This window comes from Anopheles cruzii, chromosome 3, assembly GCF_943734635.1.
Source record: "Anopheles cruzii chromosome 3, idAnoCruzAS_RS32_06, whole genome shotgun sequence".
NCBI lineage: Eukaryota > Metazoa > Arthropoda > Insecta > Diptera > Culicidae > Anopheles > Anopheles cruzii.
In genome coordinates, this window is record NC_069145.1 from 46,046,158 (window position 1) to 46,115,968 (window position 69,811).

At 49.6% G+C, this 69,811-nt stretch overlaps 7 protein-coding genes across 7 annotated transcripts; 6 read left to right on the forward strand and 1 right to left on the reverse strand.

Annotated features, from left to right (window-relative positions):
* Positions 1–7,367: 7,367 nt before the first annotated feature.
* LOC128272193 (ATP-binding cassette sub-family G member 5) lies at positions 7,368–12,086 on the forward strand. Its single transcript, XM_053009951.1, has 7 exons — positions 7,368–7,519; positions 8,676–9,041; positions 9,114–10,325; positions 10,395–10,538; positions 10,608–10,867; positions 10,930–11,210; positions 11,282–12,086. The coding sequence occupies exons 1-7, from the start codon at positions 7,368–7,370 to the stop codon at positions 11,522–11,524; spliced, it is 2,658 nt and encodes an 885-aa protein (XP_052865911.1). The 3' UTR covers positions 11,525–12,086.
* Positions 12,087–14,237: 2,151 nt separating this feature from the next.
* On the forward strand, positions 14,238–15,255 carry LOC128272045 (protein D2-like). Its single transcript, XM_053009766.1, has 2 exons — positions 14,238–14,844; positions 14,922–15,255. Exons 1-2 carry the CDS (start codon positions 14,327–14,329, stop codon positions 15,058–15,060), a joined length of 657 nt encoding a protein of 218 aa, XP_052865726.1. The 5' UTR covers positions 14,238–14,326; the 3' UTR covers positions 15,061–15,255.
* Positions 15,256–16,107: 852 nt separating this feature from the next.
* On the forward strand, positions 16,108–16,758 carry LOC128271810 (protein D3-like). Its single transcript, XM_053009461.1, has 2 exons — positions 16,108–16,529; positions 16,605–16,758. The coding sequence occupies exons 1-2, from the start codon at positions 16,108–16,110 to the stop codon at positions 16,756–16,758; spliced, it is 576 nt and encodes a 191-aa protein (XP_052865421.1).
* Positions 16,759–18,087: 1,329 nt separating this feature from the next.
* LOC128272227 (protein D3-like) lies at positions 18,088–19,007 on the forward strand. Its single transcript, XM_053009995.1, has 2 exons — positions 18,088–18,426; positions 18,496–19,007. The coding sequence occupies exons 1-2, from the start codon at positions 18,259–18,261 to the stop codon at positions 18,985–18,987; spliced, it is 660 nt and encodes a 219-aa protein (XP_052865955.1). The 5' UTR covers positions 18,088–18,258; the 3' UTR covers positions 18,988–19,007.
* Positions 19,008–19,519: 512 nt separating this feature from the next.
* Positions 19,520–20,294, forward strand: LOC128270482 (protein D3-like). Its single transcript, XM_053007886.1, has 2 exons — positions 19,520–20,168; positions 20,236–20,294. The coding sequence occupies exons 1-2, from the start codon at positions 19,520–19,522 to the stop codon at positions 20,292–20,294; spliced, it is 708 nt and encodes a 235-aa protein (XP_052863846.1).
* Positions 20,295–21,457: 1,163 nt separating this feature from the next.
* LOC128270485 (ubinuclein-2) lies at positions 21,458–27,472 on the forward strand. Its single transcript, XM_053007889.1, has 5 exons — positions 21,458–21,823; positions 23,281–23,511; positions 23,579–26,410; positions 26,486–26,576; positions 27,378–27,472. Exons 1-5 carry the CDS (start codon positions 21,458–21,460, stop codon positions 27,470–27,472), a joined length of 3,615 nt encoding a protein of 1,204 aa, XP_052863849.1.
* Positions 27,473–29,347: 1,875 nt separating this feature from the next.
* On the reverse strand, positions 29,348–34,708 carry LOC128275144 (atlastin). The gene is made up of 7 exons (XM_053013549.1): positions 34,273–34,708; positions 34,044–34,193; positions 33,822–33,977; positions 33,121–33,750; positions 32,771–33,051; positions 32,619–32,685; positions 29,348–31,476 (listed from the first exon to the last, which is right to left on the reverse strand). Exons 1-7 carry the CDS (start codon positions 34,471–34,473, stop codon positions 31,330–31,332), a joined length of 1,632 nt encoding a protein of 543 aa, XP_052869509.1. The 5' UTR covers positions 34,474–34,708; the 3' UTR covers positions 29,348–31,329.
* Between the last annotated feature and the right edge of the window lie 35,103 nt (positions 34,709–69,811).

Sequence of the window (69,811 nt, forward strand, 5' to 3'; positions counted from 1 at the left end):
CGCTTATCTAATAGCACGAACTGTCACTCGACGTGTAACAGGAACTTCGTGTAGCCACAGGAAGCGGAATGCGTTCGCCGATGGAAAGCCTCCCTTTAAACAAATCACCTCACACGGGGTCCGATGGTGGTGGTGGTCGTAGAACGTATGTTTTTCCCGCTGTTCGCACCTACGGGTACCCGTTTCGTTCCGCACATTATCCTCTGATGATGTAATTTCAGCATTGCCCGCTTGTTATCATGCGCCGGCGGCGGCCGACCGATGGGCGCTCGTTTGCTTCGATGTTCAAAAAGGCCTCAATCAGGCCACCCGGAGGCGCCCAAGACACGGTGTTAGTGGGTCAGGCAGGATTTTAAAGCAATCACTGTGTAACTGTGTGGCAAACCGGCTAACGAGTGCGAGCGCGCGCGCGCCTTTTTTATTTTGTGCCGCTCAGTTCTCAGCATGTCCGCGGCCGATTTCGAAGGGGTAGAGCATAATTACGGGTGCTCACCGAAATACAGAAGGCACCCCCGAAGCACATCGCGTTCGGATCGGACGATGTCCGATGTCCGAAGCCGCGGAAATGTTGGGAAGGAAATGAAACAGATATTGCACCACAGCGGCATCGGCAATTCCGATGGCGAGTGCCGTTAGGTGGCCAAAAACTCATCTCCGCTGGCAACGCAGAGCTAGCCCGATCGATCGGTTGCTGCGGTTCCGACCGTCCGTAGTGAAAATCCCCCGTTAGCGGCGAAACGATCCGATCCGATCGCCTCGATCGACCGGAAAATCGTTCAACACGCGACTGACACCGTTTGTGGCGGGTCCGATTTCTGCTGCGGCGATCGACGAAGACTGATGGCCCGGTTCGCGGTGGGGCTCAGAATTTTCGCGTGCAGGGCTCCCGGGAAACGTGAACTTGAACGCTTCATTTACACTTGCGGCACACGCAACACAGCTGTTCTGTGTAATGCTAAGAGTGACGTGTCGTGTGTGTTTGTTGATTTAAATTGATTTTTTTTCGAAAGTGGCCCTCATGATGTGGTGGCGCTAGTTCGGTGTTCATATTTGTATTAGGTGTAGCAATTAATTCGTGCGGTTTTTATTGGACATTTGTGACCAACAACAACTACAACACCAAACATATGACTATCTTAATGAAAGTATTGTCCGTCGTTAGGCACTACTTTCTCATGTTACTCATGTAACGGAACAAATAGTAGTCCGAAAGAGTAACATCTGGTGAATACAGCGAGGGGGGGGGGGGGGGCTTGAAAAAACAACCTATCATGTGTTTTATCCCATTCTGGTCCTTTTTTGCCCAAAGCTTGCTTCAAACGCATTAATTGTTGTCGATGAGATTGTCCATCAATAATTTCATAAGATTTTAAAAGCTCAAAGTACACCACACCTTTCATATCCCACCATATTCACAGCATAACCGTTGCGCAATGAATATTTAGCTTTGGTTACAATGGACCTGGTTCACCAGGCTGTACCCAGGCCCTTTTGCGTTGAGGATCCTCCTAATAACTCCCCTTTTCATCACCAGTGACGATTCGTTACAAGAACCCCTTTCTTTTCTGCCGTGCAAGCAGAAAATCACAAATGGTTTTCTTTTTTTCATGTCCCTTTTTTCAATTCTTGTGGAACCCATAAGACATTTTTCTAATCATTCGCACGGCAGTCAGGCGATGGAAAACTGTCGTCTGGTCAACTTCTAACATTTCTGTAAGTTCGTTTTGCATCTGGCATGGATCCTGCTCGAGCAATGTTGCCAATTCTTTATCATCAACGTTTATTGGCTGTCCAAGTCACTCATGATCTTGCAAGCCGAAATCACCACTTTTAAACCTTCCAAACCACTTCTAACACGTTCTCTCAACAAGAGCATGTTCCCCATAAACTTTCATTAAAATTTTGATGACTTTCGGTAGCCGTTTTCTTCATATTGAAGTAATAAAAAAGTATTTCCCGCAAAAACACTTTATCAGGAACAAAACTCGACATTTTCAGATGCTTGAAACAGGTGTTTTTTACACTTTGACCAAACAATCTATACTGCGTTAGATGCGTAATGACAGTAGCTGTCAAACACATATTTAATAAAAAAAAAAAAATTATTTAATGAGTAATGCCATCTATTGTAAAACCGCAAGACTTAAGTTCTACACCTAATAGTTTTGTCAATCCACTAGCAACTAGCGATTTGACTAAAACATGTGAGGCCGGCACATTAAGGTGGGCCTGCGTTGATTGCCGACCACCTATGGGCTCCACGCTGCGACTTTCATCCCATTAAAACATCATTAATTTGGGTTGAAAATGGCTTCGCCAACGCGATTTCCCTAGCGCGGTTGGCCGGCGGGCAAATTTCGATCGCAAAAAAGCGCACTCCGAACGCGCCAAGATCCAATGGGCGGTGACCGGACGACGAAGGTGGCCACCCTCCCGATACAGGAACATGTTTATGAGGAAAGTTTTCGGCGCTCCTTGAGCCCGGGGTTGCAACACTTTCACTGCTGACATTTCGGTTCCGCCCGACCGAAGACCAATCCGCTCGCCGGATGTCACCGATCACGGCGACCGGCGAGTTCGATTTAAAATTTGTTCATATTTTAGATCGGCTCAGAGTGTGAAAATGAGTATCGGCCAGCATGACAGAAAGCCCAACTCCCACCTCCGGAATGCTGTGGGCCACACGGTAATGCTCTAAATAAATAAATGCACGCCATGTACGCACATAGCGCGGCCGATCGCGAAACTCGCAGCATCCGGGAGCGAGAGACTCGGGTACGGGTACGAGGAAATATGTTCAAAGGCCCATCTAGGCCTGCACCTCCACGTGTGTGTGTGTGTGAGACGCTCGGGACCGACGGGAGGAAAAGTAGGGCGCCCGGGAATATGAAGGCCCGGTCCTGGTCAGGCCAGTCCCGCATATTATAATATGGATGGCTCGGAGAAGCAATGGGTGAGCAGAGTGCCGAGGCGAGGCCGTCGCAACGGCTGCCGCTAGCTCGTCGTTTTCCACTCGCCGCGACGAGGACTGGCCATCGCGCAAACCGGTATGCTGTGGAAACCGGTGCGCCGGTCCGTTCCGTGCGCGGACGTTCGCCCGTTGGTACTTCTGGTTCAATTAGCGTTAGAAGACGTGCCGTTCCGAAGATGCACCGGGCCGGCCGGTCCGGTACACGGGATTAGTGGCTGGGGCAGGGAGGAGGGGTTCATTTAAAGAATGGACGGAACGTGTTTTTATGCTCTTGAGATTGGGGTCCTGTGTGCGGAGGCTTGGATCGTCTGCGATCGCAATCCGTGCCACGACCGACCGATCCGAAGTGCGGGACGGCGAACGGAGACCTCTTTTTATTTTATTCTAAACCACGTCACGTCACATCCCTCGGAGCGCACGATTCCAGGCGGAATGTAGACGCAAAAAAAACAGAATTACCACACATCAGATCAATCCGAGCTCCGGATTACGACGACCGGATCGGCCGCCGGACACCAGGCTGCTCTCCTGCGCGAGAGCTGTGGGCCGTAAAAAAGTAAACAATAGGCACCCCGTTTCCCAGCTAATTACTGCACGAACCCTCCTCGGCCGGCTCGGTTCGGCGAATCGTGAAAGTGAGGCTAAGTGGTTGGGGTGTTAGATTTTTATAGAGCCCGGAGAAACAACCCGTTAAAGCAACGAGCGAACGAGAAGCGTCTCCCAAAATCGAAAGCTTCGGCGTTGCAACAGTTTTGCAGCGAAAAGAATGCACCAAACCCGGGTGCAACGGTCCAGCGGCTCCCAGTCCGGTGGAAGAACGAATTAGAAACCGACCCGGAATAGCCGGAACCGCACGGCAGGCAGGCCACAGCTGGGCTAACAGCAGCGTGTTGATGGCCGTCCGCGTGATGCACCTCTATGCACCGTCTCCGTGTGAGTGTGTGTGTTTGCCGTTTACCGTTTACCCACTTTTTGCGCCACGCTAAACGGGACGAAATATAACGTTACGCCTCAGCTGCTGGCCGAGCCGCCAGCAGCAGCTTGTGCTGCTTCTTCCTTTTCCGCTTCATCTGCCTGTTGTGTGCTGTAAAAACACAGGAGACTCTGTTGTCGATGTAACGAATGCAAATGTCTTCGTCTTCGAACACACCGCGTCGGGGGTTCGCCCTCGGTTCTCGCGCTCTGGCTTTAATTATTCTTTCACTTTTTTTTCTTACATCCAACCGCCATTATCAACGGTGAAGATGACTGTCTCCTTCTGGGAGACATGACTCCCGTGTGTGTGGCTTCCGCATTCTGCGTGGGGCGCTGCATGAAGAACATTTTTCTCCTAAGAACAATTGGCGACCTGGCTTGGGAGGAGATTTCCATTCGGTAACGGGAAGTAACGGAACGCGGGGTGATAAATTGCATAAATCGTGGACCCCGGAATCGCGAGCTCCTTTGCGAGTCTTTTCCAGTTCAAGAGCTGGCTAGAAAACCGGGGGTATCACGCAATGTTTTAATCGCTTCATTCGATGCTGCTTCTGAGTGCGCCTACTTGACGGCCTCGGACGTCATCTCGGTGGAACGTGACGCACTCGGTGGACGTGAAACCCAAACCGCAGCACCGAGTGTGACTTTCGGACACGCTTTCAAGAACGCGTTTGGTGGCCGGTTACTCATCCCTCGAGGGAGTGGGATCGGCGTGTCCGCTTGGAACCGCTCTCGGGGGAATTCCGGAAATGCATCGAAATGTAGTGAGTGAGCGGATTAGTGTGTAATATCTTCACAATTGGCAGCTCTAATCACAAGTGTTACTGGTTTGAAAAGAAACATCAGCCCCAAGCTTTTTGCCACTGGCGCTCGATCCTTTTCACAGCCCAGCACATTAACCGTCCGGTTCAAGGAATATCTAGGTCTGTGGCCAAAAACGAACGGGAAATAGTATTCTTTCAAACTATCAACAAAGAATATTGTTTGCGTCAAAAAGACCAGATTTGTTGAGGAACAATTCTAGGTTAAACTTTTTTGTGATGTTTTTGCATCACATTTTCTTGATCATTTCACTCGATCCGTATCGTTCGCCAGATTTAGCACCAGGTGACTTCTGGTTATTCTATAAACTAAAGATGCCGCTCCGTGGACACCTTTTAGAGTCACTAGTTGAGATAGGAGAAGAAACGAAGAATGTGTTGAAGGCCATACCTGAAAAACAATTGTTGGACCGTTACGAAAATTTGAATAACTGTTAACATACGAGGGCTGTTCAAAAAGTTTTAGAACTTTTGAGTTTTTTTAAATATGGGTTTGATTGGGTTAATATGGGTCATGAATATCTATATTGAATTCTTCGAATTCTTTAAAGTAATTCGCATCAGATATAATACCCTTTTGCCAACGTTTTTTCCAATCCTCGAAGCACTTCAAAAACCCTTTTTTGTGATCTTCAGCTCCTCGTTCGATGCTATCTTTATCTCCTCAATCCTTTCCGTCGTCCTTTAATGGCCCCTTCAGTTTCCGGAACAAGAAAAAGTCACGGGGAGCCAGATCTGGGGACTACGGTTGCTATGGCAACATTAGTGTGTTGTTTTGGCCAAAAATTTGCGCAGAAACAACGATGTGTGAGCAGAGGTGCACAACCCAATTTTTGTTTTCCCACAAATCCGGGCGTTTATGACGGATTGCTTCGGGCAAATTGTGCAAAACTTGCAGGTTATATTCCTTATTGGCCGTTTTAGCCTGTAGCATGAACTCATGATGCACCATGCCTCTGCAACCACGCAATTCAAATTTACCAATACTTTTGAAAAGCTCTCGTAGATGTATTGCATAGAGTAGAGATGATTTTAATGGTAATGACAAAAATTTAGAAGAATAAAGAAAAGTCTGGAGAGCTGTAAGCAAATTCCCGATATTGTTTGCCCACTGTAGTATGTAAAATGTCACGCAAACAGCAGTTGCGTGTGTGTAAGAAAGTGGCACCGAAGTGAGTATGTGGCCCTTTGAGGAAAGGCTTCGAGCCTCCATTAATCACCCGACATCATGTTGTACCCGACAGTTCCTTCACTTTCCAGCTGGCTCTGGCCACCATTGATAGCCTGCCGCCGCCGCCGGGCCCTGCGGACACGACAGAATGGCAAACCCGCACCCGCCCCTCCCGCCGGGGGGATGTCTGGGGCTGATGTCTCAGTCAAAGTGGGTGAAAGTTGATCCTCCATCAATCGCGATCGTGCCATCGCGAAGAAAGTGATGTGTGAATGTAGCGCCGCCGGGCCGGGAGGAAGAAAAGAATGGCACGCAACATAATACAGACCCAGCAGCCCCAACATTTATTGCCATTGTTCCGCGGCTGCCTGTTGTTGTGCCGTTTTTGTTCCGGTGGCGTGGCGCGCGACGCGATGTTACTATTATTTCCTGTGAGGAGCGTGCGGCAGAATTCTACTATCAGCACGCTGTGTGTCTGGCGAGCCACCGGTGACTGAAGGGCTCTAGGGACCCTGTGGCATCCCGCTTTCATTCAACAGATTGTGCCCCGAGCGAAAGAAATTATTGTTTGTCTTTTTACTAACAATCAAACTCGCCACGAGGTGGTGCGCGTCATTCACTGATGCTATCCAACTCGCTGGCCAACCCAGAGCCCCAGAGGTTGCGCAATGCAACGATTTGTTTCCAGCCACTGAGCAGGTGGCGGCCCAACCCTCCAGTGCAGTTCCGATGTCATAACTCACCCTCACTGCACCATGCTGGGCCATGATTTATTGATAAGCAATAAGCGACGGAACGCGATCGGCATAAAAGCGCCCACCGCTAAAGCTAAAGCCGCTTCGGTTGATGAAATCAACGGAATGGAATGTCCAACTCCCCTAATGGACAACGCGCTGATGACGCGAGTGACGTTCGGTCCGACTGGCGACCTAATGGCTAATGGATGCTGTGCCCCCCTGTGGCCGATGACTGCGATTGCGATGAAAGCTTTCAATGTGCTGGACTGGACGTAGCAGTCCGCCCACTGGCCGGCACCGGATCAGGAAATCCGGAACCTCACACGGCGCGGTGCGCTTGCCAAATGAAGTCGTCAGCCGACTGATTGCCACCGCGAAGTACTTGCAGTCATGAAGAATTCTTACGGTATTCGGCGGAAACCGGACCAGCAGAAGAATGAAGATCGCAGTTGGTGGTGGTCCGGCTGGCTGGCTTGCCCGGACCTGGACCACCGATCGAATTTGTAATGAAATTAAGTGCTTTGTGCCGAAATTGTTTAATGACTGTTCTCGAGCCGAGGTTTTGCGCTCATGCGCCCCCCAGACATGCCGATTTCTGGCTCATCAAAACCAATTGACCACTTTCTCCACTAACGGCATATCTGTTTGTTTTTACTCTCTTTCTTGGCAGATTTACCGGTGCTGCCGGTGGTATGGAACTGCGCAAAATGAGCACGGCCAAGCAGCAGCAGCTTCAGCAGCACCACCATCAGCGCGAAGATCGCCGATACTCGATGCCGCACGGAATGCACGGAACACTTCCGCCCGGTGCCACCGACGATCTGCACGCCTGGTCCATCTACCGGTAAGCATCCGAGCGTTAGCGGACGCCGCTTCGAGTCTGAGTCTTCGAGTCTGCTCTGAGAAATAATTTTCCTGATTTTCCACCCAAAACCTACCCCGCGGGGTGGTTGGAAAAACATTGCTTTTCTGCGGTGCCCAGACGAGCCGATTTTGGCCGATCTCCGACCAATCGAACGGCGGATCGATCGGCGGCGGTGTTTGGTACGGACAAAACCGTTCTCCGTTCATTTTTTACACACACCGCCGTGGCACAGCAACGAAAGCCCACGACGGGCCCAGCAAGGGATGGCGCCCGTTGGCTGGCTGGCTGGCTGGCTAATCGACTCGTGAGCCGCGGCCGGATTGACCTGATTTCGGTGCGCCGGCTCGAAAGGCTCGATTAACCGCGTCGACGTCGACGGAAAGGCGTTGAAAAATGGAGCACGGCGGCCCTCGACACACACGTCAGAACGCTGTAGACGAGCCGAGTTACCTAACTGCCGCAACGCGTGACGCAGGATCGGGGCGCCAGTTTTTGAAGGTAGCGACCGATCGATCTACTGGCTGGCCACCCTTTCAACAGATTGTCACCCCTCGATGTCGATCGATTGCGAGACACAAACGGCGGATCAATCACAGCTTTTGCATGGGAGCTGCATTGGCCGAAAGCTCAACCAAAACTTAAACTTTCCGCCGACGAAAAGCGCGTAACAAATGGGCCGTGATCGGGGGGTGCAATCGGATCGATTGATTGCGCCCCGGAGGTTAACCTTGTGAGGGGCGGCGAGCAAACTGTGCCAAACGCGCGACAGACAGCCACACGAGCATTAGGCACGCCCAGGGGTTTTTCGGGGCTGGGGCTTGGGAAAGCATTTCCGTCGCGGCCCCCGGGGTCCAATGGAATTTGCCCTTCGCCGGAGGCTGGAACCCAGAGCGACCGCGACTTCGCTGACTCGATTCTCCGTTGCGAAATGTCTCTCGGGCGGCTCAGACGCCCGTGGTATGTAAAACTGTAATTAACCGTCGCCCGTGTGGTTTTATGAGCCATTGTTGTAACCGACCGTCGTAGCCGTTCAATGAAAGTTCCAAGGTTTTTTTACCAATCTGCCAACGGCTCAACCCGTCACCGACACCGAATTCAGAACGAAAGACCACTAACCTTTTCCGTTTCGTTCTAGACAAAATTTGAACTCCGACTTTGCGGACTCGGCCCTCGGTTCGTCGGACAAATCGCCCAAACCGTACGGCTCACAGTACCACCGGGACACCGCGATCCACAACCACCCTCGGTACGGCCCGAAACAGAACCCGATCAACTCGAACATGTACACCTACCTCAAGTTTGGGCTACCGCGGGTTTTCCCACCGAACGGAGGCCAACCGATGTCGAACGGGCGTCCGAATGGGCGCAACTCCTCCAAAGCGAACGGGCGCGGCCGGGTGAACCGAGGCTACCGGGACAGCAACGGACCGGGACCTGGCTCTTCCGGGTACGATAGCAGCGATAACGAAACAAACCGAGGTCGTGTGCCAGCTAATCTAAGGTACGGTTTTAAGGTCCATCAGATCAGTGTTCTCAGGGAACATCCACTAACCACTTCTTCGCGTCGTTACAGGAAGTACCGCAGTGAGTCAGACTTTCGCGCGATCGGCGCCACCAACTCCCGGCCGAGCTCCCGGGCCCAAGGTATTCCGCTGGCCGCACTCAAGCAGGCCAACAGCAGGGCCAGCATAGCGGGAACGCACGTGTACAACCCATACGCGACCAACTTGCGGCACCACAATCTTCGTTCGCAGAGCGAAGCGGATCTGCTGGCCGAGTGGGACTACGACGATTCGCCGACGTACGGCGAGACGCGCCTCTACCCGGAGGACATCTACACCACGCAGAGCCGGCGCCACTCGCTGGCCGGCCTGGTGTACCCCAACATCCAGGTGCACTGCCTCGATGTGCTCCCCGGACTGCGCGGGGTTTCGCTGCAGGCAAAAGCGGGCGATCTGTTCGCCATCATGGCCACGTCACAGCGGGAAGGCACGGCACTGGTCGAAGCGCTGGCCGGCGTACGGCAGCGGATGGGCGGTGAGATCTTGGTCAATGGGCAGCAGGTTAACCGACGCATCCTGCGTCAACTGTGCGGTTACGTGCCTGCCCTCGATTCGGCCCCACTCGATCCGCGGATGAGCGTCCAGAGTACGCTGTCGTTCGCGGCGGCCCTGCGTGGGCCGTATGATCGCAGCGACCTGAAGGACCGCATCGACATCTTGGTGGAGGATCTCGGCTTGACGGCGGTCCGGTCGGCGAACGTGTCCCGGTTGACGCACTCGGAAAAGCAAAGACTGAACGTGGCCTGCCAGCTGCTGACGCAGGCGTCGATACTGCTACTGGACCAGACCACGATCAACATGGACATCTTCGATACGTTCTTCCTCGTCGAGTATCTGCGCCAGTGGTGTAGTGCCGGGCGTATCGTCGTCATGACCCTGCAGCCGCCAACGTTCGAGATTCTGTCGATGTGCTCCGGGGTGTTGCTGCTGTCTGGGGGGCGCACCGTGTACTCGGGCAGCCGGGCCGATCTGCCACGCCATATGGGCCAGCTGGGGTATCCGTGTCCACCGTTTAAAAATCCCGCCGACTACTACCTGGACCTGGTGACGCTGGACGACCTGTCGGCGGCCGCCCTGCTTGAGTCGTCCGCGCGCATCGAATCGCTCGCCAACTCGTGGGACCACGTCAACGCCGAACCACCGCTGGCGGCACCGGTCGCCAACCTACCAGAGCCGACACGGAGCGCCGGCTTCTTTAGCCAGATCAATGCCCTTGCCAAGAGGTATGTACGGGGATACGCGGTGTCCCGATCAGTGGACCCATTCTTCATGTTTTTCATGTACTTGCGCAGGTACATGTCCTACAAGCAGCCCGGATCGCTGCTCACGTGGATCAGTAGGCTGATTCTTGCCGCAATCCTGTCCCTGTTCATCGGTTGCATCTTCTGGGACGTACCGGCTACGGATCCGCAGCTCAATCTGAACGATCGTCTCGGGTAAGTGCGTTGGTACTTGATGCACCTAGAAGTAACCGTCCTGACAAATGCTGTCTTTCCACTCCGAAGCTATCACCACTGCATGATGATGGTGGCGTTGTGGCCGCTGCTGTTGCTGCAGATCCGCGACGTGCAGGAGGATCGCCGGCACGCGGAGAAAGACCTGAAGTTGGGCCTCTATGGTCGCTTCCTCTACATCGTCATCCAGGGAACGCTGAGCGTGATGCCGAGTTTGTGCATATGGTTGGCGTACCTCTTGCCCGCCCACAGCATGGCCGGACTGTACTCCTACACGACCAACAACGACACTGGCATCTATTTGTACATGGGTAAGCTACACAAACACGCTCTGAAACCCGTCTCAGCCTTAAAGTACCGATTCCGGTTCCAGGTTACATGCTGCTCTACCTGATGGCCATACAGACGATAGTGCTGTTCATTGCACATCTCGTGCCTTGCGGAATCACGGCAACGATAGTCACAACGCTCGTGCAGCTGCTCATGGCTTCCGCCGGCGGATATGCCATCCACGTGGCAAACACTCCCGAGTACCTGCGATGGGTCGAGCTGCTCACGCCACAGAAATGGCTCACCCCACTGCTGACCGAGAACGAGTACAGTGCGGAAACGCTGGTCAGCATCACCAGCCAGCAACAGTGTCGAAATAAACAGGTAAGCCGCAGGGTTCGAACCCGAACTGGCTTCCAAGACCCTGTCCACTAACCGGTGCCGTTTGTTTTAAGGTTCAGTACACGGAGATCATCGTACAGCAGCCGTGCCCACCACCGAACGGCACCTTCGTCCTTGCCGACCACCAGCTACTGCCGCGCGATCACATCCTAGACCCGGCCGACATGTACACTTCCACCGTGCTCGGGCTCCTGATGACCTGCATCGTGTTCTTCGCCCTCACCATGTTCGTCTTCCTGGTCAACTGCCAGTCACTGCTGCGGAAAAAGAAACCCCGAAACGGCAAGCGCGTGTAAGCGTCTGTCTGTCAGGATAAGTTGTGACTTTTAAAAACTAATTTCAAACCCGCGGAACGCGGCGGAGCACCAGGAACTAAGAAGTATCGTGTAAATCGTGCAGTCATCTCGACCGTAGTGCGCATGTAAAAGAGTTAGCTAGTTAATTTTATTTTACCGAATCGTTGCCGCGCCAACCGTTAGTGGTGGGGTCGAAATTTCAACAGCCCCCGTAGTTTGCGTTTCGTGTATCCCCTTTGGACATTGACATTATCATTATTTTGCGTACACAGGCGCGCGTGGCCAAGTAGCGAACGTAGTAGTTTTGTTTTATTCAGATAGTCTACGGCATTAGGGTGAGTAGGGAACTTGTGTAGTGTAGTGTGTGAAGTTTCGTAAGTTTTTAAACTTTAACAGAGATCGTACGAGGAGCCCCCGGGTACAGACCGCGGGGAGTATCGGGGAAGATCAAGCGCACTAGGAACAACAGGCATTTAACGGACGTACAGCGTTAGGCGACGATTATCGACTCCGACGCGCAAGAAATGCAAGTGAACATAACATTTTTTTTAATAAACGACAATCAAGTACATAAATGGGAAAAGAAGCTTCGTGCTCCGTGTTTTATAAAGGGGGAACACAGCATAAGACCCAAGGGAAAAAGCGTCCAGTAACTTTGATTCAAATTATGTTTAAACCAAGAATAATTCATCATAAACAGGCATAATTTGTCGTCCTATTCGCATCATGTACTTTTTGTGTCTTACTCTTACAACCCTGGGAAACTTTATCTTAAACTTCGCCCACTAAACTTTAATCACATTACCATTTACTTTTTATGGCGATTTACTAAGGTTTTCCTTCACGATGGGTTGACAATCAGAAGAAGTTCTGGCGACTTCTAAGGATTGCAGTCATTCTGAGGTGCCTTTTCATAATCGCAAGTGGCTAAAGCAGGTCAGAACAATACATAACGTGCATGCTGTTGGATAAAATAGAGTAGCCGTTTCCTGTACGAAATCTTAGGCCTATACTTGTTGATTCTTCGTGCTTGATCGTGGTTAGCAAAATCATACATATTTTAGCGAGCTTAGGTAGCTTTTTGATCTTCGCTTTGATCTTTGAAAGGTCGCTATCCTAGCCACGATGAACAACTTAATAATTCGTGAGTGTGCTTGTGCTTCATATCATCACGATTCAGAGCTTTCAAAACATTATACGACAAAATCGGTAGGATTTAGGCTGATTTATTCTCTCTTTAAACCTGAGACATTTTGGGCTTTATTGGCCACTTCTTACATGAAATATGCTCTCGTGCTTTACGGATCTCGAATTTGAATCAATAGTCAATAGACTGCGAAACTGTTTGGAACTTGAACAGATTTTCGACACTTTTTTGATGATTTTGCTCGCGTACGTGTTGTTGCTTTGAATCCATTTCCCAAAACCACAGGCAAACAGCAACAAACCATATTGTTCTAACGTTACACAATCCTAGTAGAGCCTTTCAACAAACATGTGGAGGCTGTGTGGCCATCCCTTTTGGTCGTTTTGGTGATCTAAACTCTAAGTAAGCATTTTGAAGATCGGCTCGTGTAGGCGACAACAGGAACAGTCGGCTTTTGAAATCATACTAATCACTGCCAGTGTCATTGTGGCCGACGAATGATATCACAAAAGTATAGGTAAAATTGTTCAACATCAAGCACACTACCTCGCTCGCAATCGCGTGGCGGACTGTTGTGTCTCTCTCAAGCCCTATCTTGCCCCGCCGTCATTCAGAGCTCTAATCTTCTCGATCTCGACCCAGCCAAATGCCGTGCTAATGAATGGTGTCCGCCGGATAGTGATGGGCGCCGAATTCGCTTATTCATGCGGACGCGGACCATGGGCGGTTACTGACAAAATTTAAGATCACTCTGTGCTAATGTTCCACTTAGTCGATCGGTGGCATTTGTTTCAAAGGCATTCAAAAATCACAACACTTGATGTTTCATGATAGCTAGATTCGTCCACAACCCCCATTTCGAACGGCCCATCGCTGGGCCGGGAAAGTATTGTCCTCCAAGACCCGTAACAATTAAAGGCCATCCCTTGGTGCACCGCCAGGTGCAGCATTAAAAACAAATTAGAACCAGTCGGCGTCGGCGCTGGCTGTTCATTTCGCTGGCCAGCACCACAGACACACACTGGGATAAGGATAAATGCGCATCAACATGCAACAACCATTTGCAACAAAGGCGGGCGTGATGCCGCCGTTACCTCCACCACGTTCGCTAACGTTCGGCAAACAACATTAACTTCCCCCATTTAGAGTTGGCCGGCTACACCCCCTCCGGAGGAAAGTGGCAAAACTTCTGCCACACACTGTGTTCGTTCCCCCCGCCGACCATATGACCGGTCGCCGCGCCGCCAGATGATAGATGCGACGCAGCGGCGGATTGCGGAGCTCTCGGAACGGTGTTTTATTTTGCGTTCGCATCACCCGTTCGGCCGGAAACAAAGACCGTTTGCAGCGGAGGGTCTGCTCCGTTTGGGGGGGTGCGGTATGCGGCTTCTATCGGATCGCAGAAGGGAAGAGCGCAACGGGTCGTCTGTGTCTGTCGGGGCGGTCTTCGTGTGTGTGCGTTGAAGCCCAGATATATAAAAGAGCATCTGGGAGAGGTGCTTTACATAACCGGTCCCCGGTGCGTTCGATGTTCAACAACATATCTGGCGTGTGAAGCAACTTCGACTCCGCGAAGAAGAGCCCCCGACACAGAGAGAGAGACCCGCGAAGACGTTCGCTCGGATCAGTCTTTGTTTTGCTCTCCCCGGAACAGGATGGAACCGCGTCTGCGTCGGCGACTATGGTGCGCAGTTCGAGTGTCCAGCGTGGCGGCGCTCCTAGTACTGGCTGCTGGCACGGTCCGGGAGGTGTCCAGCAGTCCCACCAGTGAAGCCTTCGAGCGTAACCACATCGTGCCGGATCTGGTGGCGAAAGCCCCGGAAGGTCCGCTCACCGTCATGTACCCGGCCGGGGCGAAAGTGGCGCTCGGGAACGAGCTAACACCGACCGAGGTAAAGGATAAACCGGCGCTGCACTGGGATGCGCAAGCGGATGCGCTCTACACGGTGCTGATGGCCGATCCGGACGCTCCGTCGCGCAGCAATCCCGAGATGCGCTCCTGGAAGCACTGGGTGGTGGGCAACGTTCCCGGGGCAAAGATCGCCGACGGTATGGTGCTGGCTGACTACATCGGATCGGGACCACCGCAAGGTACCGGACTTCACCGGTACGTGTTTCTCGTCTACCAGCAGCCATCGAATGTGACCTTCGACGAACCAATCCTGTCCAGTCGGTAAGTCCCGGCGGATGAAGCGCCAAGCGGTGGCGACACCCAACCACAGTCTAACCTCCGTTTCCCCCGCAATGCAGCAATCCCAACCGTGGCCAGTGGTCGGTGGCGGAGTTTGCCGAGAAGTACATGCTGGGGGAACCGCTTGCCGGGAACTTCTACCAGGCCCAGTACGACGACTACGTGCCGGAACTGTACGCCAGCTTCACGGACTCGTGAACACACGGTTCTGCCCTGCTCCGCTTCGTCTTCCTGGCCTCCTTCCACCCAGCCCACCGTATCCGGACCCGATCTTCACCACCTACACACACGCACACACACACACTCTTCTCTTAGTTTCCTTCACACTTACACCCCGCACACAACAACTTGCTTTCGGTTCCATCCACCGCACAAAATCACCGTGTTACAATAAAAGACAAAAAAAAATCGATTGAAACCCCGTTGCGTTTTGATGCCGTCGTCGTCGAGGTGAGCCGAGCAGGCGGGGTGTCCGCCCAATTCGTAGGCGACCCGAGCACCCAAGAACCGAGTTTTCTGGGTTGAGCTCTAGAGGTGTTCGCAGTTAAAGCCGCAGGCGCCGCGGGTCGAACACTCCGGCGAAGGTGTGTAATCTGGTTCACTTTCACGTTTATTTCCGGTTAACATGGTAACCTTGTTGCCGGTGGGCGGCTTGTTGAGGGGGAGAGCCTCCGGCCTGCTGCGGCGGAGTGTCAAATCGGAACACTTCGTGCCCTGCGGGCGGCACAGTCGATGCGGCGCCGGTGGCCATAATGGGGGCCGCATTTTTAGGGAACGAAAACCGAACTAAATGTTTGTGACGAATACTTTAAAACGTTGTCTACCGAGGGGGGGGGGGCTCCCGAAGCTCTGCTGCCGGGGTTTTCCGGGGCTCCGGGGCACGTCACGGTCGTTCAGAAATACTTTGCGAAAAGTTTAATGAGTTTATTGTTTTGCCTAGTGCCGCTCGTTGCGATGCAGCTACGGTGCATGTCACCCGAAGGCCTACCGTTCACCCTCCGGCCGGCCGGAAAGTGTGTCTGTTTCACCCGGGGGCGAAGGTCTATCAGCGCCCACAGTGCACCGCAACGTTCGCCCCGTTGCACGTAACGACCTATAAACCTAGAAGTCGTGAGGTCCTCCGATACCTGCCGATGCGCGGCGGTAAGGCCATATCATAACTCTGCCACGGGGTTTTCGGTTCAAAGCACGGGTTCCGGGTCGAGCCCGGGGGCCCAGTTGCATTTGCCACGCGTCCCCGGCAGGATGTCGGACTTTGTGCGCGATCTGCACAACCACAAAATAGTGCCGGACGTAGTGCCGGTGCCACCGGAGAGCCTGCTCCGGGTCGTTTATCCGGGAGAACTGCGGGTCAACCTTGGCAACGTCCTGACACCGACGGAAGTGAAGCAGATCCCGTCGGTCAGCTGGCCGGGGGCGGAACCGGCCGCCTACTACACGCTCGTCATGACCGATCCGGACGCGCCGAGCCGGACGGCGCCCAAGTTTCGCGAGTGGCACCACTGGCTGGTGGTGAACATCCCCGGGTTGGACCTGGCCCAGGGTGACACCCTGTCGGACTACATCGGGGCGGCTCCACCGCGCAAGACGGGCCTCCACCGGTACGTGTTCCTGTTGTACCGACAGAACGAAAAAATCTACTTCAAAGAGCCACGACTTTCGAACAGGTGAGTCGCCGATTCAGGCTTCAAGTGACACCGCCGGCTTCTTGACACACACCTCCGCCCAACCGTGCCTTCCAGAAGCACCCAGGGAAGGGGCAAGTTTTCGACGCACAAGTTTTCGGAAAAGTACGAGCTGGGCCTACCGGTCGCGGGCAACTTCTTCCAGGCACAGTTCGACGACTACGTCCCGAAGCTGTACCGTCAGCTGGGACACTTTCAGAATGCGTTTTAGTTCCTGCCCGCGCAGTGCCGCAGGGTCCCGTTCCGTTCCGTTCCGTCCACGACCCGTCGGAGGTCGGCGCGATCCTTGCCGCCTCGAGACCCGCCGCCTTCCTTCGAGTACTTTCTCCCGCAGCGCAGAAGGGCTGCCGTGCTGCAAATCTCCCGATCGCAAGACGACACCCGGATGGGGTCGATAAACTCGACCGCACGGGTTTCCGATTCGGCCGCCGCGCCAGATCGCGCCAGATGTGGGAAAGGGGTCGCCAGGATGTGAAGCCTTCCTCCGAGCCTTTTCCGAGCGACTCAAAACAAAACAACACACAAGCAGGCAGGCAGGCAGGCAGCCGCGACGCAATAAGCACAAACCGACCGATCACACGGGGGAAGCGCGGTACGGGGTGGGCCTAGCGCTGCGGCATACGAACCGGAACATAAGGGACCGATAGGTACATAAGGAGCGAAGCGCAATGTTGCAGACGACGGCTGGGGAAGTGGCTATGTACTCACCTGTGCCCACCGTCTGGACATGGCCGAATCAAAGGAACGATCCCGTCTGCTCTCGTCGTCGTCGTCGTAGTCGCTGTCTTTGCAGACTTCTGCGGCCGCTGCGTGGCGAGCGGAAGGACCGGCTGACTGAGGGAGCGGTGCAATGGGAATCCTTGCAGCACAAAGGATCTGCAGTGGCAGAGAAATACAAACTTATGTAAAACAAAACTTTGTATTGGAACGTAGCAATTGGCATAATTTAAGGGTGCCATCGTTAGTGGGCTTCGGCGGACAGAGCGCTCTGTTCCGTTAGTCAACTGGTGACGTTTTAAATACGGCGGAGTCACCAAAAAAAAATGTCAGGAAACATTGTCCCATCGGAAATAAAGCATGCAAACAGCCGCAATGGTTGTCCGCATCGGTAAGACAGTATCGAAATATAAATGCATTTTTTTAAGTGTTCCATTGTTTCTCAGTAATTAGAAGCTAAAAAAATAGATTATGTATTCTTTGAAACCAAAGATTCAGGGTCCATCCATTATGCTTAGGAAGTTTTGCCAAACAAAGACTCGTTTCCGAAAGCCCTAAATCTGAATGTTTATTTATTGCTGTTTAAGCTGTTGATAATAGTTGTTTCGCTGAAACCGCATGAACACTGAAAGAAAAGGACATTAGAAAGGCAGGTGAGCAGAGCAGAAAGGTCCAACACCACCACTGACCTAGCGAACAGCCGCTAGCTCCGATCACCGGAGCGCCATCACGCAGACCACGACACAGACCGGTTCTTCGGCGTTGCAATCTTGACTGATGTTCCGGCATCGACCATATTAGATCGAGTCAGTGAGCGATCACCGGTGCTTTGTACCGAGCACAATTGGTGGAGCCGTGTCTCGCAGGTGATGGTTATCATTGGAGAGGAGGAGATTATTGCAAACAGTTAGATTGCAGGCCAAGTGTCACACGTCTGAAGTACTCTGGGTTTGGCCTGATAAGCGAACGAAAACACTGAAAGCGAGCGGCGGCAATGACTCGGCCATCGTGGGTATCAGTTTTGTTTGGGCTGTGTTTGGTGCTGGGCGCTCGGAGTGACGTAACATCGACAGCAGCGAACATGACCGACATTCAACAGGTTTTTGCCCACCATGAGGTGATTCCCGACGTGGTGGACGTAGCACCGAAGGAGTCAGCGAAGGTAAGGCTCGGTGAACTGCGGTTCGATTGGAGGAAAACACACACTAAGCCTAAGGTTCTCTGGTTTAAGATATCTTACCCGAGTGGCGTGACCGTTCAGGGTGGCAATGAGCTTCGCCCGGCCCAGGTCAAGGACCAACCGAAAGTTGAGTGGGCCGCCGATCCGAACAAGTTCTACACGCTGTTTATGGTCGATCCGGATGCACCGAGCCGCAAGGAGCCGAAGCTCCGCGAGATTGGCCACTGGCTCGTGGGCAACATACCCGGCAACCGGGTGGAGGACGGTGACCACATGTACGCGTTCGTCGGATCCGGACCCCCCAGCGGTTCCGGACTGCACCGGTACGTGTTCCTGGTGTACGAGCAGCCCGCGGGTCGCATCGATTTCTCGCAGGCTCCCCGCGTGTCCAACCGGAGTCGTAACCATCGCGTCAGCTACAAGCACCGGGAGTTTGTGAAGCAGTACGGCCTCGGAACGCTGGTCGCCGGTAACTTCTACCAGGCACAGTACGACGATTACGTTCCAACGCTGCACGCGCAGCTCTCATCCGGTACGGAGTAGACGGGATTGGACATCCGGCTTTTTTTTCTTTCATTTCAAAGCAAAATAAAATAAATATTCTGACCGAAACATGTTCGATTCAATTTATTTCGTATACCATCGTGCAGATGAAGTAAGCACCGTGGGACGCTGAACGGCATTGGGTTAAGGGGTTATCAAGGTCCGCGGAGAGTGGTTCGAGTCATTATCAACCCAATTAGAGTGACATCGTGTCAAGCGCACCGATCGCGCGGTAACGACGGTTTGCCTACACTTCTTAAAGCGCAACATAATGTGCACGAACGTCTTGTGCGTTAGATAATCAACACGATCATTCGCAGCCGTGCAGCAAACGCTCACTTTCGACGAGGAAATTCTAGCAGCGCCACATATGGTGGAACCAGTTTTTCGCAACAATTCCCCGGCCCGGCCACCCGCCTGCCGGTCTGCCTGTGTGTGTTTTCATTTATAAGGAAAATCTCATCACCAATCGGATGGCAGTTTGAATACTTTTCCCATCGTCAGCGGTCGTGGGCCGTGGAACCGTTCAACCATGCTACTAACGCTAGTGGTGATCCCCGTGGTGATCTTTCTGTGCTCCTTCGAATTGGACGCGTCGGACATACTGAACGATGCGCACGTTTACCGATCGTTCGCCGCGTACGAGGTCGTGCCAGATGTAATCGATGAAGCACCGGACTGCTGGGCCCGAGTGTCGTTCAAAAGTGGCCGCCAGGCGGAAGGTGGCAATCGTCTAACGCCCACCCAAATCCGCAACCCACCGGTAGTGACGTGGAACTCGAACGAGCGCGCCCTCTACACGCTGATCATGACGGATCCGGATGTACCGTCTCGAGATGATCCTCGGTTCCGGGAGTATATACACTGGGCGGTCGGGAACATTCCAGGCAACGACATCGACCGGGGTGATTTGTTGGTGGAGTATCTGGGCGCCGTCACTGCGCGCGGTACGGGTCTGCATCGGTTCGTCCTGCTCGTTTTCGAACATCTACAAAAGCTGGACTTTTCTCCCGAGCCGCGGATTTCGAGCCGGTGTGGAACGGTTCGGCGCTACTTTTCGACGCGGAACTTTACGCGCAAGTACGAGCTGACCAACCTTTACGCGGGTAACTTTTTCCAGACGCACTACGACGAGTATGTGCCCACGCTGCAGGCGCAACTGCGAGAATGTGAGGATGAAAGTGAGTTTTGGATTTGGATGCGCAGTGAGTTTGATGCGAAACCTGTTTTTTATTCTCTGTTCCGTAGGTTCGCTGAACGAACTGAATGGATCGCGCACCAACGGTACCGTATTTGGGGGCACGTGAATTGCGAGGGTCCAGGACGGCTTTCAGGATGGTTACGACGAAAACTAAATTGTACGTAAAAGATAGGCAACGAAATGTAAATAAAGAAGACTTTACCAAAAGAAATATGTTCTATGCGCCACTTGGTGGGTTATTTGATGTTTCGCAGTGTTTAAATTTTTGAAATCCAGCCGCCGCCAAGAACTGTCACTGTCTCGACAGCTGTCAAAAGGATCTCACAAACGCAGTTCGGCGCATTCGTGAGTGCCCCTCTCGGCAACTGTCAAAAGCGCGCCCTTCTTGATGGGGCGAAAACACACACACACACATCCAGCAGCCAGAAAGACAGCGCGAAGGGCACGAAAAAAAAGAACGGTTCCACGGGGTGCGTGCACGGCGTTTTTTGCACCGCCGTCTTCCCTGCGTTGAGTGAGCGATTTTTCCTTCCCATCTTCACGCGACCACCGATTTTCCGGACAACCGGAGTGCGTAGGCGTGCGGCTTGGGGTCATTGTGCGGTACGGTGCGCTTTGTGACGTGCAGTGAGAGAGCGTGTCACACCGTGTCGTGGACGGACGGTGGACAAAAAAGGCGCATCGCGGTTCGATCGTTCGGCTTTCGATCGCGCTGTACAGTGTGTGTTTCTGTGTGTGTGCGCGAGAGAGTGCGTGTGCGTGTGTAACGCTTGTCAGCTCCCCTGGCGATTTGCGAAAACCGTGCAACGATTAGGCGATTAAGGAAAAACAAAACAAAGCAAACAGAGAAAAGGCACAGCCAGTTATCGTATTATCACCCCAATTGCCAGTGGTGCTCCATTTTGTAGTGCATCCTCCTCAGTCGGGTGGTTTGCCAGATTATTTTCGCGGTGTGAAGAGTGCGTGCTGAGTTGGTTCGTCGTTCCCCTGCGTCGCCCTGCGCCTGCGATGGTTGCGTCTCGTTGCGACGTGAAGCTTCCACACTAAAAATCGCTTCCGTTGGGCGAACCCGTGAGCCGTTATCACCGCCGCCGCCGCCGCCGCTGGCTGTTGTGAATGTCACGGGCGGAAAAAACGGACCAATACACGGACCGAAGGAGGGTGTGCGGAGAGCGAATGAAGAGCAGCGAACACAGAGGAGAAGAAGAAGCCAGCAGCGCAGTTCTCGGCGTGTAACGCCTTCGCGGCATCAGCAGCAGCGAGAAAAATATGTCGGATGTGAAACGTGTAACGCTAACCACGATTAGCGATGTGGTCAGACGGGGAGGGACGGGTGTCCCCACCGCCGGAAACTCGGCGACGTCGTCGACCATCGCTGGCGTTGGCGGTGGCGGTGGGTCGCTGTCAGCATTCGAGCTGCCCTCGCCCAGTCCCCAGTTCGGGGCCTCAGGAGCCGCCACCATGTTTGGTGGTGCTGCTGTCGGGAAGGAGGGCACCAGTGGCAACGGAGCAAGCGGTTCCGGCCGAACGACCAAGAAGCAATCCACCAGCGTGCGCCTGGAGCTGAACCTTTTCGAGCCAACCGCCGACAGCTTCCCGCAGTTCAACTTTTCCAACCTGATCCGCGAAGAGCAGGTAAACACATCGTTCGGTAATTTTCCGGAGGCCATCTTGGGTCGTCCTTCGCAGAAACTTCACCGTCAGCGAAAACGGGGAGTGACACGCGACAGAGTGCGTCGAACACGAAATGTAATGTCAAAATATCATGCGACGCACGGGCCCGTGGCGGATTGCAATTGTAAATGCAATTGTGAGCTATGCATTCGGAACTGCGGAATCACCGGCGGAATCACCGGCGGAACAGCGTAACCAGCAGAAAAGATGCGATTATGTTGCGATTAATTGTGGGCAGCTTTTTTCTGCTGCGCCCAACGCCATTTGCGATGCTGCCTATGAGCATAAGCGGGGATGCGAGATACTCGGTTCTCGGTTCCCTTCACACGACGTTCTATTCTCGCTCCGGAGAGTTTTGTTTTGCAGCTGCCATTCACTGTCACCGTTACACGGCGCGGCTTCGTGCGGTGGCTGACATTTTCTCGTCCCTTGGGATCCTTGGGACTGTGGATCGGGACCAGGTGTACCAAACAAGATCAATTCCTTGGGCCCAGGTGTACCGAGCATGGGATTGGCGCATTTCTGTCACGATAATTGAGTGTGGGCTTAGGATTCCTAACAATGATGATAAAGAGGTGATAAAGAAAATATGATTTCATTGTCAATATTTCGTGTTTTATCACTGTACTGCGTATATGGCGTAGGCAATCCCTATGTTTGGGTGATAGAGCTCGTACTGAGCGCCTTTTTATTCCTATTTTGTGTCCTACATTTGGCTTTCATTTACGTTGACGGTCAATCAACAGGGAATGGTTTTCATTCTTCAGTCAGGGACAGTTTCTTATAATTTTGCAGCTTCTGATGGAAAGTCAATTATCAAAATCACTGGAATTACGATGACCATTAACAACAACATATTTATTTATTAACTAGCAGTTCCCGGCGCGCGTCGCTGCGCCTCATTTCATCCTTATTTCTCGATTGGGAGGCGTTTCAGAGGACTTCTTGGTGACGTATCCGATCAGCTTCCCTTTTCGCTTCCCGTTACTCCTACTTTTCAAACGATCGGGCTTCCCTGTGACGTATTCGTTCAATTTCCCTTTCCGTGTCCCGTTACTCCTCTATTCCAAATGATCGGGCTTCCCGGTGACGTACCCGATCGGCTTCCCTCCTCGCTTCCCGTTACTCCTTCGCCTCGGACGATTGGACTTCCCGGTGATGTATCCGATCGGCTTTCCTTTCCGATGCTGAATTTTTATGTTACGTTTGCATGGGAGCCCCCCTCCCCGGAAGTTTGGGAGGGTGAAACTTTCCTATTCACAATCCGGGGTTACAAAACTACGCTGTGCAAAATTTCACGCGGATTGGTTCAGTAGTTTTGGAGAAAATGCGGTACAGACAGACAGACAAACAACCATTTTTATATATATAGAAGATGTATTATGCACCAATGTTAACTGTTGTTTATTTTTTCACAGAAACGTATGAAAAAGCTACAGAAAAAGCATAATGATGAAGCGAATGGATTCCTGTCCGATCCCGAGCTCGACAATGATGTGGCTCGGGTGGCTCGTGAACTTGAACTGAAATATGGCTCGGGGACGACCTACGCCAGCAAAGGCAAGCAAGCCCGGCCGTCCAAGCTGGATTATTGTGATCGTGGTGCGGGTTACGACGAGGAAGATTCTTTCATCGATAACTCCGAAGCGGTAGGTATCACTGTGGTGGTGGTGATGTAGGATGAATGATTGATTCGTGTGTTTTTTACCTCTGCAGTACGATGAACTGATCCCTCAGGAGATTGAAACGGTTGGCGGTGGTTTCTACATCAACTCGGGTCAGCTGGAGTTTAAGCAACTGTCGAACTTTGAACGTCCGGATGATGTGCATCGCATGCCGAAGCCGAAGAAGCGTGCACTTTCTACGACATCCGAGAGTAGTGACGACGAACCGGCCACATCGGATTCAAAAACTAAGAAACCACCGGATTCCAACCAAAACGCGGCCATGGACAAACATGGACCGAACAAAGACCAGCCGCTACAGCAACTTCAGCCCTCCGTAGTCATCGAGGATGACAAACTATCATCCGCCGCACCGACGGGCACCGACGGAAAGATTGACGATGAAAAACCCCGCCTTAATGGGCACATCTCGAAAAAGCAAAAGCTAAACGATGCCAACCAACCTCCGAAGGGATCGGGAATGGATTTGAATGTTGGCGAAATGGCAAAACCAGTGCCAGGGGCAGTGATCCCGATAGAGACCTCCGAAAAGGACGGTACCGATGGTACGAAATGCGTAAAAGTAGCCGCTTCAAACGCAACACCGGTCGGCGGTGTGCAAATGGCAAAGAAAGAAGAAGCCACCCCGGGGGATGTCGCTGGAAGTGCGAAGGTGGTCAAGACCACGACAGTGAAGGATATGCTGCGTGCCAAACGGGACAGTTTGAGAAAGATGGAGCAAGAAAAGAAAGGCCGATCCAGTGGCTCGAGTCGCGTGTCTAGCTCCGAGGCCGAGGAAGACGGTGACGGTGGGGTCGACGAGGAAGACGACGAGGACGATGAAAATGATGAAGATGACGACGAGGAGGAAGAGGACGAAGACGGTCAGACGGTCAGTGACGGGAGCGAGAAAAACTCAAACGAATCCGTCTCCGAGGTCGATATCGGTTCCGAAACGGACGGCAGTAGCCGTGAAAGTGTGAGCGAGAAGGATGGAGAGGAAAAAGGGATGGCCGCGTGTCCGGCCAGCGTTATCACCACCGTTTCCAGCGTCGCAACCACCACGGTAACGGCGGCGACAAACGGAACGGTCGAGCAACAGAACGAACGCAAACGAAAGGAGTGTAAACTGCCGGAAGACCTGCATGAGCAGCTGAGAAGGGATGTGGAAGCGTTAAAGGAACTCGCCCGAACTCATTCGGCCAATGGCGGTGGCAAGCTCAACTATTTCGACAGCAAAGTGGCCGATCTGTTACTGCAAATCGATGCCGGTGCACGCAGCTCCAGTGCACCGAATGCCAACGGCACCCGTAACGCCATCTTCCGTCATCTGGAGGCACACCTGTCCATCAGTCGGCAGTCGCTGCAGTTGAAGATGAAAAAGATTCGTCTCCGACGGCTTGAGAGTCGCTCGAAAGCGGCCCTCGGTCGCCTCGAGGGCACGATCAACGACATGCTGCCCGGGATTTTGGCCAAGTACGAGCTGGACTGTCTGAAGGTACAGGAAATGCGGGCGGCGCAGGCGGCATCGGCTTCGGTCATCATCAATAGCAGCAATGGCAGCGGTGCTGCAATGGCCAACGGAGAAAAAGGGGACCACCATCCCGCGCAGCTGCGCAACCCGAAGAAGCGCTTCCCGTGGAACGAGCGGACGCGCGATCTGCTTTGGGAACTCTACACCAACCGCTTGGAATGTTTCGCCTTGCAAAGGCCCCGCAATGAGACGGAGGAGGAGCACGTGGCGGACTATATGCGAACCAAGATCGTGCCCCTGTGGCCCAAAGGTTGGATACGGTACGAAGATCTGCAAAAGGAGCTTGATCGGCGGAAAAAAGCACTCGCCAAAGGTGGCGGCCCTGCGGTCGCCGGTAAGATTAAAGCGAGTACCATACTTTCGCCCCTGACCTCCCCTGTACTTCCGGGCATCGAGTCGAACACAGTCAATAATGGTACAGCGTCGTCAGAGGTGCTGGTAATGGTAGGGACTTCCCGAACGGCACTCTCGCAATCAGTGAGCGGTACGGATTGTTCGCCGACGCCAAATTTGGGCACGCTTCACCCCGGCACTGCCAGCACATCCTTGCCACAGTTGTTTGTGGCAAGCGTCACATCACCAAACTCTTCCCACAAACAGCGGTCCTCCGACCACAGCATTAGCAATATTATGAACTCTCCGCCCCTACCGCCACCCGCAGCCAACGACAGCAAACATTCGCCAGGTGAGCTCGGTCTCGAAAGCCACGTGAGAAAAGGGGACACAATGAGCTCTTCCGGTAAAGAAGGATTGTCCGGTGGCAGGCAACACCTTTCCACGATTATGTACAATCGGGTGTCCCCGGGCGATGGAAAGCTGCTGCACAGGAGAAACAGTCGCGAGGAAGACAGCGACAGTAGCATCGAAATTATAGCCGAGTACAGCATGGCGGGAGTTGGTGCTGGTGCTGGCACATCTGGCAAGTCTCTGGGAATGCAAACGGGACCGATGGTTACCGGCACTAGTCTGCCGGTGTTGAATAAGGAAAAGTATAAAAATTTGATCGCCGGCAAGAACAAGGCAAGCCAAGGATCGACCGAGCTGCCAACGCTGATAGGCCTGACGGCGCCAGCTGCTCAGGGAACAATCGTTGTCGCTTCGGGGAGCATGAAGTATCCCAAAAATTCTCCCACAGGAGCCGTTGGATCCGTTTCCTCTTCGCCTGCAGCAGCTGCTGCCTTGTCGTTCGCGATACCGTCCGGTGCGATCAGTGGTTCGCCTGGTGGTGGTGGTGTCATGATGGCTACAGAAGTGAGCGGAGCCGTCGGTAGCGCTCGTTTCCAGGATAACACACCGACTGCTCGCGATATGGAGGTGCAGCAGATAATGAAGGATCTCAAGGAATTTCAGGTACCGGATAGGTTGAAATACTTAAAATTTACCAATTTTGTTTCAACAACCGTTCCATTATATCGTGGTTCGTAGGAACTGCAACAGCAACACATTACCGGCGGCAGCAGCAGCAATCGTAAAGCGGCGGATGTCTCATCATTACAACCGTCGCAGCAACAGAATGGTAAGATTCTTCAACCTTAGTGTGAGTGAGTGTTAGAGAAAGAGAGAGAGAGGGGGAGAGAGAGAGTGAGAGGGAGAGAGGGAGGAACAGGGACAGTTCAGGGTTATGGGACCAAATCAATTTCACACTAAAATTTAAGTAAGGAAAATGATGACAGAGTAAGCCGAGGAATAGAAACGTTTGCGCCGTTTTGATGTTGTTTAATTAACGGGGATTCGGGCAAAAGCTTGGCATATGTTATTTACAACAATCGTTGGAATCCCTTGAGGATGTACTTTCCATATTTGGCAGGATGTTTTTTCCTTTGCCTCTGTGTTCAATCCATCGTCCAGTTTTACTAACGTGTAGATTTCCTCCGTTTCTCCCGTCAAGTGCAAATACCACTGGCGCAGTTTTTGCCACGATCATAAAGAAAAGGTCTGACACCTCAAAGACACCATCACTTCACTTCAGTGTTACGTAGCAAACTTTGTTAAGGGGCAGCGTCAGTTAAGTGTTTTCCACAAGCACACGTTCAAACACTGCAGGTGATTAACTTTTTCTTTTTCAATGGTCCCGAACGGAACGTTTGTTAATTGTTTTTTAGTCAAATTTCCAACGTGCACCGTAGACTTGGCTTGGCTCCTTTTTTATGTAATGTTTTTCCCTGTTTTAAAAGTTTGCATTAGATTGATGCATGTTATTTGGCAGCATGAAAAATGGTGCCTTTATTTAATTATAACCATATTATTCCATTAGCCCAAAAACATCCCTTTTTCTGTTTCATTCACCTCCACAAACATATCATTCCCTAATTCGCAGCCCGTTCATCGGAATACTTTATCGACTGTGATATGGATGTTGATGAATTGCTCTTCTCCATCAACAACTACACGTACGGTGGTCGGAAGAACTGAGTGAAATATGGCATTCTTTCGCTTTGAGCAACTTTGCAACAGTCGCTTTGCTTCCGGCGTGTCCTTTTGCCGTTGTTCGTGTATTTTTGTGTAATGTTTTTCGTTCTCTTTCGTTGCTCAATAAGGGAAGCACCGTAAAGAACGCCAGAAGAGGTAATCACAAAGACTCCGCACCACTCTGGATATACAACTGTTATGCACTCTTTATAAACCTGTCTCACTGTTTCGCGTTGGGCTTTTCTATTGCTATCTATTTTTATTATCAGCTTTGCACTCATCAATATGCACAATGTATCGTTTCGGTGATTTGGTAATTTAGCTACACACGGCCTACTACAGTTACACCATGCGCCGTCTATTCATCCATCTTTTATGCACAGCCTACCTAAACACCTCTTGGCTTCAATTAATATTTCAATCGCTTTGCTAACATTGGGGTACTATGTTTGCCATAAATCTTACTTTTTGTGTACTTTATCAATTTTAGATCATTCGGGTGAACTGAAATCTCGACCCATCGTTTTGGATTAGCACGGACAACGGAATGTTGGCAAATGAACTAACTACACCGCTACACTACGTAAAACGATTGTTGGTAAATACCATAGTCTATCACAACGGAAATTGAGTCGCGGGAGGGCGCTGCATGTACTTCATACGACAGTTTTGCAAAAAGTAAAGAAAAGCTTAGGTTTATGTGAGAATTTGTCTTCAACGTGCCGTATCAATCAATCGGTAACTGCCACAGCAAGGGGTAAAACAGGAACCGGAATGCTTAGAGAGAGGGTCCGTTTATGTTCAAGCTTGGTTGCATTTTAACTTTTCTATCTTTTGAACAACTACTGTAAATGCGCATCAGATATTGAAACTGCTTGAGGATGGGTAGCTTGCTATAATTTATCATAATTTATCGTTTTTCAACAAACTAATCCATTTTTTTCTTGCGGCTTTGCTCTTTGTATTAAAAAACATTTTCCAAATAAGTTACACATCCTGTAGTGGGGGGCTGTACCATAATGGTGTTGATAATATTCGATAGTGGCAACTATTGTGAAATGAAATAAAGAAATAGTCAGATGTGAGAGCGTAAGGCAAATCAGTATAAACTAAAATAAAAATCAACACGGAAATTAGATTTCTACACTGAAATTACTAATTTGTGTGTTACATTTTTAAACATTTGAAAGAAAACATGTTTGACGAAGTGCTTTTATCTTATTGTGAAAACTAAAGCAGACTTACCTTTTGCGTTGTCTTTTTGATAAAAAAAGTCGCGTACATCAACTTGATTGTAAAACTTCAATATGGTGTTTCATACGACTCTGCCCGTTAAAAAAATAAGCAGTAGATAGAGCCGTTGGTTCAATTTTAATGTACATCAATTTATTAAATCTTCACACATAGCACAGTTTAATTTTTTTCCTTGGTTTGACGGACGTTGGAGTGTTGACTTGAGCTTTTAGCGATCCAGCGATCGAATTCGGTGCCCTGTCTGAATTGAACAGATCGATCGTCGATCGAACACATTTATCAGACGGCAGGGAGTTGATTTTGTGTTCCGTGAGTCTATCGAAAAACGGATGATAGTTCTCTATGACATCACTCGAAGGTGTATTTTGTTTAGTAATCCAGGCGACGCAGAAATGTTTTAAAATACATGGATGTCAAAGCTTTGAATGGTTTTGTCGGTTTTTATTTAGCTTTCATTTCTTGTTGCTAGTAATTCGTTTAGTAATTCGGTTTGGTTCTAGCCTACGGATGTACTACTAAACTCAAAGTTACGCGCATCGACAACATTCTTTCAACCACGGTGGAATAGCTATGATCCTTCATTATATTGCTATTATATTGCATAACCTCACCTCACTGAGGCCCGCTTCTGTGCGGGACACACCGGCTGCGAAAGAGCGTAAAATGCATCGCAAGAAGTCGGAATCACATGTAAAGATGGATTAAAATACGGTTTAAAAACACAAAAAGGGGAAATACGACGGAACAACGACGACGACGAACATTCAACGTTGGGATCTGGATCATCAATAAAAGTAGAAAACGTAAACATTTTTAAACAGCAGTTCCATTTGTTGGTTCTTTCCTTTTGTTTCGATCGTCCGACATGATACAGCAGTATTTATATGTATGTACAAGTACTCGTAAATTTTTGCTTTGCACCCTACAGGCTAATCGTACACATATAACAAGATACAAAAAACGTACAAATGAAAACATATCCTATCAAAAACATAATCAATTCGTTTGAATGGCGATGGCGATATCTGGGGCGAGATGTGCTCGGTCCGTTATTCAGTTTTTCTTTTCCGCTTCGGTTTAACGTCACGAGACGGGGGGCCTGTCCTCAATTGTATTTGCACAGTTGGTCATCTGCAGGCGGTGGAGCCATGTTTTATGATGTTTCGTGCAGTGCGCTAAAGCCAGGGCTAGAGAGAAGCGCAAAGTTGGCAAGAAATAATGCATTTTGTTCTTTAGGCAGCGAAGTTATCTCGTGTGCAAGAACTAATCCGTGTGTGGGTTGCATCTAGACAACTGCGCCGCATCGGGCTGGACCTCGCAACATGATGAATAAAAAAAGATGTCATTCAAAAACAAGTTTCAAAAGTTAACGGATTGCACTCTCTCCTTCTTTTTCGGGGTTTCCCCTGTTTTGCGAACCTCCGCGGTCATTAGTTTCGTCTGCGATAGAGTTCTTTTCCCTTTTGGCACATTATCTGATCGTTTGTGGACTTTGTTCAATTTCAAACAAGTTCGGTTCGGTTTATACAATTACATGAGAAAGACATCAAAATTTCCGATACTAAAGTTGCAAAGAAGTTCCTTTTTCTAACACAAAGCAAAACGGGTCTAACATCAACACAGTTTTAACAACAAAGAAACAACATCTTCTCTTGGCTACAAAAATGGATTCAAAATGCTCAATCTTTGCTCGAAAAATGAGAAAATGTTGCAAATTGCAAATTGTATGTTGCTACGTCAAAAATGCAGATCCGCAAAATACGAGCACAAGTGAGGGATATATAAAAAGACCGAGAGAAAAATCGAAAGCTCACAACAGGATTGGCGATGAGCTCAACGTGCCCGCACCATGCAACAGCATCTCCGATTAGTCCCATTTACAAAAATCGCTTATGAATCCTAAATGCGGACGGAACCGCAAAACCGAACTGATCCGACGAGCGTGCTGTGTATGTTGTTTTGGGTGTGCCGGATGATGCTCTTATTACCAGTGGGCGTGTGCTACTATTACCGCCAATGCTGCTGCTTATACTATTGCCGTGGTGCTGCTGCTCGATTAGCGGTTCGTAGTTGTTGCTGCTGCTGCTGCCGAAGGTGTCCTTAATGATATTGATAAATTTACTAAACCTACTGATGCTATCGTTTGTAACGAGCGCCCCATTGCTGCTGCTAGCGTCGTTGCGGTATCGATGCTGGCGTTCGGCTTCGCGAAGGAATTCCGGCTTCATGCTGCTGTTGTATGCGATTCGTTTGTTACTACTGCCCGCCGCAGTCCAACTGCGGTTCTTTGTTGCAATACAGGACGACACTAACGTTTGGCTGTTGGTGGTGGTGGCTAGTGGCCACTGCTGGCTGTTGTAATCCCTGTCTTCTGCTGCGATCGTCGATACTCCAATTGTAATGTCATAATGGGATCTAGTGTTCGCTCTTTCTTTGTCCTCGTCGCGAGTCCACCAGGACCCAGGTGACCACCATGATCGTGTTGTTTCCCGAAGCCAGCCGAATGATGATAATGGTGGCATCCAGCGGTTCGCTAGCATGCTCCTCCCGCCGCTGCCGACGATGCTCGCGGAACGACGTCGTTCCGCGGTCAACAAAGCGTACTCTCAAGAGTGCTTCACTTTGCCGTTTAGCTGGCGTCTTCCGGAATTGGCCGAAGGAGCGCCACCACCGCTTATAGCGTATTCCGTTGCGTGAGTTGCTACGTGCTGGATACCCTTCTCCATACACGATTGATAGATCGGTTTCATAATCTGCAACATAAAACGGTGCAAAGTAAGCAATTAATAAGCGTAGGATGTTGGAATTGTGAACATTCGCGCATCCGACGTGAAGATATTAAATTATTATGATTTTAAAAATCAAAGACTGGCCAACTGTCCAACACCACGCGCCCCCAGGCCACAGAAAACTAATTTCGGACGCATACCTACCTAAAGCATACAGAAAACAATATCGAATGAGAGTGAGCAGGTCTGCTCATAAAAGTGGGAACATAAAACGTAAACCTAAACGTAAAACCATGACGTAACAAGGTCCAACAAATGACTCTATTAAACAGAAATCGGCATGAAGCAAAAAATGATAAACTCTCCACAACACGAAACATAACGTATAGCATGCCATAGTTTACCGGTAACTAAATGGAATGGTGTAATGAACATATATTATGAAAAGTAGCAACGATTTGTACAGTATTAGTGTTTCCATGGTCCGTCCTCATTCGACAGAATGATTCGTGTATTTTAATATAAGAAATGCCCCCGTACACCAAAACACCCAAAACAAAACATAAAAAAATAAGCTTGCATCACACACGCACAGTTCACACAATACTCGTATGACGCTCACGGAATCCCCCGAATCGAACGAAACAAAAGCAAATTACAAAACAAAACATTTAAAACGCGCTTGAGTTTGGTTTGTCAATTGCGATTGACGTTTCTTTGTTTGCTCTTCTCATGCTTTTTCCATTGCTTTTCGAACGGGTTTGTGTTTTGCTTTGGTTGTTTGTTTTCCATGTTCCGCTTTGTTTGTTCATTTTTTTTCGAGTAGTTTTATAGTTTTGTCTTTCCTAAATCTTTGTTCCGATTAGCTAAACACAGCATGCCACCATAATAACAACACAAGGGCCGTCCCATCCATTTGCTACCTTTTTTTAAAATTGGCTATGACGTGTGTTCCTTAATGACTACATTGGTTATTGGTTTCCGGTTAAGCTTAACACCCTACCTCCCCGGAGGGCCTCTTGCACACCGTTTGTCCGAGGAGTCCACCTTCCACACTCTCTCTACAGTACGTTCAACAGACGCAGACAGTACAGTAGCTCGTCCTGGTGAAGGTACAGCAGCACGCCGACACAGGCAATAGAGAGAGAAAGAAAAAAGTAACTTACATTTTCCCACAGCATGCTCGCTATCTCGTCTAACCGTACACCGAAATCACCCAGCTCGCCGCTGTACCTGTGGTTGTTGGACCGAAAAGAGGGGCATTAGGCTCGGGAGTTTCTTGGTCACTCTGGAGGTTGCGTCCAATCCTCGATGTTACCTGATGTAGGCCCAGGTCGCGAGGGTGAGCAGTGCAACACCCATGATGAGATTGGCAAAGTTGGCAAACGTGTAGAGCCCCACTAGGCCGAAGATGCCGCTCAGGATGTACATGACCACGGCGATGGCAAAGTAGACGGCCGGTGTCCGGGCTGCTTTGAAGATGTTTTTGCTTTCATTGTGCGCCCGGAACGTCTCGAACGTGACGTCCAAATCTTGTTCCAGCTTTTCGCGGTACTTTTCCGAAAATTCTTCGCCGCCCATTTTTCGCTTCGAGGAAAACTTTTGACCGAGAATCAAACAGACATTGAATGGAATGTCTTAAATACACATTTCACAGCTCGCGATTACCTGATGCATTGCTTTCTCCTTGATACGACTGTGTTCCGAGTCCAGGTGGCCCGTACTGAGGTACGGTTTGGTGCCACCGCACACATCTTCCATGAGCTGCGTGTAGATCTCTTTGGCGGCCGCCACCGCCGTCAGGTTGTTCGCTTCGGCCGTTGCCACCAGCATGCTCTTCGGTTCCGGCAGCTCGTTGCCCTTGTAGATCGCCATGTACGATTTGAAGTATTGCACCAGATCGCGCGCTTTCACCTTCTGGCCGTTGATTTCCTTCACGATCAAGTTGTGCGGCCCGAGCAGCATCGGCACCAGCTCCCGGAGGCTTTGCTTGAACTCGGGCGTAATGTCTGACAGCCGCCCATCGAAACTGGGATTGATTGCGACCGTGAGACCGGGGTGTGGCATCAGGAAGCAGGCGATCTCGGTGAAACAGGAGGTAATGTGTCGCCGCAGTGACTGCAACTCCGGGTGCTGTCGGTCCGACACTTCAAGCCTTCGTTGCAGGATCACCTGACCGCCTTGCGCCCCATACTCGGCCTCGTATGGAAAACTCCAGTCGCGCACGAGAAACTGCAATCGCTGAAACGGTTTTTTGCCCGAATCGGCCAGCGCCAGGCGGCCATACTCTGTGAAAAGCTGTTGGATGTAGAAACGTGCATTTTAAAATTCGATCGATGACGATGCCACCACCACATTACACAACATACCTGCAAGTGCTGTAGGTCATCTTCTTGGATGTTTTGTGACAGGTTGTAGATCTGCACGGACGAGAGCATTGTGCTCAGGGCGAACACGGTCGCACAGTCCCTCACCGTGCTCTGACTGTCGAACGCGCCCTGTGTGTCCATTAGTATGATCGCTAGCTACAAAATAACAGATCACGCATCAGTGATATGAGAGCAACAAAATCGCCGTAACATGATCTCAACCTTTTCGCCGTTCGCTCGGTCGTGCAGGAAAATGTCGGACCACATCAGAATACCGGTAGTGTCGCGTTCGCTGCCACCACGCCACGAGAACCCGGACAGTGGCTCGTCTTCATCGCCCAACCATTCCAAAACACTCTGTTTATGCACATACTAAAAGAGGAACAAGAATGTAAATGGTTAGAGCAAATGAAACTTCCCTTTTCCGCCAATGGCCAACCTTAGTCCTTACCTTAGCGTACATGTAGCGCAGAAAGAAGTCGAGCAGAAAACTTTTACCCTTTCGGAAGGCGCCAGCTACGGACACCACCACGATCGCCCGGTCCTTAACGCTGGGCTGCATCAGGATCTCTGACAGGGCTTCCTCGTTCAGCACAAAGCTGTGATCTTCGCCCGTCTCCACCACCTGCACAGGTCGTGCTTCGACTTCCATTTTGTCTGAATTGGCTCTGGCTTGTGATCCAATGATCCTTCTTGTCGTCGTCGTCGATCGTTCGCAACTTTCGCGCGGTCTGCTGTATTTTCTTCTTTCCACACCGGCCTTAACAGGGCTAATTTAACACTACTTGTATGGTCCACTGACTGCGATTGCAGTTCAAATATAGTCCGTCATTTAAAACTGCAAACTGGGCGCGATGGTATCACACGTACGATAAAAACTATTCAGTTCGTTCTGTTGGACAAAACAAATTTCAGGTTATCACTTGTTGGCAGAAACACAGACGAACCACTAAAGTTTCTAGTTACATTCTGAAAAGTAAAACACAGAGAAACGTAGGATAGATACACGACACAGATACAGATGATCTCCACCCATCCAGAACCTCGCACTGCCTCATGCTTCCCTCTGGCTAGCGGTCAGATGATTTCACGGTCAAACTATTACTGCGCACAACAGTTCCAGCTGGTGATAGGTTCTACAGTTTGTAGTTTAGTTTCTTATTTCGCTGAGTCGCGAAGGCTGAAAACACTCTGAGCCCTGGTACAGGCGATGATGCGTGTATGGTTACATTTACGGTCGCCGCTTCAAGGTTCAAGGTCGCTCGGAATGTGCATCACACCATCACGATACACTGTAATTGACACGGAGCTCGCGCTCGGGCGTGCATCCCCGACGACTGGTTTCCACCGATACACTGGCCCTCTCGGAAATATGTGGAACCGCGATCACCCATCCCGCGACCTGGCGGCGGATCGCTGGAGTACGGCGGTAGTGAGAAGTCGCGATCATCAACACAAACAAACAAAATCCCCACCATTGGACATCACTCTCCGTCTGCCGTGTTGCGTTCGCCATTAATAGACACCTATGCGAGCACTCTGATTGTGCCCATTACACAGCGCGATCGTTACACGCTAACGATCTGATCTTCTGGGGCGCCGTCTTTAGCAAGGTGTATGTCACTCTCGAAAGGTAAACTAATAAAGACACTGATTACAATGTTGGAAATCAACGCATTTCTAGTTCGTGGCTCTCGGGAAACTTGCACAAGACGAATGCTTTGTTGACTCGTGGATAGCCTGGGTGACAACAGTCGAGCTGTGCGTCGCGCGCTGACAATTGTGGCCCACTTTCGTTCGTACGCTTTCTCCAGCGATCGCCGCAAACAGGTTTGCGGACGGGGGGCGACCACGAAGCACCCTTTATTGTATTTGACCCGCCCCAGGAAGGGAATTTTGTGCCGTGGCACTACCACACCGAAAGGAACCCAACATTGGGTAAGCGTAGCGACTTTGTGACTCTCGCCAGAACCTAGTGTCTCCGTCGTGTTATTTTCTAGGGCTTTGCCGAAATTGTTCTAATATTAATACACGAAGTGACCGTGAAATTTGCAAACCGTACTTCTTCATAAATCTCCCGCAGACCCCGTCACATCGTACAGAAATAATAGGTCACAGGTAGCGGCCAGATTTTGAGCCAGATCCACATTTTTAGACACCGGGTTAGAGGGCCAAATGGACACAAATATTTTGCAGAGAGCGTCGCCAATTACAGGCACACAGGGCACGATCTCTTGACGGTTGCCCCAAACGAGAATACCTTTCGGGAGGGTCCTTGGCATATGACACTTTTTGGCACAAGTCTACCGCCGAAATAACGGTACGGAAAGATGTTTAGAACAAAACACAGGACTAATGGCTGTGAATCCTGACCCGATGCATTATTTTTCTGAGAAATCACAGGTTCACATGATGGTGGCCACCTACCGCAACAAGCAACCAGATTCGACTAGTGTCTTTTGGGGGTCGCTCGTAGAAAATCAAGAAGAATCGCCGGACCGTTCCATCCTTGCGTGAAGCTGTGTTACACCGCGCGCAAGACACTATTAATAGAGAGCAACAACACCACTCGGGACCGAAAAGACGCCCGTTGTATAAGTCGGCGTATTTCACCGGCAGATCATCGCCAGAGGTGTGGTCGTTCCGCGGCGTTAAGACGTTGTGTGCGCGCTCCTCTCTTCCCGTCCCGGATCGTTCAGGAATAAAGTTTTGCTTGTTTTACGGAATTACATCACTACTCCTGAGGAGAGGTGATCATCGAATGCATCGCTTCCCAACACGGCGATCTTCAGAATCTGCATCAACAGGGTGCCGCTGGTTGGGGGTTGGTTTCACTGCAACGGTTGCCAACAGCCGGTCCCACCGATTAAGCGTCTTTACGGTGCTACACTTGATCGAACATTTCGTAATCGTACTTTTCCATTTGATCGTTTTTCACTTTCAACAGTACACTGTGTAGCCCCTCCGTTCAGGGTGCGTTTTTCCTTTCCTTTGCGTTCCGTTATACCCGCAGAGGCCCCGGGGGAGTGTGATTTCGTCCGATGATGGGCAACACAGAGACTGAAAAGGGAAGCTGAAACCCAAACACACAAGATACAGTGTCTCTGATTGGTGGCTCACGCTTGAAAACTATCTTTCTGAGCCAATGCATCATAACGCACAGACTTTTGTGTCTCTTTTTCCCTTTCGGTCACTTTTTGTGTTTGGTTTACAAATAAATTATTAGAGCGTGCAGCGTGCTCCGATAACGCCTTCCTCAACATACGGTGTGTGGTGGTGGTCGATGGGCGGGCGGCATTGTGAGACCGTAAAACATAATGTTGCGGACGACCCCTCGGAGACGGTTGATGCTCTGCGATCGATCGTTCCAACCGGCGCACCGCGCCACGTAACGTTAACCTACTGTTGCTGCTTACATATGCATGAGGGACTAAACTGACCGATGGGTTGTTGTTTTCGATGACCGGCCTCTGGTCGGCCAACCTCGGCTGGGTTGGCTGGGGTTTTCGAAACCGAAAACTGAAGGCTTCTCGATCCGGATCCGAGAGTGAAAACATGACGGTTATAAACCCCGACGAATGATTGTGAACTTGAGATTGGTTCCCTTATGTGGCGGGCGGCTTCGGTAGGCATTGACCGAAATTTCGCCATTACATCATTACCACCATCGAGTGTATTTCACATCTTCACGATCGATCGACCTTAAGATCGTTTCGCTCGCACCACTAACGGCGATCGGTTATTGAAGCACTCGGCTCTTGACCAGCAGCACACGTGCCATTCGGCAAGACTTGAACCTCTCTTTTTCCTGAAGAGAAAAGCCACATTTCTAATTCAAGCTACGCATTTAGCTAGTTAATCCGACCGACCTAGTTACATTGTCAGCAATGTAGGAAAAGGACAGCTAACGAATCCAGCAGTCGCCATCTACTTAGCAGTTGCGTGGCAGCAAAAAATTGGCCGATTACGCGGCGAAAATTGTAACTTCACCGCGGCGTCAAGCGCACTCGAACCACCCCAATGACGCTGCTCCTCTGGCTCAAGTCCAATTAACCTGGCTCCACTGACGTCGATGAAACCGTAACGGGTTGATGTGTGAGTGGCCTTAGAGTAAAACTGCTCCGACCGACCAAGCCGGGATCGAACGGTACCGCGAAAGCACACAAAATCACCAGCCCGTTCCGTCCGCGAACTACTTTGCTACTGGAGGAGCTCTTGTACTTTGACCAACGTAAACGGCAACAGTCACCGCAGGTCCGCTGACGATGGAACTCCTAGCGGGGTTGGTTTAGAGTGTTGATAAGTGCTGCGGTTTATCAATGTTACTCAATGCCATTTGGTAACACAATTTATCTAAATAATTAAATGAAAATTAAATGTTAATGCAGCACTAAACAATCCACTCTTATGGAAAACTCTAAACTATGGAAAAAGCTTCTAAAAATTAACGATCATCTCATCTAAAACAAATAACTCGTCCTCTACAAGTTGTAATTAATTTTAAAGTAATTTACAGTGACTAAGACCAATTTGATTTGATCAATCGTCATCAATCATTTATCAATCGAAATCATTGTATTACGAAATAAATTATGCACAACAAACCTGTGCAAAGTTACAGAAACCCCAACATGTCCGCTGGCGCCCGAAAATCAATTTTCGCAAATAAAATTCGCCACCCCTGTGTAGAAAGTGTTCCCGCAAAAGCGTAGTAATCTTGTGCAGATGACTTCGGACACGGTTCAAAGGTTCCACCACCGGCAACGGTCGAATGGCTAGCCGGGGGCCGTCGGAACTAAAGTGGACCGAACCTGGAAGGCGTTGAAGTAAATTTTGTAAGCCAATCAGAGTTAGCGCGCCGCCGATAGGATCGCGTCTGATAATCGTGCTGCCGCCGCCTGCGTTAGGGGTTTCTGCTGATAAGAACCGCATTTTTGACGTCACATTAGCACCTCGCGGAATCGGGTGGCGCCGTCGGTTCCTTATCGGTGACGGAGTGAAGCACGTCGTCACGGAAAGAGTGCAGTACAGTGGCTGGCGGAATCGTCACTTCCAAAGTGGACACACATTGATTATCGCACCACACCTTCAGTGCCATCAGATCAGTGTGACACGTATCCCCGGCCGGATTTTTTCGGTGAAGCTTCCTATTTTTGGTTTGCTGGTTCACGGCGAGCGGCAAGTTTAAGCCCCACGCGACAAGCAATAACCGTCTTGGGATCGCGAAACGACCACCGCTCGCCACGGCTTCATACGCGAGCGACCCACCTTGTGAATCGCCGTAACTCGCTCTCTCTAGGATTCGCCGAAAATAGGTGGGTGCTCCACGCAGACGCGCACATTAAACTGCAAACAACTTCGTCTGAGATATAATAACTAGCAGTCAATTATTTAAGCTAAATTGCGGCGTAACTGTCCATTTAAAATCAAGCCAACACTTCAAATCAATAAAGCCATGTGACGCAATTTAGCGAAAGTTAATACCATTCTTTAGTAGGATTCATCACCCAAAATATGTTTCCCACACAAAAGTATGGTCGTTTGCTTCTCAGTACAACAGGAATTACACCTCTGGTTTGTTTGTTCGTAGCCAACCGCTGCAGCTTGACCCTTTGGAGACTTGCGCCAGAGAGACACGTTTTATGATGAACGTGGAGCAATGCCACCGGGCTCAACCGATTTTCAACCGGCACATTTTTCCACGAGGACTGCTGAACCGCGGACTCGCGGAACGGTATGTTTAGCATTTCCTTCTTCCCATTACGGGTCATCACGCCAGCCCACCAGCAACAGATGTGCGGAGAGAGGAGGCAAACCCAACATCGCTCGGCAGTGGATCAGTGGCACTGCCACTTTGGCAGCGGTTGAGAAGTGAATGAACTGATCATTTGGGAGAATTCGAAGCCATTAGCCGGTGGCAGTGGATGCGCTTCGGATACGAAAGCGATCCGGAAGTAATTGGGATCTGGTTTCAAGCCGCTACGCAATCGCACTAGAATTATGCTTTAAACCACATCCTACTCTCTCTCTCTCTCTGATCGGGCGAATGAATCGATCGGCTTTTTTTATCGCCCCCGATCCATCTGGTGGTTCGCGGCGCGGCGAAGTGAATGCAAAATTGGAATTGGAATTAAACTAGATACGGTCCACTTGAGATTAGATTTGGATCGAGGAACAGCCTGCACTGCTCCTCGCTCTGGGGCGTCATCGATACGAAGTGGCCAGCGGTGTGCGTTCGCAAAGGATTACCCCCTGCTGCAATGACACGGGCATTTTAATAGATCAAATAAAAACGAAACCAATCCCTTGCCAAAAACCCAAGACGCACCATGGATCGACGGTTTCGCTATCATCGTCCGTCGCGTACCGCTGGCGATAAGAGGCGGCCATTGTTTCCCATTTTAGGGGGCACTTTGCATCTGTGCACAGTTTCGCAATATCGACCACCCCGGTGACGGGGTGCTTACGTGGACAGCAGACTACGAGAGTATCTTTGGCTTTGTTGTTTATAAAATGTCCACACAATGCGCTTATTCATTCGGAGTGCGTTCAGGTCAGCAAATGCAGGTTGCATCACATTTTGAACTTGTTTCCTCTCCCAAGAAGGCCGGGCTAAAATACGATAAGGGAAGCACAATCAATAGCCCTAAGGCGACTTTGTCCGTCCGTAACGGTTCAATATAATAAAACATTCATTAGCATGGCCCAACTCGCCCTCCTGATTCGTAGAACTCGTCGTTGAACATGAAATGATTGTTTTCTTCCTTCGATCACAAAGCCAGCGATACCGGGAATCGCAGGAGGCGTTTGTTGGCCCTGTCTGGCGAACGCGTTTATTACTTACGACCACCGGGAACTGTCGTCGGGTTTTTGTTTAGCGACCACAGAAATACCTGCGCATTCCTTTCCGACACAATGCTCCCTCCCACAGTTCGCAGAACTTGTTTTTGACAACAGAAAAAGACACTAAAAACAATGGGAAGCACAACAGAAAAGCACCAACCCCGGGGGGGCGATGTTGTTGGTTTGCGAGTTTGCGCAGAATTTAAAAAACAAAACCGGCCATGGCCACCCCTTTCCCGGAGGGTATGTATGATTTGGGATGCCACGCAGAATGGACAAGTGCGTCCTTCAGTCTTGAACGTCGTTAGGTCACCTCACGCCGTCCCGTCGTCTGTGCCCTTTCGCGTCGGTTTTGGTTGGGTGGACGCGCGTTGGTTATGTCGTGGGTTGTGGAATTTTTTATCAAAAGAGAATGGACGCAGACAATGTATCTTGCCCTCCTGTCTGGTGAGCTGGGATGCTGAACATCGGTGAAGTAGACCAGTTTTGCTACCTTGCTAGGCAACCGAAAGCATTCCCGGACACTCTCACTCGGTTCGGACACAGCAACAAATGTTCCTCCGGATCCTTGTTTGTTTCGGGAAGCACCACATTACTTTACACGGGGGCCAATGCGAAGGGAGATACTATTCACCTACACAGCGCACTACACAACACATGGCTGGGTTGGTCCTTTCGCCAGAGAGTATTAGCACTTGGGACACGCAGGCTGATGCAAAGGCTACTTATAGCGTGCACAATAGACACCAGCAGGGTTGCACTACCACAGCGCAGCAAACGCACGCCTGTTTCGCGAGGTCGTTCTTTCACCGTTTTCGTTTATTGGTTTGCAGGTCCGCTAGGCTCCCGTCTGTCGCTTTCTACCGAGCCACGGAGCTGTCGATGATGATGGCTTACAAAACACTTCTACTGCACCACCACACAATTATCATCCAACGGGGCATCGAACACGGTGGCCCAAATCTGCGTCAGCACGGGTGATGTGGAGCAGCAGCTAGCCCGAGGTGACGAGGACACAAAAAACAGTACACAACCCAAGCAGAACCCGCGACGGTTTCCTCACCTTGAGGTGCTTCTTTGTTTTCTTCGACGTTCTATTGCGACGTTCCCGCACGCACGCACGAACTACCTTTTCGGCCAAATCTTCGGACTCGAATTTAATGTTAACTATTGCAGAAAGTCTCTATAATTGAATAGACCCGACAACAACACAACAACGACTTCCAACAAACTCTTTTGACACGCGTTGCCTTAGGAAAAAAATCGCATGACGGATGAATTCGTGAGTTACCGTATTTTTCAATGTATAACGCGCACCTTTTTCCCAATTTTTTTAGCTCTAAAATCTCGATGCGCGTTATACAAGGGGAGTAAAAATTTGGTCTCCTCTAAACTTACAAATGTGCCTTTTTAGGTACATCTTTTATGGTATAATTGAATAAATTATGAAATAAAACATTTGTTAGGAATATAATTATCCATACAATATCGTTACATATAATATATACCTAAATTTGGGGGTAAAGTTAGAAAACCGAAGATTTGTGAAGTTGCCGAGTGGGTCATTAAGTCATGACAGGGAGTCATGAGAGTTAAAACAGAAGTTGTTGTGAAATCATTCAAAAAATGTGGCATCAGCAACGCTATGGATGGATATGAAGAGGTCGCAATTTATGAGGACTCTTCAGAGAGTTACAATGAGGAGTACATTGAAGAGCAATTAGAGAATATCAATTTGTCAGACAGCAGTGAATCTGAGTTTGAAGATTATTACGAAATATAAAATAGTACAGGGTGTTTCTTTAACGATGCCTGATTTCATTTCAAACAAAAACGGCTGCATATTTTTCGACGCATGAACTTTTATTTGAAAGGTTAATTCATGACATTTATGTATAAAATATAATTTTGGTGGCAGAAAATTGGGAAATATGAAAAATTTATTTCCAAAGTGGTAGGTCGACAACTCATTCGTCAAAAGCACATTTCATTGAAGCTTATTTCCCTCTCGGTGGCTATATTAATAAGCAGTATTATGGTTCGGAAAACCCACATATCGTGCAAGAGAAGCCAATGCACCCACAACGAGTAACTGGTGCGGATTTTGGCTGATTGGTTCTTCGGCGAAATTGAAGCTGAGAACTTTGACGGCATTTGGTTTCTGCAGGACGGCGCTACGTGCCATACAGCGTCAGCCACAATCGATATTTATGTTATGCGAACATACCAGCAGCTATTGACAATCTCAAGACCTTAATTCAAGTTGTTGTTGCCGAAATAGGTCCAGATGCAATCGAAAATGTACTCAAAAATAGGTCGACCGAATGAGTTACTGCCAAGCCAATCGTGGTAAACATTGTACCAAAATTGTTATTTTCTGATCAAATGGAAGGAATAAACCTTTCAAATAAATGTTCAACCATTAAAAAATATTCAGCCGTTTTTGCTTTATAACCAAATGAAATCATGCATCGTTTTAGAAACACCCTGTAGTATGTCTTTTTCAATGTATACGCATTTTATCTTTAGTCTACTTTAGAATATTTATAGAATAATATAGAATTTTTTTAGAATATTTAGAATAATACATTACTATCATTGGATATTTGTTGGATATCATATATCTGAAAAATGTACAATAAAAAACATTTTTTCCAAATTTTTTCCCTTAAAATATGGGTGCGCGTTATACATTGAAAAATACGGTAAAATGGTAAAAATAGGAAAAATGACAGATGACGGATGAATTCGTGAGTTACTTTTAGGATTTACGGATGAATTCTTGCGGACAAAATTCATTCTTGTCAGTGCGCTCCGTAACGCCGCGTAACGCTTGCTCGACGGGGGGTACGAATCTGTGAAACGCAATGATAGACATTAGACGACTTTTGATGAATTTTTACTTCCAAAAATGTGTGAAGCAACTAACGAGGGTTGGAAACAGCAAATACTAAACCATTTTTCAATTGCATTTGCTTGCGCAATGCATTCTAAGAAATTTGACCGGTTAGCATGGTATATTCAATGTGCTCTAAAATTGCCGATGGTGGGTAGGACGCCATTGTTTTGAACATATTAGATCACTTTGAATTGTACCAGAAAATCGTTATAAATTTGCAGAGGAATAAGCCTTAAAAGCATAAAAATATATCTAAGCTGTCTTGTATGGATTTAAAATTTATTTCTATGTATCTTCTAAAATACATATTTTCAACAAGTGATTGCTGGGAGGACGAAGTTGTCGTTTCGAAAGGCAAAAGGGAAAAAATCGTTGGGAGCGATTCGTTGCATGGTCTTGGGTTGTTTTAGTAAACATACGAAGCATTGTAGACGTGCGTTCATTGTTTCATTAATCTTGAAAAATAAACTGTTAACGTCGATGTTTCTTATTGAGCTGTTGTTTTCTCGCTAGCCCTGTGAATTAATCGCTTTTCTTAAAACATTATGGTTTGACTTATTTGTTCCGTCATACCTGCGTGGGTCTTGGGCTCAACAAATGATTTGCATCCTGGAGTACGGCATGTACGGCTAAAGTCAATCCGTCACGTCAAAGTTGCACAAGTATATTACACGTTCTTGATGGCGCACTTAATTGTATGGGACTCGGATTCCCCCCGGGATGGCGCTCGCAGATAACACGAAAAATACAATCAAAGAATTTTACGTACAGCCATTCTAGCCATTCGCGGCAATAATTTACAATTTATTGCAGTCCGGGCAGCTGACAGGAAGTTGTTGGCATCGGCTGTGGATCACCCGAGTGATTCGGGTGCTAACGTTTCCGTGGGGCGCGTTGGAACGCTTTTACGACGGTTAAAAGTAAAAGCAACTTTTCCCCACTCTGGCTGGGCGGCCGGCCGGCCGGGCTGTTGACAATGTAAAATCCCGTAACGATCGATTAATCGATTGATGTAGCGAAATGTCCTTGCTGGCGTGTTTTATGGCACAAGATCATAACCATAACCGGGCATCAGCTGGCTCCGGAGCACGCTGCGTTTAATGGGTGGCCCTGCGAGCGCCACCATCAAGCGGCAATAAACAAAACCTGTACACAGCTAACGATTTGTGGCTTGCGGCCAGCTGGAAGGACGTTGCCGTGCCCGGTATCAGCCGGGAATGGTTGCGCATTTTTACGACTTTAACATACCTGCGTAACGGTGACAATTGTAAAGATTCTGCGAGACAGTAGCGAACGTGGGTTGCACTATGTCCCCCGGAGGTAGCAGGGTCCTCAAAGTGTCGATCGCTCCCATCCACCCGATTTTTAAGTGTTTCTTCGTCGTTCGGTTTTCTCTTTCGCTCTCTCTTGGACCGACCGATGTCTGCATTTGATGGCCCCTCTTGGAAGGATAATGAAAAAATAAAAGACGCAAACCCGAGAACGCACACGCAGCCACTGCAGGGCTACGGTGGGGGTCACGGTGGGCCGTGCCAGGAGCGAATGCCATTAAAAGTTGGACGGAAAGTGTCTGGAGTTGATTATCGGGTCCGAGGGTGCAGGACTCGCAGGGAACGCGATCATCAGCGCGAAGGGGGGCGCGGGACAGTCGTTCGGAAGTGGACAAATTTTGTGCAAGATGGCGGACGAATAGGGCTCAAAAACGGGCGTCGCAGATGTTTCTAACGACACACGGCCGTCGACGCGGAACGATGCATCACCTCCTCCAGTACTGTCACAGCGCGAGCAAGAAGTTGTATTAAAAAGTCGTTCCGGGTTCGTTCGTTGCCCTTACGGGATGTCCCTCTGGCCCTCGGCGAAGCCCCTGTCGGCGAAGCACCTTGGCCCGATGCCTGGTCCGAAACTGCAACAGCTTTTGATCGATCGAAACATTACACGAAGAAGTTTCGAGAGGTTCACTTCGGGTCAAATAATATCTGCCCGCGCACCCGGTATGTAGCCACGTGTGGTGCTGGAGGTTATGGTGTTCAGATTATATTAAATTCCTGTACGGCGAGTCTGTCCAGTGTGGAGCGAACTCGAGCCGTGACAATTTGTGCGGTAGGTTTGTCCTCCATTAACGGTCAGTCGTAGCGTCTTAAAGAGGGACACGCGGGGGAAAACCAGCGACATGCGAAGGCTAGTTGGCTACGGAATGAACAACTTATTCCGTCGGTGAGTTATGTTTGCAGCACACATTCCTACCGGCAGCGTATGCTCGAAATTAAATTCGTTCGATTGGCCAACATACCCAGCCCAACGGCTTCCAGATGCTTGTGATCCGATCCTGGTCCTGGTCTGCTAGGTTACGAGGTATTTCGGTGTACCTCGATGTGTACATCAAAACCAAACGCAAACGGAGAGCTCGAACGTATTTGATTTAATTCAATCACGACCTTTTCCCCGAAGCGGCCCCTGCCATAGGGCTTCGGAGTTTCTCCGGAGGTCGCAGATCCGTAGGAAGGGGTTAAAAATAAATTCCTGTGCGCCGTGTAAATACTTTGCCGTTGCCAGCCTACGTTTAACGAACCCCCGTATGCGTGTGTGTGCCAAAGAACTTTGGCGAAACCTCTGGTAAGCTGCAACCGACGACGACGACGACAAGGATTCTACGATTTCGCACACTCGGCCCCCCCACATCCCTTTTTTTTGGTGGGTGGTTGTTGGTTTTTCTTCTCGGCCCCCGCTAAGCAGGGTCACAGCACTAAGCAGCTTTGATACGCGCTCCCCGCGCGATCGGCCGAGGCAGGGCGGCGCCGAGTGGCGCACACGTGAGCCCGGAATGAAATATGATTAAGGCAAACTATAAAACGACCAAAAGCGATACCCGATGGTCGGATGGCCTTCCGCCGCCGCCATGAAAAGCGCTCGAATGCGGGCAACAGGTGAGCGTCGGAGAGCTAAGTCCTGATGATGGCCGGATTCCGGCGCTCCTGGAACCGCCGGAAGACGCAAAAAGGTCTTTGCCCGGCCCGGCCCAGCCCGGATCGCGGATGTCGAGCACTTTGTTTCTTCGCGGGTCCTTTTTTGTCCCGTCCTTCGCGGGCGGCGCGCACTAAAAACCTTGCGCGCGTTGCCGGGGCCACCGCGAGGCGCCATTTTGGGGCGATGTTTTGTGAGCCGGCTAATGGAACGAACGCGGCAACTTCATAGCTCCGACCGCCGCCGATCCGGGCGGCCATTGTTCCGTGCTCGGCTCGGCTGGGTCACGCCGCCGAGCCCAGCCGAGTAAGCCGCATTAAGTTGGCACACGGTCCCATTCATGCGGTCTCCGACGCTCCCGAGAGTCCCCGTGGTGCTCGGCTCGGCTTGCTAACAATGTCCTGGGGGGTGTCGGGTACACGCTCGGGGAAGATTCTCCGTAGGTGTTTTGTTTATTGAATTTGTGTTATACTTGAAATGAAATTTCCTTTCCCGGCCCAGTGCGGGGCTGTGCGTAACGCTGGGTGCGGGTGTGTGTGTGGTTGTGCTTGGAAAAGGATTCGCGACGACGTTCGCCCGGCGACGATGGCGATGACAACAAGGGTCCAATTGAGTGGGCATCCCATGGCATTCCCTTCCGGTGGCCGGGTTTTCCGACCAAATCCCGACGAACGCCCTCTTGTGATGAATGACGTCGGCAAAGTGTTCTGCAGCGGGTGGGGAAGTGTAGGACCCCGGTGCGGTCCCCCAATCAAGACATCCCAGTTGGGATCCGGAGTCGAGTGGCGGGCCGGCCGGTAGACCGGTTCGGCGAGAGCAGTATTTCACGGAAGTTTTCTTGTGACGTTCTTGTGTGTGTGTGTGTGTGTGCGGGTTCCGGGGAAAACCTGGCAACTTTCGTTCAGGCGCCGTCCGTCAGCAGCGTCAGCGCCGTGCTCAGGTGCCTTTCTTTTGTGCTTTTCACCTGTGCGACGCAGCCCTTCAAGACGGTTTTGAGTTGAGCCAGCCCAAGACGACGCCAGCGCCCTTCCGGTGCAAGGCACGGCGGTTGACACGGCGGTGGCCCGGATGGCAGACGGAGAGCAGTTGTTTGCTTTCATTTCAAATGTAGTAACGAGTAACGAGTGCTGGTCCCAAAAAAAAAAACGAAGTTGTGAGTTGCGAACACGCAGCTTGGGAACACTTTGTTGCTGTCGGAGCCAATGGCGACGGGAAAGTTGTGCGCCCGGCAGTTCTGACAAATCAAACCAGAATGCTTCTCCGAAAAGGGGTTACCGCCCCCCGATTTGTCGGGTTTTTGATTTTTGCTATTTTTGCGCGATTTCTAAAGCCGGCGGCCTGTGCCATCCGGGAGCGTCTGTGCCGTCTGACGGGATACCCGTCCTGATTTGGGAACGTTAACTGTCGATGGTGTGGAGAAATGATTTCAACCAAATGTGCCGCATTTCTATAAATTATTCATTATAAATGATGTAGTTCAGCTGGGAGTATGTGTGAATTACGATGCACTTGACCATGTGATGATGACGGTGTTTTTGAAATCATATTTATCTTTGGTTGAGGAAATCTGAATGACTCTCGCGGAGTATCAGGAATTCTTGATTCTTGACGGACTCAACTGATGCAATTTGAATGCTTGGTAGTTGACCGTTAGGTACCAGAGGTGCCAATCGTCGTCGATTTACGAGAAGGAGTTAACAAATACAAAACAACCTTCTTGAGTACGATCGTGCTATGTGCTGGAACGCTAATTTTTACTCGCTGATCAATCTGTCAAGTATATACTGCAGTATCATTTCACGGATTCGTTCATTCACTATTTCACACGGTGAGTGCTTACAGTGCATTTTATTCCCAGCATTGTCAAAAGTGGGACACACATTTCTGCCAAAGGTTTGAATAAAACAAATACCTGATCATATTTAATGGGTCACGTCTGAATTGAGACCCCATAAGTTATATGTTTCTGTAATTGGGATGAAATTTTAGCCACACCTTCATTAGTGCAGAGGTTCCTTCATTGTTCTCCAGTGTAGGTGCCAATTTCTTAGAAACACTATCTCCATCAACTGCTCAGACTCGAATTTCTCGACTCCAGAAGTGGATGCTGTCAATAAAGCTTTGTTGCGGAACTTCTGGCAAACATCATGCGAGTAGACTCTCCAGCCTTAAAGTATATGTTACGGTTATTAACTACTTTGGTACACTACTAAACTAGGCCAGTTGAACCATTTCATTGATATGTGTAGTAGATTTCATCAAATGTAGTAGTTCTTTGACTTCAATCAAATGATATCTGTATTTCGTCTCCAAATCCGCCTGTATGAGTTTGTAAGTAGATAATTTTATCTAAACGCGTGCTATGCTCGTTTTCTATTCTACTTTATCAACCTCATTTTGTGTGTCATAATAATCTTAAGCTCTGGATAATTGTATTAAAACTAAACTACATTACACTCATAGAGCTCACATTATGATGCGATCTTTGACTGAACCGTAAATTGATTAAAAGGCACAGGCTCTAAAGACGTAATCACTGAAATACGTTCAAGTTGAAACTTATGAATTATCTAAACCTAAATTGTTACACTTTCAAATGGATGTGTAGAAAATGGAATTTCCAAAGTGTTCAAGTTTCAAGATTTTCGAGTATTAGTTAACGTGATCCTGGACCCCCGTAGGATAGCAAGCGAACGACGGATCACTAAAGTCGACTGTACCCGTCGAGGGACAACACCGAAACGCCCATTGTTTTGCAGCATTAACGATGTCATTCATTTTGGAAATTTAATTTATTGCTTCATGCCCGTCACCACGTGCCGAGGAACGAACAGAAAAGGATTATGTAGCGCGCTTCTGGAAGCGCAAGCAAGCAAAGTGGGTATCATTTCCCGTTTCCACGGCTGCTCTCTCTCTCTCTCTGTCGTGTGTCACGCGGGCTCCCCACCGGAACCGTCTTGCTGTGCGTACTCTCCATCTCCCCCGGCCGGATTGTTGTCGTACTTTGGCCACTGCCGAAAAAGGCTTTTGTGGGCTCAGCCGATGCCGTGGCCACCAGTGCTGCCGGGACAAAGAAGAAGATTGGTTATAAAATGGATTAAATTTGGAGGCTTTAAAGTGGCGGCCTTAAAAACAAACTCGTTGGTCGGATGGCACTCGGTAGAAATTAAAAGCAAATTGATTTGCAATGTCCTTCAGGCCAGCTCATCGGGGACGGAAAGGACTTTGAGAAAACTGCTTAACTGCCTGCCCCTCGGCCCCGTACTGACTGACAGTTTGGTCGTAACCGATGGACCGACGGGGATTAGCGCGAAATTGACGTCTAAGCTGACTCAGGTGTTTACCGTGGCAAGGCTAGGGATTAGCACTTGCCACCAGTCTGAAGGCTAGGCTTCCGGGTCCCTTGCTTTTGGCCGGAGCTCGTTGGACGAGTGTCCACAAGCCGGTCGCCTGATCCGACACCCTCTTCAATCGACGGTGCGACTTCCCGCCCTGAAGCTAAAATATTGCAAATTGCAGAGGATTGCACTCGATCAATATCGGCCGCTATCAATCGGATGAATGGTAATTTTAACATCGGTGCGTTCAATTCGACGTATTCACTGCCGAAGAAAGCTTCGAATAAGCTGATTGAAGCTGTGACTTTTTCTGAATTTATCTGCCATAATCCGATCGGAAATGCCACATGAGAACAATGGAGAATGGCACCCCGCTAGCGTAGGGGATAATTAAAAAAATGGATCCGATATGAATTGTGCAGATTGATGGAAATACCTTACCCGGAATGACAGAAATATTGCCGAGTTGAACTCTGATTGTAGGATAGATATTTAAACAATTATTTCGGTTCAGTTCGCACGATAGCACGCAACTCACCTATTCAATCGATACGTTCGATGTTTTTTCGTGTCTGAATTTCCATTATAAAGTACGTTAGTAAGTGATGGGTATACAGTTTTTATTGTGAAGTTTGCTGAATTTTTGATATGGTGTCTAGCACATGAAACATTCATAAATTACTGATTACTCTAAGACAGAAATGAAGAAATATTTAATGCCAATGCTTCATTTCCATTAGCACCAAGGCTTTCCCCAAGTATTGCTACAGAGATGGGAGTTTTGTTAGGGCTTCCCTTTATCTTTACATTCTAATTAAACCCTGTGCAACCTGAGCACCAAGCCCGTGTTCATCCAAAGTTTGCAACCAACCAAACGATTGGCCGAAGTGTCCAGGTGCAATTTTCTTAGTGCTCTTTAATTGATAATCCAATCTCTCGTCGCTTTAAGTAAACGGACTCAACTCTGCTGGTGCGGGTGGGGCGAGTGAAGGGCGAGCGTTTTCTGCAACCTCAATCTGCAACTATCTCAGCCCGAGCAGCACAGCGTGTCCGTTGTCTATCAGGATAACTTTTATGATTATGATGGACGAAGTCCTTTATCAGGGCAAAGTCTTTCTTCTTACCACCGTCGCTAGCAATTGCTTCCAATTTCTAAAACGTGCCTTCCACACCGGTCCACCGCCGGTCCGCGCCGAAGCAGTCTCAACTGACAGCAACGGGTCCTCCGGCCGGCAACACTTGTGTTTGGCAACACTTTGGTCGAAAAAGAGCCGTCCGAGTCGTAAAGGTAAGCAGTGCGATAAAAATCACACCATTTCGCTCGGCTTCGGTAGTCGGCCGGCCGCCGTCTGAGCATCTGCAGCAGAAAGGTCTGGGAACGCGGTGGGGAACAGACGGTTTAGAGATGGATGAGGACTACGCATCCTGAGGTGGGACACTAGTGCTGTGCGTTTGGCGTAAAGTTTCTTCGCAATCGAAGCACGGTGTCGCCGCGGGCGAGTCGAGTCCTCGTACTTTGCTGGCCCCGAAGACAGCCGTCCTGGTCCTGGATGACAGAACCCAGGGGACACCGGCCCCGGGGGGAAATTCGACGTTTCTTGACGCGCAGCCAGTTGAAGTGCTCAAGACTCCACGGTGCAGACAGATGACGAAGGTCCTTACCGATTATCGTCGTGAGCCGGTGTCCTCTGTGTCTTCTGGTGCCTGATTGTGTCTGGATTGCCATCGAGTGGCGTCGACCTGGCAGTGTTCGAGCAGAACACAAAACAAGTGCCTAGCATGCTCGGATCGTCCACAATTGAGCACCGACTTACTTCAGCCGACGGATTTGCAACAACTTGAGATGTGTACCGGTGAAGCTATTGAAGTCTGGACGACTGTGTCACGCTCCTGTCGGTCGGTCGGTCGGTCGGTCGGCGGCGGATGCTGACGTGAAGAGCTGACACTATTTAATTTCCCCTTCGATGTCGGCAGCATTCGGAAGTAGGAATCCGACCGGAGTTGGTGGATGGTGGCGGATGGAGAATTTGTTGATGCGCCCGAGCGATGGACGTTGATTTATGGGTGGCAACACCAGCGAACACCGAGGTCTTATCAATTAGACCATAAATCTGTCGTACGACGTGCGGCCTGGGGATTAGTGTTTATTATGTATGCGGCAGGTGCTGACGAGCTTTGCGTGTAACCGGCACAGAACCAGCGTCTTGCAGTGCATTGCGATAATCCTCCAACGATATGTTCATCCCGGTTGGAACCGAGTGCTACCGAACCGGTGAAATTGTTTAATATACTATCGGTTGCCGTCCATCGGAAAGCACTCAGTTTAATTTGACCCTCAAGTGGTCGCTCTCAAGCAGCACTCACGTTCTCTATCCGTCACGGCCGGGCATTTGAAGTGTATTTAATTTGCCCAAAAACGCTTGGCCGCTCGCATGGATGTGCTTCTGGTCCTGGTTCCCGAGTTCCGAAGCGTATTTAATTTAATATCGCAATTCGACTTCTATTCTTTCTCGCCAGTCGGCCGTCAGAACCAAACGTTGTGACGTGATTGGAGCAACAAATAGCTACTTATGCGGGCAGAGGGCGGCGGCCACATCCATCAAGTGCGCGCCTCAGGTTGGCGCGTCCAGGCCCGAGGACATCTTCGCCGGAGTTTACCTTCCCTCTCTCTGTGTGTGTGCTCCGAGGCAACACAGTGTCTTGCTGTTTGCCGTCCCCTTGAAGCCGAGCTCGCTTTGCCAAAGTTCCGGGCCTGGGGTGGGCCGTAACTTCGCTGCTCCCGTAGGCCGCTCACGTACGAGCTAAATAAAATTATCTTTCCAAAAATTTGCTACCACCCGACCTGGATCGGATGCTCCAACGCACGTTGGATGATTTGGAGGGCCTGTCAAACCTGGGGGAACCATCCAGACCGATTCCTGGGTAGAAAGTGCTTCGGAAGGGTCGGCGCCATAGATTCGTGGATACTCCAGGTGAACATGCACGTAAATCTCGAGTCGAAAATCGGGCTCCAGGTTTGATCTGGATGAGCGACGGTGCAGTTCGCCCTTCGTTGCACGTGCTGCACATGCAAACACTTTCTCCGAACTCGGGCGAGTCCGCCAGAAAGTTAAGACCGTGGTCCGCAAAGCAATCTTGCTAATGTGCATCCAGATTGCAAGCATAGCGCCGTTGGGGTGTAACTATGATTGAGGTTCGAATCCTTGATACACTGACACCGTGTGAGCCTTCTTGCTGGCCTGCAATCCTGAGCCATACATTTCCACTAGAGCCCACACCTTCCGGCTGCACGGCCGCGCCGGACCGGATGGAGATCATATTTTTACTGAGATATTGTTTGTGTTTCTTTGGCGTTTCCGTCGTTACTGCGCGACCCAGCACTACCAAGGATACAGGCCAGGCCCGCGAAGACGGTCTCGGTGCCGCAAGTAGAGCAGAGAATTCTTCTGCTCCGCTGGAACAGCCCTGAAGATGCACTTCTCTGCAACGGCACCGGCAGCAGTCGCCATCTTCCGCCGGAAGTTTGCTTATCTTTAATCGCGCTTATTTATATCTTCCTGCAGCCCGGTGAGATGATGGTCAGAGCCGGCCAGCCAGCCAGCAAACCTTGCCGTTTGTTTGCGAAGATCGGACCGAGAATCCGGTTTATTATGTGGACCTCCGTTCGGTGCCTCCGGTGGGCTCCGTTTCCGGCGCTGGCGGTGCTGATGAAGAATCGCCGTTATGAAGGATTCGCGGCTTCGCCTTCCGGTCTTAAATTTTCCCGGCCCGACCATAACTTTGGGCCGCGAAGAGTATTTTTTTGCCCCACCACTTTTGCTGCTCAATAACACCGAAAACTACTCGCCACGATCGTCCATCGCTGGCCGACAGTTATCGTTTCCTGTTTTGCATTTTCCGTTTCGTGGGCCTTTGTAGGGTTTTGCCACTTTTTTCGGGTCCACTTCGGGGGAAAATGTTGAAATAGGTGCAGGTCTTCTGCACGGTCAACAACAACGGGGCATTGTAAACAGATGATGATGGAGCCAAACTCACTATTGCTTCTCCACAGGCGCGGTTTGTGCGGATCAAACGAAATTTTGGTATGCTCCTGGGCTGGCCATCTGACTGGAGGGCTTCGGTGGCTCCGATGGTGGGTGAGTTTGAAGCTGTTCGACGTGTTGCATTTTCTTGTTTTTTTGTCCGAGGAAAACAATACCACTTCATGTTGGATTCTTCGAACGATTCTTCAAACAAAAAGCTTCTGGATGATGTTGAGTTGATAGCACATGGGTAGAAAAGTCCCGGGCCTTAGAAAGATAGCTCGTTGTTTTCAGTTCAAACTTGGGCTTATTCATCATGGTGCGCCACCAAGAGCCAAATGATCGTTCCAGCGGCGCTCAAAATTTCCAGTCTCACTTTTGTATATAGAATGTGTTGTTTGTATTTTTGAGGTCTCCAATTACACCACAAACATCCCAAAATACTCAGCCCATAACCTTTTCAGCCGATTACTGTGCTTTCTGGCGCTTTAAACGAGGTCCATCAGTTGCTCTCCACTCAGATGAAGATCGTTTTGATTCCGGAGTGAAGTGATGGATCCATGTTTCATCCATTGTTACCTATCGAAGCAAAAATTTCGTATTTCATCAACTCAGAATCATCGACACGTACTTCTTTTTGTTCAAACTTTCTTACAGTCAAATGTTGATGCAATATAAAGCCAACACGATCTTTTAATATCTTTACAATGTCAACCAACTCACTTAACTTTTCGCTCACTTTTCGATCATTCAAAACGTATTTTGTGGATTTTTTTATGTTTTCTGGTGCTAGCGTTTGGAAGTCCACTGCATTGAGCATCATCGGTGTCTCTACGTTTGAAGTCGGCAAACCAACGCTTCATTGTTGGTTCTGATGCAGTGGAGTCTTTATTAGACTTTTCAAACTAATGCTTCCATTGAACGGTATTGGTTCCCATCAACAAGCACGGAATATGTTTTGGTCCATTGTTTAAAAAATAACAAAAGTAGAGTCATTCTTACCACAATAAGTCACATACTTATGAGTAGAATTTGGTGAAATTTCAACAGTTTCCCTTTGAAAATTATTACTAACTGAAAACGGTGACTGTAATAAGATCGCTATCGATGTACTAGGCTCATGACTTTTTTGCCCATGTATTAAGAAGACAGAAAGTCTTAATTGTCCGTTTTTTTCGTTCATAGACACACTTGTTTGGTATTAAAAAGCCATCTTTTGTACACAGTTCCGAAGAGTAAACTATGCCAAAATCGTACATTAAACCATTTGTGGCCGCCGAACTTTGCACGGAAAGCCGGAAAGCGCCAGCACTCAGTTCCAGCTGCCACCGAAGGGTTTCGCGAGGGTTCAGAAAACATGCACGATAACTAGTGTCCACAATTGGCTTTCCCAGCTCTCGGACTCTAACTCTAAAAAGCCAGCAAAGAAATTGAAGAAAAACAGAAAAAACGACGCACCCAAACCGGACCAGGACGAGTCATCCCGCCCAATGTGCACCCAAACGCCCACCGGAGCCCGCATACATTTGGTATGTAAATTTGTCTTAATTCCATGCGCAAACCTTACATAAATTAAAAGACAAACACGTGCTCGGTGCTCGTCCAGATTGACTGCAGGGTTTAGCGGATCGACCGGGCAAGGGGTTGCCTCATTTCTTACTGCTCCCGCAGGCGTGGTGTGTGCTGCCTTTTTTATGCTGCGCCCTCCGGATGCTGCCTCTCGATGTTATCGCCTTGCGCGAAAGGTTCGAAAGAACGCCCGGGGACATCTCGCAAACTATGTCCGGCCCGGGGGGGTCCGTTGCGGTTCCCGAATTCCAGTCCATCGGTCCCTGGTCCCTTGCGCCTGCAACATGTTCAAACTTGCTCTGCGTGCCAATTTCACCCGTTTCGTGCCCCGCACCGGGTTTCCCCTGGGGGGCGGCTCCGAAATCTGACCGTCGAACAGTGAAAAGTCTTACTTCCGCAGTTAACGCATGCAGTGGTCGGTCGGTCCGTGATGGAGGGCACCGGATTGGGTGTGTTCCAACGTTTTTCCCACCAAACGACGGACCCGTGTGCCGTTCGGACGCCGGACGCGGTTCGCGAGCACTCACGTCCACGTCCGTGACATGGGCAAACATTTGCACATCCTTAGACCGATCGGGAAATGGAACGTTCGCCGCTGTCGGAAGTCGGAAGGAACAATCGCTGAAGATTCCGAACCGCAGCGGGCACCGTAGGCTCGCGTTGTTGGCAGGAAGTTGTCGAGAACGAGTCCGGTCGGTTTTTGGTCAGTTGAACGTGGCGCGGAGGCGTTGTTTGCTTACCTCGCCAAACTTTGCTTGCCATGGCCATGGCTGTGTTCGATGGCAGCCGGTATTCCGAGTGCCGTTGCGGAATGGTTCAACGCTCAGGTTTGTCCGTTATCGACTTTAGTTTCTCCAAACTCCGGAACTCATCCGGCCGGATCCGCAGTATGCGGCTCGGTGTGGCCAACATTCTGGCCCGAAATCGGTGTGGTGTTAATTTGAGGTGAAATTTGTACATCGTGGACGATTGCAATTGCGATTGCTGTCCTGTCCGCTCGACTCGTTCGATAGAGCGCGAGCAGGATTCGTAAATTGTTGCTCTACTCCGGGCCCAACCGAAACCTCGGGCACCTCACGGCGATGGATAAGAAGTTGGCGGCAAAGGCCCCCTCGCATTGTCAAGCATAGTAAAACACAAAAAGAAATGAAACCAAGAAGCGGCGACCGGCACCGGCGATGGCGATCACCGAGGTACGAAATCGAAATCGGGCCCCGTTCGGGCCCGCAGAATCGAAACTGTAAAACTGCTTCGTTTAAATTCAAATGAAAACAAAATCCATTTAATGCTTCATAAATTTCCCACCCATCCGTCCCGGTCCCAGTTTTCCCCACCCGGTGTCCGATCGGTGCTTGGCACGGCGACGGTTAAGAAAGAAATTGCCCACTGGAAGGCAGCCTCCGGCGGGCGACTCCGACTCGTTACGCTCTCCGGGTCCCTGGGAAGGGTCCCGGGGTTCGGTGAAAAGCTATTTTCTCTCCCTTGGCCGGCCCGGGCCCGATGGACGATTTTCCAATGTCATTCCGGCAAATTTTATCCTCCCGTGCCGTGCCGTTGGGCTGAACTTTTCAGGCTTTCTTTTACTTGTTTCAGCCGCTTTTTTTATTGTGCTCCGCTTTCTCTCTCCCACTTTACACTTGATCTGCTGGCCAATGGTTCGAGGTAAGGTTGGCCGGGCCAAGTCAACCGAAAGAAAATGCCGTTTTGCGTGTGTGTGTGTGTGTGTTGCTTCACTTTGTGTGCGTTCAGCACGTTTGGCTTGTGAAGCGAAGAATCTCGGCCATTTCACCTTTCTTTTTTTTTCGTTTTTCGCGATGGACATTGGGAAATGGTAGAGAGCGTTACGGAAAGGACGAAACACGCAACACGATGCTCGATGCTTTGCATGCATCGAGCTCACAGCGCAACGGGGTCACAGGACGCTTACGGTCCGGTTAAGCGTTCAGCTTCATCCTTTGCGACCGTAAGGATGGAGAGTTCAAACGAAACGCCCGGTCCTGGTCTTAGCCCGTGGCCCCCATCCCCACAGGAGAGAGGTCGGTTAGAATTGAGCTGTAAAGTCGAATTAATTACAGTTAAAACAGACCGTCGGCAGTCCGGCGTTACCGTGTGGCCATTATCGTCGGTCATTCGGCTCGCGAACGTGCGAATCGTTACGGTTGCCGGGTTCCCCTCTGCACAAGAACGATGGCCCGTCGAACGGCCAAAGAATGGCATTTAAAAGCCAGTCCGCGCACGGGTTTATAGGTTTTCTCCCATTCGCTCGCTTCTTTCGCCGGTGTCCTTTTCTTCGGTGGCCGAACCCGAAAAATGTGTGGATCGAAATCAGTGCCCCGGGGGCCAGTGCGGGCGATGCGGTGCTTCGATTGAATTATGCCCGTTTTGCTATCAATTAACTTTAACAGCGCGAACGTGTGTAGGAAGCCAATAAAATTTGCAAAGCGAAACATGGGATGGCCAGGACGGATGCACGACGTTTATAGTCTACCCAACAACCGGATGCTGTGTGTGTGTGAAGAGAAGTGTTTTTTTCTCTCTCTCGCTCCCCCCGCCCCGTTGGTTCACTCTTGATTTGGCAATCTTTTGCCGTTCGGTCGAATTTTTATCGTTTTGCTTGGATGGTTTGGTTTTATTTATTCGGAATTGTAAAAATAAACTACGACAAGCCTCGAATTATCGACCGAACGCGACGGCAAAAGGGACGTGACCGTTTGCCGTTGTAGTGCGTCCTGCCCGAGCATTGGCCATAGCCACTAGCAACACGTCCCAAATACAAACACACATTCACCCACAGGCGAAAAAAAAGGTATCAGAACAAAAACGGGGGGGACGAATAACAATAATAATCACGAGCCACCGTCGGGCGCAGGGACCGTGCCCATGCTGGTGTCCTTGGTCAGGGCATCGTTTTTTTTAGCGGGCTGACCAGTTCGCAAAAAACGAATCAAGCTAGCAGCGTGCGAAAGAAACACCCAACGATGGCGACGAACGGGTTCGCGGGCGGGGTCGGTGGGGGCCCACGTTGGTCACGGGAAGCATAATTTAGAAAACAGTAAATTTTATTAAACGCTCCACTGATCACCGTAATTGGGTTGATGATTTTATTGAATTTATTTTGCTTTATTTATGGCCCCATCAGTATCAACTGGGCACTTTGGTTTTTCGCCTTGGCCACGGCGCCCGTACCGGTGCGCCGCCCGAAGCCTTGATTATGGTCGGTCGGTGGCGATGTTTTGTTTTTTTTTGTTTTGTTACGCTTGCTCCTGCTCCGTGCTGCCAGCTTTGAGTGATGCCTGGACCGCAGAATGGACGCTGCCCGAGAGCACGGCGGAAAGAAAGATGCACAACAAAGCCAGACAGCAATTCATACAAAAATGATTAATTGAATTTTGGCCACACGTACGCCGGTGGGGGGCCCGTACTGACCGGAAGGCGAATGGAGGCGCACGGTGCCCGATGGAGGCGCACGGTGCCGCACGGTTTTTCTGTGCCGGGACCTCGGAGAAGTCAAGCGGGGCGGCTCCGTTGGAGACACGCGTGTGGCGATGAATCTGCATTCGTTGATGCGTATCACGGGGAGTGATCGAAATCCCAACAAAATGGCCTCCCAATTCGGGTTCGCAGGTAAATGTCACGCGCAAAAGGTTAGCCGTACTCCGGGTGGCTTCGGCTGACAACGATTCGAGGCTTTCACGTGTGACGAATCCCATCTCCATCTCCCTCTCTCTGTCGCTCTCGCTCTCTCCCTGTGTGTGACCACCAATCAGCATCGAAATTAATTCAATACGTTTGCTCGTATCCGCTCCGTGGTGGTAATTCCGCGTACATTGCCACCAGCCGGAAGGTCACCTCTAGCACAACACTAGAGCTACCAGCGCCATGTTCGACCAGGTCGATCGTGTTCCCCCGCCGGCTCCTGGCCACCTCATCTAAGCCAGCTAACAATCGACTGGCACGCCAGTCAATGAACACTGATTAAACCTAATCAAACTGCCGTTCCCGTTTGCCGGGCCGGGAAGCGATTTTGCGACCCAATAAGTTTCCGCCATCTTTCAATTTCGATGTCGTCCGGTGCCAATTTCGGACCACACACCGTGCTGCCGAGAGAGAACGGGAAGCTTTGACCTTTTGAAGCGTGTGTGTGAGCAGGAGGAATGAAAGAAAAATGCCCCCAAATTGACGAAACACGGTGACGGAAGGATAGGGAAAGCCAGCGGGGTGGTTGGAGCCCCTCCACCGACCGATCTGCTACACGGTGAAGTGCACGCAGCGACTGTATCGTTGTTGATTTGTTGGCCGGCGACATATTTATTTATCCGCACGACCGTTAAATTATGGAATATTATTGCCCACAGCGCGAGCGAGCGACTGTCCCGAAATCGATGCTCCCTACCTGGGTGCCCTATCTGTGTGTGTGTGTGTGTGTTTGCACAGCATCGACACCGGAAGCAGGGCGGAAACGCGAGCCGGCGAGGGGCCATGCAATCAAGGTGTGCTGTCACGTAGAACAGACCTAATGCCCTAATGTCGGTCCTTCGGTGGCTGGTCCTTCGGTAGACGGCGGGATGGCGGCTCCGAGCACCGCCCGTGTCCGCGTGCCCATGATTTACTCTGCTCGATCGACCAGAGTGCGGCAACGATGTATGTGCGTCGCTCAATCAATAGTTCCAAATAAATCAGCTACGTGCAATTAATTCTACACAATTTCGTTGCCCACCGACAGCGTTCGTGTGGTCGTTCGCCGCTGACTTAATGTACTTTCCTGACAACCGGCGAGTAAATGGCGAAACGAGAGTTTCCGGTTGAAGGACATTCAACCGAAACCACTCACCGTAGTGCGATTGGTGTTAGTGAAACTGGGCGTTTGGGGTTTGGAGTTATAACGCTCGTGAATCGATGGAAAGTTTGACGTTTTTCACGCGTACGGTTGACAGTCGGCAGAGCCGCGGTGCCGGAAGCGCTATCAATTTGGAGCGATGGAGAAGATAATTTTTCAATCACCAACATTGATTTTCAATCGCGATAGAAACGCGAACCCCGAAGCAATCGTTACATGTGGCACTAAAGTCCGCCGGCTCCCGGCTCCCGGGATGATCAATTAATTTAGTTCGACAATAAATTTCCATCTCATTTCGGGGCACCATGCGAGGGTGCGCCTTCGGGTAGCATAGTTGTACGTTACAGCGCCATTCCGTAGCCGTGCGTAATAGTTCCCACCGGTTGACTGGCCGCCGAAATCCGGGTTCCAGGGGGGTAACAACCATCGAGGACCTTCGGAGCATCCCCAGCCACATACTAATCCCCTGATTTGATACCGGCCACAGCCGGCACCGAGGCTGCCGTGGCCGAAATCTTCCGCAGCGAGACACAGGTGACATGAGGCTCGGGCCGGACCTGCCGGTTGCACGATGCAGCACCACACGACAGCAGCGGCACATAAATCATGCGCAATTGGTTGCACGCGATAATGCTAATTGCGAGCGCTTATCAGCTTCAGCGCATCAGCAGCTTCCCCCCAACGAGCGCCAACATTCCTGCTGTCTTTATCGATCCAATTTTCCTCCCTTCGCGTCCACTGGCTGGCTTCCGCTTCGCGTTCCGCGGTTCCAGCGGAAGCGCGGCATCCGATTTCCATATCGAGCTACAAATTATGCTTAGATGTTTATGTTCGGAGGGCGGGCCACGGGTTGCCGCGGAGCTTGTACGGTGTCGTGTACCGGTCCCCGACCGCAGCCCTCTCTCCCTGTCCCAGTCACCCCCCTCCCCCCCCACGTTCTACCGGTGGGGGTGTTTTGCGGTTCGAATCGCACCGAGCACCAATCGGAATTGGAAACCAATCGAACGCGTGTTTTTGGTTTAATGAATTTTTAGTCAACGTAAATGAAAGCCAGCCAGAAGGGGGTGCAGGAACTGGGGCAATGCGCGGGGAAATACCGACGAAAAATGGAACCAACCTAGGCACTGCAATTACAACATTTTCCAACACGTGCGCGCCGTGTGGGCTCGGGTTCGTGCTCAAAGCGTTCAATGAAAATTTTACAGCTCACTATAGCACGGGACGGATCAAAAGTACTATTCACGGGCGCGGCCCTCCGATGGTAAAATATGATTTCCACCGAGCAAACGAGTGTGGCCGTTTGAGGAATTTAATAAACGACAAATTTATTCCACTCCACAGGGTACCAGGGGCAGACACAGGACACCCGTCCGGTGCGGTGTTTGTAAACATCGATTGACAAATGGAAGCGAATTTCTACATTGTGCCGGATTGCTACAGCGACGGAGGTTCCGGGCTGCCCGCGGGAACGATAAGCACGGCCAGAAACGAATCAGATGGACGACCCTGTCCACCGCTGACGTCGTGCCTTGATTTCTGGCTTGTTTGGCTTATCAGATCCTTGATTACCGCACCGCTTTGGCAAACTGATGGGCTTTGGCTAGTGAGTGTTATTAGGAGCAATAATTAGCCACGCAACGATTTACTTTGATGTCTTTCCGGGAACTGTAACGTTTAAAATCTGAATTCCAATCATAAACATGATGAAATAGGCATCACATAAAAGAGCCTTTTTATGTAACAATCCGATTGTGTGAGAGCTTGCATTTAATGAGACTTTTTGAAGGAACAAAAAAACGGTTTATTACCGGTCATGGTCTCAATATTACTCTGGTAGTGATGATATTCAGTTCTTCGATTAAAAATCCTTGACCGATTACGACTGAAATGTTTTCCATGTCAAAATATACTTTAAAATAATGGTAAATGTGTTGTAAACTGCTCAGACATAACCATAGTTCAACCAAGTGCTATAGTCTGGGAGTCTTATAGTCTTAAAGCGGTTATACCTATAATCGAGCTTAAGCATTGAATCGAATTTTAGAAACTGTCACAAGAAATGCTTTGCATAACGCTGGGGGTTATGCAACGAGTATCTGGAAATGTTTTTGTACTACCCTGACCTGATTTATTTCGGCTCCAAACTTTGGCAACATTTGGGCTCAACGAAACAAACCAGCAGAAGCTTCCGGCACCGGATTAAGATACAAGAACGTCAGACCAGGCTAAGCCGGAGAGTCAGGCAGGCTCCCCGACACGACGTCGTTGGTTGGTTGACTTCGATTGTTCGAAGGATTATTTCGAGTCTCAAGTTTCAAACAATCCAACGCAACATTGCCGGCTTCCGTCAACCAGGGGGGATAAAGCGCTCCCGAGCAGCCGAGATGCCATCGCAGCCACTGGACCGCAAACGTTTCGGGGACGGCAGCGAGCGAGCGTTTCGCAATAAAACTAAGCGATCCGGGCGATGTAACGAATGTGTCAACCCAATACTAATGGTAAAAGCATCTTCCGCGGATTTGGGTGTGCTGCTTCTTCTCCGTGCTGGCCCCCGGTCGTGGCGAGGCAGAGCCTCCAGAGCCAGTGTGCCATTATTTTAAGGTAAAGCTCATTATTCTTCATTCTCGCGTTTCGGATTATGTTCTCGGAGGTGTGCTGCCTTGCCGGTGGGGTCGGTGGGGCTGCCGGTGGTACGCTGAGCATGCTGGGCGCATTTTCTTCGCCGCACCACTTCGTCTGTATCGGTTCGCCTTTCGATCGTGTAGCATCCTCGCGGGTCCGGCGCGGGTTGGAATGCAGTGCACAAGTACGCTGGGCCGGGGTTTCGCACCCCCACAAGCGATGCCCAGCGAATGAACTGCCTCGTCGGGGGAGTGGTTCGCGAAGAACACGAAGGATGCGAGCTTCGTGCGATAAAAAGTACAATTTATCACCTGAGACATTTGCGAGAAATAAATGTTGGTGCATCCATTTCCTCCGGGTTGTCCCGCTGTTGGAGACGGTTTTATTTTTGTTTTAATCCAGCGCCCGACGATCGATACGCCATTCGGATTTCGACGGCACGGAAAGGAAGCAGCATGGAGTTCCAGAGAAACGGGTGGGACACGTGGACTGTCAAACTAATGTGTGGATCACGTCAAACTGGTGCACGAGTTATACTTTCGTGCCGGAAGGATAGTCATACGACTTATGCCAGAGTCGTCCATTTTATAGAACTATTTGTGGCAATTTACCGCTCTAAAAGGCTCAGCGAATGATGGTCCCTAGATATGTAACGAGTGAGTAAATAAGCATAGAACTTTAGGAAAAACCAAAAACACTCGACTGTATTGCTTGAACAATTTCAACTTCAACTCGTTGTCATTGTTTTTGACCAACTGCAAGCCAATGTTACACACACCTTGAAAGCATCAGTTTCATCGACAAGTGTAAGTACAACATGGCGAATAGTCCTGAGCATGCAAAAGAATGCGAATAGTTTTCGGACCTATGGACCCATTCGCTACCTGTTTTGAATACTCAAATTAATGTGTATCTAAATTTTTATTAAATTTTTAAATTATTCTTCTGGTCATTGAGTAGTGGTTGGCTACCTAAGCAACTCTGACACGGGTTGGAATCATCGCAAAGGTTCTGATGACATTCAATGGCCACCATCTGGGGCTTAGAACCAAGAAATTAAATGTTTCCTTCTGCGGGAAGACAACTCACGACCGACCCGATTCGGTAGATGAAATCCGGCTCCAAAAAAGTGGTGTAGCATTATCATTAGTGCGCCATCATTTGGTGGCCATCGTCCTGCTAGTGTGGAGGAAAAAACACTGTACAAGCCGTTTCTTCGCGATCCGATACATTCACCCTCTGCGGACATTACTGTTCGGCGACCAGATTATGTCGCGTTTGTAGCACGGTTTTTTTTTTTGCAAGACACCAGCCCGCCTTGCAAGACAACGCTAAAGATGGCCACCGCCACGGTTGGCACAGGTCCGAGTCCGACAGTTCATTGTTGGGGCGCCCCTAATGGCGTCGGTGGACTCGAAACTTTCAACGGGACCATCAGCAAGAAGGCGCACAAGAAGTTCGCAAGGCGCACACCTGCCAGGCGAACGCTCGGCGGGTCAACGCGAATGGAATCGTGTGCGCAGGAAGCGGACCGAGACCGGGAACGCAACGGCGCAGTGGGCAGGAGGGCGGAGAAATTTATGTGTGTTGTTGGAAAATTCTACTCGTAAATCATGTAAACAACCGAACGGAGTGAAAATCAAAAGGAAACTGCAGCTGCACCATACTTCCGACATCCGGCTGCAGCCGCGTTAGGTTTCGCCCTGGTCGTCCTGCTATCCTGCGTCTGCTCTCCCAATCCGCCCAGTTCCTGAAAGTATTTGCGCCTAAAGGAGGATCGTTACAGGTCCGGCTTCGGTTCTCGGTGCTCTGATTTGTGACCGTTTGGTCTCGCTCCGGTCGACTGCGCAGCCGAAGGATGTTTGTCTTTGGCTACATTTACCTACATTTTTGTCCATGCCCTTCGTCGGCCACGGGCGGGCAGGCGGTCAGGCGGGCGTGTCATGTGGTACGGGGCCTGGTGTACACCCACCGACAGAAGAGACCCACTGGCCACAGTGCTAGTTAGTGCTTTTGTTATTCTAATGATAAATGATTTTTGCCTACCGACGCCGGTCCGTTTGAACAGCTGAGACGAGGATGCTGCCAGGATGCGGCCCGGACTAGACGGTACCTGGGGCTTCTCGTGACTCGTTCGTTTTTGTAGGCGATCGGTTGTGCTTGAGTGCCGCTGAGTGCGCCAGGCTTTATTTGTGCAAACGCAACTCCGACGGCTGTGTTCGCGGATGCATCCCGCCGGTTTCTATGTTTATGTTTATGCTGCTTTATCGGGTTGGGTCGGGTGGTCGGTGGCATGCGCTTGATTGTGTCATCCGCCTGGTGTCTGGTTTGTTATTACAATCGCCGATGGTTTCTGGTGCTCTGTTACGGTGTGTCCGTAATCGTCGTCCTTGCCGTACTGCAACTGCAACGTTCGTCTCACGAAACTACAGCCAAAGGTCTCCGAGATAGGAGTAATTAATACATTCACCGAACGTTTTTAAAGTAAGTGATTTATTCAACAATCGTGTTATTAGCTAAATTGGTTCCATACTCGATTAGTCGCCATCGTTCAAACAATGCGTTGGCTGTTCAAGAAAACACTTTCATGCGAATTTATCTTACAGCTTAAAGTTTCTTAAATGGTAATCAATATCCATCGAAGTCGAACGGATGTTTGAAACCGTTGGGACAGCGAATGCTCCCTATATTCTTTCTTCATGAGCTCAACTAATCTGACGTTATAGTTTAACGATTGAGAGTGCTCTCTATTTACACCATATTTTCTGCGATGTGTTTTATCCATAAAATAAAAGTAAAAGGAAAAACGAATTCACACAATAGATCTTTCCGTTACCAATTTCCAAAGTGGATTTCTCATTGTTAGAAACAAAATACATTCGATGATTCAATGATTTTCTTGGTTTAATGTAATATTTCTACGAAATACAACATACGTCATAGTGCAACCATTTGCAGATGCTTCATGGATATCGCTAAGAGAATGTGATGCAAAGTTGCATTATTTAGCATTTGTCATGTCATGTGAATCTAATTGTCAAAGTTTCAAAACAGCACAAATTGTATGCTCTCTCTCCCTTTACTTTTGTGTGATTTGCTATTCTGGTTCATTTCTGTCCCTGAATGTGTCTCGTGCCTATGGACATTTCTTTGTTCTTGCCCATTAAAATGCTGGTGCATCATCAAAGTAATATTTATCATTATGTGTTACACTTTTATGTTTTTGCATTGCATTGCGTCAGTGGTGTAATTTTTGATCTTCAATCTGGTAATGTATTGTAAAGTGCGTAGGTTTCTAGTGACAGAATATGAAATTAGTTGTAGGCGATTCCTTTTTCATCATCAGTGTACGTGCTTGTGAGTTAAATTTGTTACACTACTTCGCAAGCATATAGCCCAAGCCCATGACGACCGAGTAGGTGATCCGGACCAGATTTGCGAACAGTTCCGCATTAATGATGAATGTTCCTCCGGCGGTGAACGGGATCGTATTGTGTGCTTGGAACAGCACGATTGAAATGTTCTGTCTGTAGCTTTTTCCCAGCTGCATGTGGTCGTACCAGCGGAAGCTATACAGCACGAATCCAACTTGTTCGTTCTTAAAATTGTAGAATAGATTTGTAGAGTACAATTCAGAAATTCAACAAATGTCTCAAGTTGCGCAGCAAACTTTTACTTACCAAGTCCAGCAATGTTTCGATGTGCATGCAAAAGACGAAAATTTCAAAAATGAACAACGATGTCGCGGATAGCGGAATCATCAGCCCTAGTGCAAACTCTCCTTTGACAATTAAGAGTCGCACCAGAAAGGCAGCTTCGGCGATCAGGTAAAACCCTATGTGAAGCAGCGAGGGAAACGCAGCAGACTCCGCAGACGGTGCATCGTTCGAATCAGCTCCTGGTGCCGCTCGATGTGCTCTCGGAGCAACTCCTTCAGTGCGGTTCGTGCACCGTTAGTCCCGGCGCCAGACTTGGCGTGTTGCTGAGCGTGGATTTGCTGGTCCAGTTTTCAGGGAGTCGATGAGCACGCGGAACTCAGCGATGAGCAATCGAACAATCGTTATGATCACCATGCTGCCACTATTGTACATATAGGCCCAGGCAAAGGCACAACTAGAGTACACGAATCTGACAACGCGGTCCAAAAGTGGGTAGCTTTGTGACCAATCCACGGGAGAGTAGGTCAGAAGGTAGATAAAGTAGTCGGATTTCGTAACACATTGCCATACGAAACCTATTAAGGCGACGTGATGGAACGTAAGAATTGCCAACATGACTTTCAGGTTAGTTGTTTTGACACGTTTGCGAATTTGTCTCGCACTCGGTACGTCCGCCCGGAAGCGGCTACGCCTGTCGAACTGTAGAAATTCGTGCAAGTCCTGCGCATGCCACCGTAGATTTAACATACGACAGAAGGTGTAGATGAATATGCTGTTCATAGAAAATACATCCAGCGCCAGACGAATGTCTCTTGACGCACTGTATCGTAGATCTGGGTAGCAAGTTGAGCCACCAGATAGACGATCAAAATGGACTTGCAGACACGCTCAAGGTTCGAACGGTGAGGACGTAACAACGGAACGACTGATCAATAGAATGACGAATAAAGGTTAATAAAACTATCTAGAAAGATTTCAAAACCGATCATCTAACTTACCGGCAAGCCTGTCCAGCAAATGAATCATTGCAAAATTGTCGCCAGAGCTAGCTTGCTCAAAGCGCCTGGTAGTGTAGTGGCGAATTTTGTTCAAAATGACTCTCAAATGCATGATACTTTTTGGAGGTTCGATTTAAAAGTATTGGCAACACTTTAGAGCTTGAAACAATAACTGTTTCGTGCTTTTCTTTTCACGGTGCTACTTACACTTTTTTTGACACCCTGCTACTGCTGGCTACTTGTGGCTTCTACACTTCCGGATATCTTCCGACTGTTTAGTTGCGCAAATGCAGAAACATTCTACTTTTAAGCATCTCAAACAGGTGGTCTTGTTACTGAATATTTCAAGAACGGAAAGGACTTCGTATCGTTATTACTCATGGCATTCGTTCTTATTTAAGATGAAAGAAGTGGTGTTCCTTTCTTCAAAGGACACGTTCGGTTGTGAACGACGAAGTGATGAATAATTTCCCACAACCCGCCAAAGGTGCCATAAGGCTGCAATTGACAGGCATTCTGGCTTCTAGGTGAGGTGGCCTATGTTTTGAATTACGTACAACTTCCAACCTAAACAAAAAAGAAACTGTAACACCTTCATTAGACCGTTCTGCGGTGACATTCCGGAAGACAATGTTGAATATAGAGCTGATCAATAAATTATACCTCAAGGTGCAACACGCAAAATGGACGTACAGCAGTTGGACGTCCCTGGGCATGATTGTGGTTTGCTGTTACATATGTCCTACAAAATGTTTCCTTGGTGGTTTGATTTTCTTCCCATGGCTTCGGATATTTTTCTCCGTAATCTCTGCAGGTACCCCCGCTGATAGAGCAGTTGGTAAAGCTCTTCGCTGCCACGCAGCTGGTCTGGGTTCGAATCCCGGTACCGGCCTGATAGGGGGGTTGGCGCGGTGCTAGCAACCCCATCCGCAAAAACAAACCTTTACCGTGCAGGCCAAGACCGCGCACCGGTTGTAGCGCCAAATAAGAAGAATAAGGAGAATCTGCAGATAATGACATTGGCAAATCGAATGCAAGTGTTTGGTGGTTTGAATACCATCAACAATTTTCCTCTTGTTCGTTGAGCTGGATGCTGCCAGGCTGGAGGAGGCAACGATGATGCTGCTAGGATGCGCCCGGGACTAGACAGTACCTGGGGCTTCTCGTGACTCTGTAGCATATCTGCTAAACAGTTAAGCAAGCTAAACTAGGGTAGGCTAGTAAACCAGGAAGCCTGCCACGAAACGGCATAAATAAGGAAAACAGTAAACAGAAACCTAACCAGGGCATAAGCGAGAACCGAAACCAAATAGCAAAGTAGGTCACGCCACCGAAATTGCAACACCTGAAGCTCGACTTGCGACAATCACAAACTAGAGCTAGGGCACATCTCGCCGCCAGCGCGCAAACAAAACACCAGGAATCGAACGCAAATATCCGATGTTTTGTTTAACCAAAACTGTTAGAGACGAATGTTACGCTACTGCAGCTCAAGGTATCTATAATCAATAAGAAAAAAAAAACTGTTAGCGGAATCTTAGAACAAGTCCATAACATAACGCAAGCAAGTAGGCCACCCAAATTAGACTATCCATGAGAGAAAGTAAAAACATAATTGTATTGTATTGTATTGTATTATATTTCAGGCTTGACGAGCGTAGGAGCTTAATCAAGCACGGTTTCTTAAGATCTATTAACAAACAAACATTTTTCTTATATTATAACGCTAAACTGGGGCGAGTACAAACAAGTATTCAAGGCTTACAAACATCGATTACTGACATACGGAGACATTGACGAAAACTGGATATAGAATTCTGGTAGTCAAAGTATGTATAATTGGCATTAAACTGTCTAATAGCGAATGTCAGCGGCTCAAACATCCCCGACCGAGTTTTCCGCAACACGACTTCGAGACCCGGAGTAGAGCGCAGCAAGCGAGCTGGGACTGATAGATTTAATTGCGCTAATAGCGACGGGGAATCGATCTCGTTATTCAACAGTCCCGCAACGAAACAGCACTGTGCAATGGCCCGCCTGGAGCATAGTGGTTCAAGACCCAACAGCAGACAGCGCGTGTTGTAACTAGGAATAGTATCTCTGGTATACCATGGTAATCGGAGAATGGCGTAGCGGGTGAAGCTGCGCTGTATACGTTCCAGACGTGACGTGTATGTAACAAGAAAAGGACTCCAAACAACACAAGCATACTCGAGGACCGAACGGACAATACCGCAGTAGA

Coding starts and splice junctions, on each gene's coding strand:
- LOC128272045 (XM_053009766.1), top strand. CDS start 14,327: ATGGAACCGCGTCTGCGTCGGCGACTATGGTGCGCAGTTCGAGTGTCC. Junction 14,845..14,921: donor GAACCAATCCTGTCCAGTCG/GTAAGTCCCGGC, acceptor CCCGCAATGCAG/CAATCCCAACCGTGGCCAGT.
- LOC128272193 (XM_053009951.1), top strand. CDS start 7,368: ATGGAACTGCGCAAAATGAGCACGGCCAAGCAGCAGCAGCTTCAGCAG. Junction 7,520..8,675: donor CACGCCTGGTCCATCTACCG/GTAAGCATCCGA, acceptor GTTTCGTTCTAG/ACAAAATTTGAACTCCGACT. Junction 11,211..11,281: donor AACAGTGTCGAAATAAACAG/GTAAGCCGCAGG, acceptor GTTTGTTTTAAG/GTTCAGTACACGGAGATCAT.
- LOC128275144 (XM_053013549.1), bottom strand. CDS start 34,473: ATGGAAGTCGAAGCACGACCTGTGCAGGTGGTGGAGACGGGCGAAGAT. Junction 33,978..34,043: donor ACCGAGCGAACGGCGAAAAG/GTTGAGATCATG, acceptor GTTATTTTGTAG/CTAGCGATCATACTAATGGA. Junction 33,052..33,120: donor AGGAGAAAGCAATGCATCAG/GTAATCGCGAGC, acceptor CTCGGTCAAAAG/TTTTCCTCGAAGCGAAAAAT.
- LOC128270482 (XM_053007886.1), top strand. CDS start 19,520: ATGCTACTAACGCTAGTGGTGATCCCCGTGGTGATCTTTCTGTGCTCC. Junction 20,169..20,235: donor GCGAGAATGTGAGGATGAAA/GTGAGTTTTGGA, acceptor TCTGTTCCGTAG/GTTCGCTGAACGAACTGAAT.
- LOC128272227 (XM_053009995.1), top strand. CDS start 18,259: ATGACTCGGCCATCGTGGGTATCAGTTTTGTTTGGGCTGTGTTTGGTG. Junction 18,427..18,495: donor CACCGAAGGAGTCAGCGAAG/GTAAGGCTCGGT, acceptor CTCTGGTTTAAG/ATATCTTACCCGAGTGGCGT.
- LOC128271810 (XM_053009461.1), top strand. CDS start 16,108: ATGTCGGACTTTGTGCGCGATCTGCACAACCACAAAATAGTGCCGGAC. Junction 16,530..16,604: donor GAGCCACGACTTTCGAACAG/GTGAGTCGCCGA, acceptor CGTGCCTTCCAG/AAGCACCCAGGGAAGGGGCA.
- LOC128270485 (XM_053007889.1), top strand. CDS start 21,458: ATGTCGGATGTGAAACGTGTAACGCTAACCACGATTAGCGATGTGGTC. Junction 23,512..23,578: donor TCATCGATAACTCCGAAGCG/GTAGGTATCACT, acceptor TTACCTCTGCAG/TACGATGAACTGATCCCTCA. Junction 26,411..26,485: donor AGGATCTCAAGGAATTTCAG/GTACCGGATAGG, acceptor CGTGGTTCGTAG/GAACTGCAACAGCAACACAT.